Below are 69,364 nucleotides of genomic sequence, written 5' to 3'. Positions count from 1 at the left end.
GCTCTCCACTCCCAATGCCTGCCCGTGTGGACCGTGCAGGCTGACAGGACGAGTGGTTATCACCCACACAACACCCACCCACACACACACACACACACACACGCCATCTAGTTACCGGTTCCCTGAAACCCGACACTGTGATGGGTCCTGTTTCCTATGCTTCCAGGCTATTCCAGCTCAAGAGCCTGTGGTTTGCTTTTTTGCTTCGGTGGCTGAAAAATTTAGTCTTAATTATCCCTGGACCACTGCAGTCTGCTCCACTCATGTGCCCCGAGGCATCTGCCTTTTCTGCTTCCTTCTGGCGAAATCTGTTCTCATCCGTAAGCAGCCCATTTGACGTGGTGGGCAGGCGGGCGCCCTTGGGCCGAAACACCTAAAGTCAGGCAGAAAATACGACCTGCGCACCCCACGAGCAGTGTGGACGGCCAAGCCTTTTTCTCTCCCTGGCCATCTATCTCCTCCTCCCAGAGTGGGGATAAAAATACCCATCTCAAAGGGTCGTTGCTTGAATTAAGTGAGTGTTCTGGAAACGACCCCTTCCCTCCTATTTTGTATGTGTGCTTTCTCTCGGAAGCCTCCTCGAAACCCTTGCGGAACGAACACCAGCCCTCAAAGAAGACGAAATGGGGTCTAAGATGGGAGGAAAGTGAGAGGGATGGAAGGAGAGGTCGGGATTTGATTTCCAGGCAAGGCCGGATGAGCACCTCAGGGCCAGCCGCAGTCCTGGTGGTGGAGCCCTAAGGCGGGTGGCGTTTTGTCCCGTCTCCCCGTGTCGTCACATCAGCCCTATAAGGGGGGGGGGGGGGAGACAGAGTCTGTGATTCCCCCACTGAGAGTTGTGGAAACTGAGGCCCAGTGGGCGTTAAGTGCCAAAGTCACACAGAAATCCGTGGCGGCAGGGAACCCGAGTCCCCTGACTCTGTCACTCCCTCCGCCAGGCTGGGCCGAGACATTCCAGTTATAAATGGTTTCTGGGCTTAGCGCGATGCTTGCTTTAATTCCCCAGCGGATGCCCTAAGTCCGGCCTGTGTGGCGCTAAGGGGGAGGCAGCAGCACTCCTGTGAGAAGGGACAGTAGGGAGGGGGCGGGAAGATGTCCCCTCTCCATTTATCCCTCTCCTGCCTCCATGGGTCCTGGCGTGAGTCAGAACCCCAGCCTCTGAGAGAGAGAGAGAGAGAGAGAGAGAGAGAGATGCACCCCACGCCGGCATTAGAATCTTCCTGGCCGAGTGACTCACGGCCTCAGTTTCCCTGTCAGTAACATGGGGACGAGAGAGCCAGTGCAGAAGAAATGGGGTGACAGCCAGGGAAGTGCCTGGCACGGAGTGAGCCCCCAGGACCGTTTAGGCCGCTCCCTGCCGCCATCTGGCTTGACCCCAAATAACCCCGCCTCCCGCTCCCCCCCGGGTGGGAAAGTGATCCCTGTTTGCAATACTGATTTATAAGCAACCTAGCCCGGGAGCTATTTAGAGGCGAGGTGATAAACCAAGAGGCCGGTGCCTCCATCCCGGTGGTCACGACAGAGGAAAGGAAAGAGGCTTCCAAGAGCTGACTCAAGGTCCATCTCAGTTTCTCTCTGGGCCGTCAGCATGTGCTGGTCTCACCTGTCAATAGCTTCTAAATTTGTCCAATCCCCACGGCCCTGGGACTGGGACCGACCTAATTAGGCTAACTGCAGTTTCCTGTGAGACAGGAGAAGGCTGCGCCCTCTCGCCCTCTGAGCCTCCCCGTCGCCACCCCCTCGTTCTTTTCTAAGTGGATGAGGAAGAAACTGCAGGCTGGCCCTTGGGGATCTCCAGGGAGGACTCAGGGGGCAGAGGTGGGGCTCTGCGTCCTTCCAGAGGGATGCTCTCCCTCCCATCTGGATTTAGAGGTGCTCCCTCGGTGTGCCGGGCACCAACACAGCAGACGCGTCTCACCCATTATCTCATGTAGTCCTCACCAGAAACCCTATGAGGAGATGCTCTCGGTATCCCCATTTCACAGACGTGGAAACTGAGGGGCAGAGCCCGAGTGTCCTCAGATGGGCGTGCTGGAGGCGGGCTCCTAACTCGGATGGCGTAGGTGGTGCGGGCAAGTTGCCGTAGGTCGGCTCTCGATCTTTTGGACCGCCCCCCTGCCCTCTGCTGCCCACCCCCTCCTTGTCTTTGCCTCAGGATTTTTGTTGACATTTCGAAGCTCCAACCTGTGTCGGATGGAGAGGAGACCCAAGGGAGGTGGAATTAACCTGTATACAGCCTACCAAATGCTGAGCGCCGGCTACGGATCAGGCCGGTGACAGGGGCTTTAGCGCCGGTTCCTCTAAAGGAGCCAAGGAGCTCCCTTTTACAGATGGGGAAACTGAGGCACAGTAAGGCGACGTGTCCGGCCCAAGGTCACGGAAGCAAGAATGAGTGGGAGGCAGGAGTTGCCTCCCCGATCCCTTGCTCGAGGCTCTCTGCGAGAGCTGGAAAGGCGTCTCCTCGACCTGACATTGCACACAGGAGCAAACTGACACCTGGAGGGGTGAGGGCGCGGGGGCGGGGGCGGGGGCGGGAGCGGGAGGCAGGACCAAGGTCAGAACCTCCTCCCCATCCGTCGTCCCAGCATCCCTCCGCCAAATCAATTGACCTAGACTTCCGCAAGGCTTTGGATGTTTTGCTCATTTGTTTTTCCTTAAGGGGAAACCTGGACATTTTAGAGGACACTTTTTTTTTTTTCCTTTTGATAAGAGGGCTGTTCGTTAATTGGCTGATTCCTAAGAACTCTGCCCTGAGGCACAAACGAAAGGTACGGAAGAGGTGACCTCTGCCCTCAATTTGTCTACAAAATGCCCTGCTAGCTTCTGGGAGGATAAAATTAGAATCTAGTGTTCTCTGCAAAAAGCCGGGGCGTGTGGCCTTCGTGCCGTGCTGGCTGCTTCAGAGTGGATCCCAGGGTGGGCAAAGGAGTCTGTTTTCAGAAGCTTTTGAAAACCCCGCAGGTCCAAGATATATCCCAGTCCAAGTGGCCTGACTGCCACGGGAGAGACCCGTGGTTGGCATTCCTTGGTCCCCCTCATGCTGACCCCACCAAATGCCACTCCGGGTGAAGGCATTCACTGGCTCCTTGCGGATGAGCAGTCCCAGGACCCGTGATTTCTTTTTTTTTTTTTTTTATGTTTTATTTTTTATATTTAGAAGAGCGTGAGTGGGGGGAGGGGCAGAGAGAGCCGCAGACTGAATCCCAAGCCGGCTCCAGGCTCCGAGCTGTCAGCACAGAGCCCGATGCAGGGACTCCACCTCATGAGCCGTGAGATCATGACCTGAGCCGAAGTCAGACGCTCAACCAACTGAGCCACCCAGGCGCCCCTTGATTTCTAGGGTGAGGGTTGGGGGGGGGTCAGTGGGGGTCGGGAAACTGTTAAGGACCAGCTTCCCCTTTGAACAGCCTCTCCATGAGCTGGTATTGGCAGACGGACTCATGTCTCCTTTTAGTCTAGCGCAGAGCAAACTTAGTGCCCGAGGACAGGATATATGGGCTCTGGCCAGCTTTCCAGATTAAATGGCAGGTTGAGGGAGTCCCTGCTTCCGCCCGATCTGGGACGCTAGCCCAAGCAGGAATGGCCTCTCCGCACTCATGGAGAGGGTGTTCCTGGGACCACAGGCCAAATCCTGCCTCTGCCTCTTATTTGCTGCATGGCCTTGACACTTCACTTCTCCGGGCCTCCGGTTCCCCGTCTATAAAGTGGGAATCACCCCACTCAGCTCCCAGGGCTGTTGTGAAAACTGGACATGAGGCAAGTCAGAATTTGTTGGACCCTAAGGAGGACTCGTGACCCATCCATCCATCCCTCCATCTTTCCATCCATCCATCCTTCCATCTGTCCATCTCTCCATCAGTCCACCCATTTGGCATTTGTTCATTAGCACCTGCTGTGGGCCGGTGGGCACACTGTATGCTAGGAGGCTGGTGGACAAGCCTGGAGTTTACACTCTAGTAGGGGGAGACCGACAAAAATAAGTAAGTACATAAATAAGTTCATTCCGGAGAGTGCTAAGCACCAGGAAGTAAATAAAAAGGGGCTGATATGACAGAGTCACGGGGGTGGCAATATCTGAGCTGGCTCCTGTGTCACTCTATGCCTAGGTCAAAGTAGGTCGGAAAGCTCCGGGGTTCAGAAAGGAGCCTAAAAGCAGTAGCTTGACTCACGTGTGCTGTGTGATCTCGGCCAAGCTAATTACCTCTGGGGCCTCCATTTCCCCATCTGTAAAATGCAGACAGAAGCATCCTTGCCATGCAGTAGTTGTGAGAATCCAATGACATAATATATATAGAATGCTTTGCATTTTGCATTCCATGCATAAAAATTCTTTTTTTTTTTTAACGTTTTATTTATTTTTGAGACAGGGAGAGACAGAGCATGAACAGGGGAGGGGCAGAGAGAGAGGGAGACACAGAATCTGAAACAGGGTCCAGGCTCTGAGCTGTCAGCACAGAGCCTGATGCGGGGCTCGAACCCACGGACCAAGAGATCATGACCTGAGCCGAAGTCGGCCGCTTAACTGACTGAGCCACCCAGGCGCCCCAAGAATTCTTTTTTTTTTTAATTTCTTTAACGTTCGTTTATTTATTTTTGAGACAGAGAGAGACAGAGCATGAACAGGTGAGGAGCAGAGAGAGAGGGAGACACAGAACCCGAAACAGGCTCCAGGCTCCGAGCTGTCAGCACAGAGCCCGACACGGGGCTCGAACTCACGGACCGTGAGATCATGACCTGAGCCGAAGTCGGACGCTTAACCGACCAAGCCACCCAGGCGCCCCAAGAATTTTTAAATCCTATAAAAACGGACAATGCTGATCACAGCATGATGACAAGCACCACCTGTCTCCCGAGGTGCTGTCACAGGGTCACAGGAGCTCCTGGCTGAGGAAGCAGACGCGTTGGTCCCCACCCGCGGGAGGGATTTTTAGAGTACCTGGTGCTCCGGGTCCATCCCGGCCAGTCGCTGTCATCGCTCAGCCTGCAGCCCCGGGGGTTTTCAGGACCAGTTAGAGGACTCCCCCACCTCTCTCCCACCTCCAGTCGATACCTAGACGCCCACACCCAGGTCCCTTGCCTTCCCTGTCCTCGAGGACAGCCTGGGGACAGGAGAGGGTGGCGTCCACTTCCCAGCTCAAACCCCAGAAAGGCAAGGAGCCCAGGCACATGTCCCTCCGCGGGGCAGGGATCAGTTTTTTCGCTTTTTTATCTGAACATAATGCTGGCTTTACAGAAGAGCTGCGACAGTAGCATGTTGAGTTCTATACACCCCTCCCCCAGCGTCCCCCAGGGCTGACATTCCACGTGACTGTGGGGGCACAGGATGCAAACTAAGAGATTGCATGGTGGGGGTTGACATACGTGCCTCGTACAAGGTCTGGGGAGGCGGGGACGCGCCCCGAGGAGCCCCACATACTTCTGATACCCTGAAGCCATGTTTTCACAAGAAATCATTAGTGTCCCCTACCTTCACACACCGACAGATCGACACCCGGACCGACACCCAGAGAGGCACGTTTCCCAGCAAACGCGCCAGGCTGGGCCTGGAACCCTTACTCTCAATCCTTTCTAGACGTGATGGGGACGGCCCTGGGGCCCCACACGCTGGCGGGCTGGGGATGCAGCATCTCAGAGATGTCTCGTGGCAGAGGGTGGCAAACTCCTTCTTGTCCTCTCTTGTCTCCCGGAGAGAAAAAACAACCGGGCAGACATCCCCTGGGCCCCCCTTTATTCCAAATAAAGGTCTCAGAAGACCTGGCCGCGGGGCACTAGCCCCTAGGACTGCCGCAGCAAGGACGCCCCAGGTGAGGGGCATGGAGAACCAGGGGCAGGGGAGCTCCTGGGGGTGGGGGGCAGAGATTTGCTGGCTCTTCTTGCCTTCTCCCAACTCAAGAAGCGCGCTGACTTCTCTTCCTTTTATGGATGATGACAGGGAGGCTCAGAGAGGCCAAGCGCTTTGTCTGAGGTCACACAGCCCATAAGCGGCAGAGTCAGATTTAGGGGGTGCCAGCCCAGAAATGGCTACTGGGCGTTCCCCAAATCCAGCCCATTGTTTCCTGCCTTCTGAGCCCCTGCCCGCCAAAGGCCCCCGCCTGTTGATCCCTTCCCCGCCATCTGCTTTCTCCTGTGGGAACCCCACATCTTCTCGCAGGACTCTATCAGAAGCCACATGCCCTCTGAAGTTTTGCTGACGCCTTAAACAGAAGGCACCTCTTCTCCCGGTGACAGCGAAGTCTCTGGGCCCGCCATCCATCGGCAAACTGTTCACAAACACGTGCGGCCTCTCAGGGTCTGGCTCGGAGGCGGGTGGTGGGTGGGGCAGGAAACAAGGTGGGCGGGCCCTGGAGCTTTCTGTTCCAGCGGGAGAGGCAGATCACAAGGGACTAAGCAGGAACGTACCCCAAAGTGTTTCAAGAGGGGTAAGCGCTGTGCGCAGGGCAAGAAATGGTGATGGCAAAGAGGATCACGGTAGGGGAGGGTCACCACCGTCACCAGAATGGCCAGAGAAGGCCCCAGGAGGAGGGACAGCTGAGTTGGGAACACAGCCGTGAGGAAGTCTGAGCGCCCACCAGGCAGAGAGAACGGCAGGTGCAAAGGTCCTGTGGTGGGAATGCCCCCAGCGAGCTTGAGATTCAGAAAAGAGGCCAGCAGCATGGAGCATGTCCTGCCAGGTACTGTTTCTTCCCTGACCAGACCAGAAGCTCCTTCAGGGCAAGAATCATCTCTGGCTCCCTTGTGCCTCCCCTCACCTGGTCGGAGACACCCCTTTGTTTATTTAGGCGGGGATGGATTCAGTGGGGGACACTGGATCTCCTCCCAGTGCTGACACCAATCTCTGACATCATTACTTAGTGTTCGGCGAAGCCGGGCAGGTGGATGTTCCTGGGGCGGGAGGGCACGTGACCCCACCGTGGACTCGACCGCAAGTCACGTGGAGGGAGCTGGACCCCCGGTCTTAAGTCCCAGCTCAGCCCCTTACAGCCCTGGAGGCTCTGAAAAGCCACGTCTCTCTGGGCCTCAGTTTCCCCTTCTGTAAAGTGGGAATCACTCCCAGTTTCCTGCGTGATGGTCAGTTAAATGAGGAGCTGTGGGAGACAGGGCCCAGCTCATTCTGAGCACCTGTACGCACTCATCCGCCTGAGCGGCACGGAGATGTCACCTCCTCCAGTCTCCTCCATGGTCTTGTTGAGCCCCCTGAGGAGGAAAAACACACAATGGCTCTTGAATCAGGTTGCTCACTGGAATCACCTTTTACTTTCTTTTCTTTTCTTTTTCTTTCTTTCTTTCTTTCTTTCTTTTTTTTTTTTTTTTTTTTTGAAAGAGAGTATAGATGAGCAGAAAACTTACGGAAGAAATACAAAAGGCTGATAAAGACATAGCAGATCGAGAGGTTTTTTGGTTTTTTTTCCCTGCCTCACCTTCTTTCCTTGACCACCTCACTGCTGGGGAGGAGAAGATTTGCAGCCAATCAAAGAATATCTCTAGCAAAGGGGCGCCTGGGTGGCTCAGTCGGTTAAGCCTCAGACTTCCGCTCAGGTCACGGTCTCGTAGTTCATGGGTTCGAGCCCCGCATCGGGGTCTGTGCTGATGGCTCGGAACCTGGAGCCTGCTTCGGAGTCTGTGTCTCCCTCTCTCTCTGCCTCTCCCCCAGTCGTGCTCTGTCTCTCTGTCTCAAAAATAAAATAAACATTAAAAGAAAAAGAGTATACTGACCCGGATGAGCACTGAGTACTACACGAAAGTGTTGAATCACTTTATTGTACCCCCTGAAACGAATAGACCTACACCGTATGGCAATGACACTGGAAGTAAAACTTTTTTCTAAGTAAAACAAACAAAAGAGAGATGATGATAGGCTCGCCGTTTCTCATTGACTTCATTCATTCATTCATTCATTCGTGCCCACACTCACTCATTCCATCACTCCAGGCCTGCAGCAGAGGGGAGAGCCAGGAGGAAGCACCGTGCAGGGCCCGGCCGTCAGGCCATGGCGAGTCCTTCCACACCGTCCCCCTCTGACTCACCTCTCTTTCCTCTTCTTTTGCAGAATTCTTCTCTCTGGTGGCCGAAAGCTAAGAGGCTGTGACTACCCCAGGCCTTCCCCGTCTCTGCCCCAAACACCCAATCTCAGCCCCTCGAGCTGCCCTCCTGCGTTTCTGTTCAGTGTGTTTATGTTATTTTTTACTCCCCCCACCCCCTGCGGCCCTCAAACGACATCATTCTTCTGGAAAATGCTGGAGAAACAATAAAGGCTGTACCAATCAGATTCTACTGCTCCGGAGGCTGTGGACCTGCTGGGGTGTGGATCCTGCCTTGGCTCTCCAGACACACCTGTGCAGGGGTGGGGCAGGATTTAGACAGAAAAGGGGATCGGAGGGAAATTTACTGAGCCCTCCTCTGCCTTGGGTACGAGAATGGTACTCTGCATGGGTTGCCCATTAGTCCTTGAAACTGCCCATAAGGTAGGTGATGAAACTCCCATTTTACAGATGCAGAGACTGAGTCTTAGGAAAGTGATGTGTCAACCCCGCACAGCTAGGACTTCTAGACGGATGGATGGGTGGATGGATACCCATTAAGACTCTTTGTTACAAATGACAAAAACCCAACACAGAGTAACTTAAGTAAAAAAGGAAGGAAAAAACAAAGATCTGGTTATGCCTGAATGGTCCAGGGATAGGTCTTCAGGAACAGCTGGATCAAGGGACCCGAGTGCTATCATCAGAATTAAGTCCTCCTTCCCTCTGAGCACTGTGTTCCATTTTGCCGGATGCATTATCAGGCAGGCCCTCCCTCATGGTGGCAAGATTCGTCCAGCATCTCAATGCCGGTGAGAAAAGAGCTTCTCTTTCCCAGTCACCCCATCAGGAGATTCCAAATTTAGTCCCATTAATACCAGTGGCTAACGGTTATTGAGCACTTACTTTGGACGGAACGCTTTACGCGATCCCATCTGTACAACAACCCTATGAATGAGTACTATCATTATCTCATGTTTGCCCCAAGTTACGCTACAAATAAGTAGTGAAGCCAGGGCAAGGCCGGGCCAGGCAACCCCGTCGGGATTCAGGCTGAGCGGCAGGTAGGGACAGGCCACCTTCCCTGGTGGCCTCCGGGCAGCGTCAGCTGACCCAGGCTTAGCAGGGGACTTGGGATCAGACCCAGGAAGCAGCAGCTCGGAAGGGCCTCACTGGCCCGAGGCGGCTTTCGGTGCCTGTCACCCCACCCCCAAATGACAGCGCACACATCACAGTTCAGACTCAGGGCAGCACGTGGCCCGGCAGCAAAGCGCCTTTGAAAGCAGGGCTGTTCGACCTCTCAGGGGACACAGGACATGGGCTGCGGGGCGCTCAACTCGGAAAGGATTTGTCTGGAGCACGAGCGGGACAAGGAGAAAAGGCTTCCTCGAGGGCAGGACGCCTTTCGGGGGACTGGGGAGTACAGCGGTGTTGGGGGTGGGGGGTGGGAACGACAAGTAACCCCACAGCGGCCATCCCTCACCAAGCCTCCTCCTGCCTCCTACCCCGTAGTTTTTGATTCAGTTCACTCCGCCACCCTCCCCACCCCCACCTGATCCAGGCCCAATCACAGGTAGGGGTGGGGAGGGCGGGGTAGGGGTCCGCCTCCGCAGAGCCCTGCCGCCAGGGTCTCACATGCGTGAAGAGCCTCCAGTTCAGACTTTCCGAGGAGGCCAGACCTCCAGTCGCTGGCTGTAACTCAGGTTTGGCATTGCTCTATACTGGGACCCATGCCACGCGGAAGTCTGCGAGCTCCAAGCCGGCTCTGAGAGCCGCTGGTGGCAGCTTCCCGGGCCTCTGGACCGCCACGGTGGCCTCCTACCCGGGGTCCCAGGCCTCCCCCACCTCCCCGATCTGCTGTCCACCCAGAGGCCCCGAGGGCTCTTTCCAAAACAGATCAGGTCACATTGCTCTGCTTAAAACTGTCCTGTGACTGCCCCATCCACGGTAGAGCCCTGAATCAAAGCACAGCCTTCCCTGCCCACAGGCGCCCAGTCCCCGTCTCCACCCCGTCCCCCCGCAACTCTGCCTTCTACCCCCAGCCCCCCTCGCTCCCAACCAAGCTGTTCCCTCAGCCTCGACCATCCTGCCCTCCCCACCGCTTTCCCTGCCTCAGTCCTTTTCCTTCTCCGGACTCCCCCAGCCAGGGTTAGAGCCTCTGAACTTCCCCGCAGATAAGCACTGATCTGTCGCGGGTGAAATGGGGAATTAGGTGTGACAACCTAATTCATGCCCATGTCTCCGATCATAAGGTTCCCAAGGTCATGTCTGGGGGTGGGGGGTCCCCTGCTGGATCCCGGGGACCTGGCTCACAAAAAGGTGCCATGGTGCGGATGTGGCCACAGAGGCCAAACGTGGCCAATCACTGGCTCAAGGCCACAAGTGCAGAACAGAATGGGGACCTGACCCCAGTCTCCCGCTTTCCCACCCAGCCGCCGTGCCTCGCCCTCGGAGACCTTCCACCTCGGCAAGGAGTGGGTCACAAGGGAAGTCCTCTGAGCCCAGCATCTTGCAGACTCCGGCCGGAGTCACCCGAGGACCTTGTCACCACCCTCTTCAATTGCTCATCGGCTGAACACAACTCCGTTTCTTCCTTGTTAGGCTCACTCATCATCTCCATTTCCCTTGTGTCCTGGAGAGGCTGGGGACCAGGAGGGAGGGAGCCCAGGGCTGGGAGGAGGAGCGTGAGTGGCCTTTGATAAGAGCAGGGAGCAGCCTGCCTGTGTGGACAGAGGACTGAGTGATGGATTGAACGTCCCGGAGTGCGGAGAGGATGCCGAAAAGTGAGAGAAGAGGGAGCGAGGAAGGATCGGAGGGGGGAAGGATGGATGGGACAAGTCGGGGCTGCGGACTCTCCCTTCTTGCAGCCACGGGTGTGGAGAACACGAGCGTAAAGGGCTCCAGATTTGAGGCTGGACAGAGCTGCCCTCCAAACCTGCCTCTGTCTCCTTCGAACACCTACTGTGTGCCAGACATTTTGTATATCCCACGTCTGGATCCCCACCGCAACCCTCCAAGGAAGGGAACAGTCTCTATTTTTATGAATGAAAAAGAAAAAAAAAGAAAGAAAGAAAGAAAGAAAGGTTCAGAGAGGTGAGAGAACTTGCCCAAATGACACAGCTAAGGAAAAGGAAAATAGCCAACATTTATTCAGACGCTCAACAAATGATTTTTTTTTTAGTTTTTTTTTTTTAGTTTTTTTTTTAGGTTTTTTTTTAGTTTTTTTTTTTTTTTTTTTAGTTTTTTTTTAGTTTTTTTTTTAGTTTTTTTTTAGTTTTTTTTTAGTTTTTTTTTTTTAGTTTTTATTTTTTTAGTTTTTATTTTTTTAGTTTTTATTTTTTTAGTTTTTATTTTTTTAGTTTTTTTTTTTAGTTTTTATTTTTTTAGTTTTTTTTTTTTAGTTTTTATTCTTTTAGTTTTTTTTTTTAGTTTTTTTTTTTTTAGTTTTTTTTTTTTTTTTTTTTTTTTTATCCAACAGGTAATTTTTGAGCGCCTGCTTGTGCCCGACACAGCTAAGCGTTTGAGAAGCATTACCCCATCGGGTCATCACAGTAATGGCAAGACCTCTCTCCAAAGTATGGCCTCCGTCTGGCTCTGCCTCCCCTGCCGAAGATCCCCCACCTCCCGTGCCTCTGCGGCCGTTCTACGGGGGACAATTGTCCTAGAAAGATTTGGAGCGGTTGACGCTGATATTCAGGCTTATATAAGCATCAGAAAGCCGTCGGCGAGGGGCAGCTCAGCGTGCGGGACGGAAGCCCGGTGCTCTCGGACCACTCTGCCTCCTCCTTTATCGGTCCAGCCAGAGAAGGGCCTGGGCAGCCGGCCTGGAACCCAAACTATGTCACAAAGGGCTCTCACCCAACATTTTTTTTTTTTTTGGTCTTTATGTTTATTTATTTATTTTTATTTATTTATTTTTGAATTAACACCCAAGTTAGTTCGCATCTAGCACAATAACGATTTCAGAAGCGGGTTCTGGTGATTCATCCCCTATGTATGACACCCAGTGCTCATCCCAGCAAGCGTCTTCCTCAATGCCCCTTGCCCATTTAGCCATCCCCCCCCGTAGCCCCTCCAGCAACCCTCAGTTTGTCCTCCATGTTTTGTTCCCCTCCCTGTTTTTATATCATTTTTGCTTCCCTTCCCTATGTCTCTTAAAGTCCTCATAGGAGTGAAGTCATATGATATTTGTCTTTCTCTGATGGACTAATTTCGTTTAACATAAGACCCTCCAGTTCCATCCACGTAGTTGCAAATGGCAAGATTTCATTCTTTTTGATTGCCGAGTAATACTCCATTGTGTGTGTGTGTGTGTGTGTGTGTGTGTGTGTGTGTGTGTATACACACCCCACATCCTCTTTATCCATTCATCCATCGATGGGCATTTGGGCTCTTTCCAGACTCTGGCTCTTGTCGATCGTGCTGCTCTAAACACGGGGGTTGCACGTGCCGCTTCGAAACAGCCCCCCTGTGTCCCTCAAATACCTAGTAGTTCAATCGCTGGGTCATAGGGTAGTTGTCTTTTTAATTTTTGAGGAACCTCCATGCCGTTTTCCAGAGTGGCTGCACCAGCTCGCATTCCCAAGAGGCCTTCACCCAACTTACCTCTCTTTCTTCGTTCCTAGGTCTCCGCAGGGAAGTATAGAAGTACCCACATTTAGGGCTCTGTGAAGGGCCAAAGGAAGGGGCTCCTGAGGGCCAAAGGAAGGTTCCCATGGGTGGTGGCACTCAAGCCAGGGTACCCTCATCATTGCCGTTCTGCAGATGGGAAAATGGAGTGTAAGTGGCTTGGCTGACACTCCAGATCCCATTTGCTTGACCCCACTCTGCCCGATGGGGGACAAGGCCAGGATTCAAACTATGAGGAGCCTGGATTCAGAGCCCACCTTCTTCTCCTACCTCCCCTACATCCTCAGCCTGAACAATTCTCTCTTACTCGGCGAGGACTGCCTTTTCATTCCATGCAGGCCTTCAACTGATTGGATGAGGCCCACCCATATTAGGGAGGGCGATCTGTTTTACTCAGTCCACTGATTTAAATGTACTCTCATTCAAGGCTGTCTGGATTGCTCAGTTGGCTGAGCCTCCAACTCTTGATTTCAGCTCAGCTCATGATCCCAGGGTCGTGGGATCAAGCCCTGTGCTGGGCTCCACATGCACTTTCTGCTCCTCAGAAAGTTCAACATAGACTCTCGATAGCCCCAGAAATCCACTCCGAGGTGTATAGCCAAAAGAAGTGAAAACATGGAGAATGGGTGCGGGGTGTTCTTCTGGAACAATGGGAAAGCTCTGAGGCTAGAGACGGGTGTGGTGGCGCGAGATGGCCACTGAACCGTTCCCTGGAAAATGGTTCTTTGTATGTGATGCGAATTTCCCCTCGATCGTCATCATCTAGGCCCCCATTCGGTTGCCAGGTCTCCTGAGAGCTGGAGCCACGCGGACTTGACTCACCATTGTAACCCCAGCACCTACACGGTTCCTGGCACAATCGAGGGGCTTAATATACCTTTGGGGAGTAAATACACACAGAGATCCGCATTCCACAGGCACAAAATCAGGACCAAGTGGATTCATGAAACGGCAGCTCTCGCCTAAACGTAACAAAGCCCATCTGCTCTTTGAGCTCCTGGGCACGGCAGGGCAGTGAGCATCCCGTCATGAGAGGCATGCAAATAGAGACGAGGGAACTTGTTGAAAGAACTCGTGCATCAGCAGGAAGACAGCGGGTTCCCTCCAACTCTGAGATGCATTGGTCTTACGGGCCCCTACAAATGCATTGAACCTCCCGCTGGCTGTTTGCTACCTTATCGAATCACTCACTCACCAGATACCCACTGAGCACCTTGGTCACCCAAGGACGGACCCCAAGAGGGTGCCATGTCCTAAAATAGGCAGAGAAGTTTCTAGATCATTCTTTTTACTTTCTCCCCCCTGACCCGACCCAGTGTTCAGAACGCCACCTGGGCAAAGCCGTGGGCTGGGGTCGCCACGCTCAAAGGAGATTGCTTCGCACTCAATGTCCCTCCCGCGGGTTTCTGCTGTCCCTTAGGTGTGCTAACCACCTCCTGGTCCCCTCGCTGACTCGCTCCAGCAGCATCACCACAAGCTGCTGTTCCTGCCGTGCCTTATGCTGCTCTACTCCGCTGGGCTCAGCTGAACCCCCACATCCTGGCCCTGCTCTCCCTCGGGGCCACTGTGTCCAGAAAAGGGGCTGCGGTCCACTGGGAGGGACAGGCTGAAGAAAGTATGGGCACCCACAAATAAACTATTTGTTTATTTAAGCCAAACACGTGGATATTCTATAATAACATGGGGAAGATCTGTGATGTGAATTTTGTTTAAAGGTGACACATTTATATGATATGATATGATATGATATGATATGATATGATATGATACCAAACTATACTATATTTTAATTTGTCTATTTATCCCTAATTCACCTCCTTCTTTCTACCACAATCCCCCTTGGGGACGCGATAGCAATGTGCCCTGAGAAAGACACCTGGCCGGGAATACATTTTTGGTCTATGAGATGTAAACATATATCCCTGGGTGGGGCTTGCAGGGAAGCTTCCGGAGAAGCAGACCCCTTCGTCTTTGGCTTTCACCTTCCTCCTTCGCCCTGTCTACGCTTCTTACAGCCATAGAGAGGAAAGTCATGGCTGGTGATGGGACGCTTGGGAGTCCCCGAGGGCCCCTGGGAGCTGCCAAACTTGAGAGGTTCTGACAACAGCACAGCAAGTCCCTGTTGGGTCGAGTTTTGCTGTAGTTAGTACATAAAACAAACATAATTCTAACCCACCGGCAGGAACTAAAGAAAGCTTAGAAAACGTAGTGTAGTGGGTTGAACGGGCATGTCCAATAGGAGCCTGAGAATGTGACCTTACTTGGAATGAAGGTCTTTGCAGATGTAATGAAGGTGAGGATCTCAAGATGAGACCATCCCGGATTAGCGTGGGCCCTAAATCCAGGAACAGGTGTCATCAGAAGAGACGGAAAAGGTCACGTGAAGAAGGAGACAGAGGTTGGAGCGACGCAGCCACAAGCCAGTGAGCACCCAGAGCCACGGGAAGCTGGAAAAGGCAAGGAAGGATTCTTTCCCGGAGCTACAGAAGGAGCATGGCCTGCCGACACCTTGATTTCAGACTCTGGCTTCCGGAAACGTGAGAGAATAAATTCCTACCATTTTAAGTCACCAGATTTGTGGCCATTTGTTACGGTAGCCCCAGGACAGTAATATATGTAGAAAAGTAGAAGACGTAACATCTAAGCTGGGCATCTGAAGGATAAATAGGAATTCTTTGGTTAAGAGGAGAAGGATCTTCCAGAAACATGAATAAATAGCAAACTATAATAATAACAACAATGCTTGTTGGGTATGTCTTCTTCCTTGTGCTTTAAATTTTTTTTTTAAATGCTATTTATTTTTGAGAGAGAGAGACAGAGCGTGAGAGGGGGAGGGGCAGAGAGAGAGGGAGACACAGAATCCGAAGCAGGCTCCAGGCTCCGAGCTGTCAGCACAGAGCCCCACACGGGGCTGGAACCCATGAACCGTGAGATCATGACCTGAGGGGAAGCCGGACGCTTAACCGACTGAGCCACCCAGGGGCGCCCCTGCCTTATACTTTATATCCTCTCTCCCCTAATCCTTATGCCAAGCCCCAGTAATGGTATCACTGTCCCTTTTTCACAGCCCGGGAGACTGAGGCACAGAGAGGTTAGATGTGCTGGGGGAGTGATCACAGCAGATGCTGCGGTGACCCCAGTCCTCACTCTGAAGACCCGAGACTCACTGTTCAAGGGGTTTTTGTTCCTGGCTGTGGACTTCCAGCCCCCCCCCCCGCCCCCCCCCCCACTCAGGGCAAGGCTGATGTGCAAGGGGACCAGCTGCACAGCCCTCAGAGCTGGCCGGTGAGTCGGAGAGGAACTCACCAGCGCCCTCTGCTGGGGTGACTCCAGGCGTGCCCCACACAGTCTCCCCGAGTCCCCAGCAGGGCTGAGCGGCCCACAGCAGGGGTGGGCTTAGTGGCATCCCCTCCTTTCCCCTGCCTGTCTCACGTCCCCACACCGCAAGTGAGGCTTCCAGGAACCAGCTCACAACAAACCACTGTGCTCAAGTCCTTGCTTGGGGTGTGCTTCTGGGAGAACCCCAAACCCAAACGGTGTTGGAGTCCGGGCCCATCTCTGGTGGAGCGGACCCCAGAGCCCGAGCTCGGACCCACAAAACTCCTCTGTTCTGTGGGGTTAGAGGCATAACAGCCCCAGGCGCATCCACATTTAGGGGCGCAAATAACAAGTAGCCGGCTACCTGCTGCCCCAGAGCGGGACGCGCAGGGAGGTGGCAGCTGAGGGACCGGCTCTTGAACGTTCTCACGTTCTCTGTGCTCACCGCAGTGCGTGCGGCGCCGACCTGGACGCGCCCCGGCAAGACGCCCACGCCTCTTTACCACTCCAGCTTCTGCAGATCGCGGGCCACTTGTCACCCAGTGCTCACATCTGTTCACTCTGGAGCAACGAGCAGAGGGCCACCGGCTCAGCAGAGTGCTTCCCAGACAATTCTGGGGCGGCTGTGACGCTTGCCGGGCGAGCCGGAGCCAGATGAGAAATTGCTGTGCCCCAGCAGTTCTTGCAAAATTCAAAGCTTTTTGCTGGAGCAGAGGGTCAGTTATTGGAAGGTTTCTTGCATAATCATCACAAAACGCCACCTTGTCAGCGTTGCCAAAAAGACCGGTCGCGGATGGATGGTGTCTGCTCCGGGAGCCAGTCCTTTCTCTGCGTTGGGAAAGATCATCCAGAATGTGAATAACACAGAGGAAGTGGTGGCCGATTCTGCCAATATCGACTGCCTCCGTGGGCACTTTATTTGCATCTAAAGAAAATTGCCTTCATTTCTTGGGCTTCTTGCAAGGAAGGCTTGCTTGCTTTTTTTTTTTTTTTAATTTAAAATTTTTATTTAATTCCAAGTTAGTTAATGTGTAGGGTAATAATGGTGTCAGGAACAGAATTTAGTGATTCATCACTTACAACAACACCCAGGGCTCATCCCAACAGGTGCCCTCCTTAATGCCCACCTCCCATTTAGCCCATATATCAATGGGCCACACCCCGCCAGCAGCCCTCAGTTTGTTCTCTATTTAAGAGTCTCTTAGAGTTTGCCTCCCTCTCTGTTTTTATCTTCGTTTTTCCTTCCCATCCCCTATGTTCCTCTGCTCGTATGTTCTTAAATTCCACATACGAGTGAAATCATGTGATATTTATCTTCCTCTGACTGACTTATTTCACTTAGCATAATACCCTCCAGTTCCATCCACGTTGCTGCAAATGGCAAGATTTCATTCTTATTGGTGCCGAGTAATACTCCATTGTGTGTGTATTATATATCATATATATATCATATGTATACATGTATATGTATACATGTATGTGTATACATATATATCATATGTATATACATATAGTATATATATAATATATATTATATATCATATATTATATATGATTGATATATATTATATAGTACATATTATATTTTGCATTATATAATATATATTATGTGTTATATATATTATATATATATATGCCACATCTTTTTCATCATCCATCGATGGACATTTGGGGTCCTTCCATACTTTGGCTATTGTCGATAGTGCTGCTATAAACATGGGGGTGCATGTGCCCCTTCGAATCAGCATTTTTGCATCCTTTGGATAAATACCTAGCAGTGCAATTGCTGGGCCATAGGGTAGCTCTATTTCTAATATTTTGAGGCACCTCCATACTGTTTTCCAGAGCGGCTGCACCAGCTTGCGTTCCCACCAGCAGTGCAGAAGGGTTCCCCTTTCTCCACATCCTCGCCAGCATCTGTGTGCAAGGAAGGCTCTCACCACCACCCCCCCCCCCCCCGCCACAGAGGGTAGGAGCACACCCAAGTCATTCACTCACTCATTCATTCCATAACAGCGTGCTCTAGAGTAGCCACAGGCCCCCGCATTTGCTGAGGGCTCACGCTGTGGCTGGATCATGTGTTTCACGTGCATCACCTCATTTAATCCCCCCAGCTGTCGGAGGTGGGTCATTTGTCCCGTTTTGCAAAGAGGCTCGGCCAAGTTCGTTAGCTCTCCCAAAGCCAGCCAGATGGCAGTCGGAGGAGCGAGATTTGGAGAAAAGAGATGTGAATTCTAATCCCACTCTCCCCACCTATTAGTCATGTGGAATCAGGCACGTCATTGACTTCATTTAACTGAGCCTCGGCTTCCTCACCTGGAAAATGGACGTGCCAACTGCTGAAGTTTGAGAGAACAGGACAGACCAGCAGACGGGTGAGGTGTCCGTGCTTTGAGGAACCACTGGACACAACCTGGTATCTATTTGCAGTTCGCACGTCCCAGAACTGGTTTGTTTTCCCCCCTCCCCCCAACAAAGATTAAATTTGTCAGATTTTAAGAATCTTTCCCATGAAGCAGGGTGTCTAACTCTCTCTGGGGATGCTGAGGGTCATATCAGTGGACCAGAGACATTTTTTTATTCAGAGTCACACTCTGAATCCTGATCTGCTGACTTAAAAATCTGTCCTCCTGTCCCTCTGGCACCTGCGAGAGCCAGGTGCTTGTACCCTTGGGCACACGGCCCACGGTGGTTGATAAGTCGATGGGCTCTGTGCTGCTGTGTCTCGCCAGCTCCTTTTTTCTAGGGTGGAGGAGGCCTGCGCCTCAAGCAATCATGCACATTTACAGCCACCAGAGGCTCAGGAGGTGGCCCGGAAGCAGCCCGGCCAGGTGACGCGCTTGGCCAGCCTGTGTTTATCTCTGTGGCTCCATTTGGAAAAGGCCTCTCAACTATTTCACTCGGAACGGCTATCGGGTATTTTCACAGCCTAGTCGCAGGCTGTCGTTCAGGGGCTGACAAACTCCAAGACTACTCAGAGCAGGGGACCAGGATCCAACCTCTGGATGGAGCCCATCATGGTAATGGTGCCAGCCCTGACCTTTGCCCTGTACTTCACAGTTTGCAAAGCAACACTTGGACCCTCACAGTCGCTCTCTGAGAGAGCGAGTAGGGGTGTTTTTATCCCCAAGTCCGGCTGTGTCAGGCCGCCTCTGTCGCGGGAGGGAAGTCACAGCCTGAGTGCAGTCACCAGGGAGCACCGGGAGGGCAGGGAGGCCGAAGAGGAAGCCCTAGGGGACTGCTATTCCAGGAGGAGGGAGCAGAGAAATGGACGAAATGCACTGGAGAGAAACCACTCATGGGGCAGGGCGGGGCACAGAAGAACCAGGAGGAAGGGCCCCGAGGAGCAAGGCAGAGGCTGGCCATGCCAACTTGGCAGAGAGGCTCCCTCAGAGATGGTGTGGCTGAATGACCAGGACTGTGGCTCCCGGAACCGTCCTGCCTGGGTTTGAATCCTGCCCCGCTGCTTCAAGCATATGATCCCAGGCATGTTGCTAAACTTGTCTGTGTCTCCGTTTGCTTGTCTGCAGGAGGAGGCTCGCAACGGTCCGCACTTCGCCAGGCTACCATGAGGCCCGAGTGCTTACAGTGGGCCTGGCATGCAGGAAGTGCAGGGTCCCGCGTTCCCGCAGCCTGGCATGGGAGCCGACCGCCTGTCCGTGAGTGACTCCGGACAGGGGGGAAGACTGCAGCAGACTGCAGAGCAGGGGGGAGGCGAGGGAAGGAAAGCAGGACAGGAAGCTTTGCAGGGAGGTGTGGGGAGTGCAGCAGACCAACGGTCTCCTTTGGTGGGCCAAAAGGACCCATCCTTCTGCAAGCAAGCAGGCGGACAGGATAGCAGGGGACCCAGACCCAGGTGAAGGGCTTGGCTGCCTCCCCTCTCTGAGGGCCCAGAGGCAGATCAGGACACGAACTGCTGGGCTGGAGGAAGGAGCCGGTGTTTGAGTCGAGTCTCCAAACCGGCCCAGAACTGAAGCAGGCAGAGAGGGACGGGACGGGTGCCCCTGAGCACAGCCCCCTCTCAATCACGGATATAACCGGCTCGGATTTAGGACGATGTGTTTCAGATGTTTATCGTTTCCTACAAAGCTTCCTGGATTTGACCACCGGCCTCTGCTCCCGTGTGACCTCTGGCAGGTTACTTGATTTCGCTGTGCCTCAGTTTCCTCCCCTGGGAAACAGGGATAACGATGTTACCTCCCTGTCGAGGCTGTTGTGAGGATGAGGTAAAATCACCTAAGGACGGGCCTGGCACCAGGGCCGATGACTCTCGGCAGTTATTATCTGTGCCAGTATCACAGGGGGCACAGTTAAAAAGCCGCCGGGTTCCTACGATCATTCCTCCAGAGTCTCTTTCTAATCTGTAAATGTGCCCCGGAGATTTGGCCCATATTTATAGAACACCTGCTCTATACTAGGCACTGGGATATGATGCTGCAAAGATATGGTCCCTGCCCTCCGGGGTTTGCACCCAGTGGGTGAGAGATGTGCCCCTGTCACCACGGGCATGGAGGCGTACTCATCCAGTCACTGAATCCTCAACACCAAAGCCTCGGGATGAAGGATCTATTACTGTTCCCATTCCACTGCCACAGGTGTGGCAAGCTGCCCAAGGTCACATAACTACAAAGTGCCCAAGCTGAGATTTGAACCCCAGGACTGTGGCCTAGGGCCTATGACTCTTTTTTTTTAATACTTATTTTTGAGAGAGAGAGAGAGAGAGGGAGAGGAGCAGAGAGAGAGGTGAACAGAGGATCCGAAGCAGGCTCTGTGCTGACGGCAGAGCCCGATATGGGGCTCAAACCCACAAACCATGAGATCATGACCTGAGCCAAAGTCTGATACTTGACTGACTGAGCCACCCAGATGCCGCTAGAGCCTATGACTTAATCATTGTGCTACAAACAGTGGTCAACGCTGCTGTGGAAGGTACAGGACACGGGGAGTAAGTAAATGTTTGAGCTACGAAAAGCACAGTGGGAGCAAACTAGGTTAGGAGGGGACAGCAGGGGCAAAGGCCCTGGGGTAGGAGAGGCAGGTCAAGTTTGAGGACGGAATAAGCCAGGCTGCCCTAGACACAAAAAGGGAGCTAGGCAGGCAAAGACCTGCTCACCAGGCTTGGCAGCTCTTTGGGGGAAAGCAGTAGGAAGCATTTGAGGAGGTTGCATTGGAAATATGACAAGATTTCGAAAGACCACTCTCTGCAAGCGAATAGGACACAAGCATTAAAAAAAAAAAAAAAGAAAGAAAGAGGGGCACTTTGGGTGTTGACACGGAGCCTCTCCAAAGTATATTATCAGACGGAAAACTCAAAGTGCAGAAGAGTGCGTGTGACAGCTTGTATTCATAGGGGAAAGGATAAGCAAGAATGTTCGTGGGCTGCAGGTACTTAAATATCTGAAAGGTATACAAGAATCTGGTAAGAGCAGTAGCCCCTGGGGACGGGGACTGCAGGCCTGTGGCCAAGGGTAGGAGGCAATGCTCTCTATATATCCTCTTCCACCTTTTACATTTTAAACCCAGGGAAGAGACTGTCTATTCAAAACTGTAAAGATGTCCCTGGCTGCTGGGGAGGAAATGCAAGGGAGGGAGTCAAGAGTGAAATCCGAGAAATGGAGAGAATGAGACTCTGGAATGCTGGTTTTATGAGGGAGATGGCGCCTGAGCACGGGGTGCAGCTGCTTGGGATGCTACCTGGACAAGGCACTGTGTCACTCAGGCAAGCGGGCAGGATGGGGCGGCATGAGCAGAGCGGGGAAGGAACACGGAGCAACAGGAACCAGCCTAACTTTGCCCGTAGCAGAATTTGGCCTGGGTTCAGACTGAGCCATCTGGAAATGGACAGAAATGCTAAATGTGGAATGTTCTAGAAAAGCAGCCCTTGGCTCCCACAGATGAGCTATCACGGGCTGTTAAAGGAGGCCGCCGTGGCTCTGGAGGGATGATTTGCTCCACTTTAAATGCGCGCAGCGGCTAAGTCAATCCAAACAGGAGGCAGCCCTTGGCTCCCTCCCCGCCAAGGGCCTTTTCCCAGCTGCTGCTGCCCCCTGCTGGGGAACTCGGGACATCGCAGCCTCCGTGCGATTCTGAGGCCGCTGCTTAGGACTCCCACTTTGCATTCCGGGCGCGCATAAGACGAGTCCGTCACATTTCCTCCGCCCTTTTCGGAGATGGCCACCGCCAAGCACTGCTTCGGTGCTGGCGTAAACAACCAGGTCCACGTGAACAAGTCGCAAAGCGAACAGCAAAGGTCATTACCATCAGAAGGCAGTGCGCCAGGAGGCAGATGCGACACAGTGCGATACAGGAAGTTCTAGAGCACTGTTCTAGACCCCTCGTGTGCGTTAACTCAGCTGATCCTTGTGGCACCCACAGGGGCAGGGATGACGAAACAGAACTGGAGAAGCAAAGCAGGATTCAAACCCAGAGTCTGAGTACCAGCCCTTGCAGATTTCAACTTAACAATCAATATTCCCTGCTCACTGGGTTCACACATCAGCGGTCCTCACCCATGGATGATTTGGGCCACCAGGGGACATTTGGCAATATCTGGAGGCATTTTTCGTTGGGAGAGGGAGCGGATTCTGGCACCTGGTGGGTAGAGCCCAGAGATGCTGCCACACCACACACCCTATAATGCACAGCACAGCCCCCTGCAACAGATACACAATGTCAAAAGTGCCAAAGGGGACAAGCCCTGATCGAAATACGTAAAATTCTCCCAAATCTTCGAGCCCTCTCTTTTGCACTGCCCCCTGACATGAGGAGGGCATTAGAGCAAGCCTGCTGTATTGTACCAAAGGTATTCTTCTCGAAGATTCATGCTGAGTAACTCTCCAGAGGATTTCCCGTGAAGTCTCTTATTTACCCAAAGGGATTATGTTGCATTCAGCAATCCTGCTAATAAGAACACTCTGCGAGGAATGAGGCTCTCAGAAGCGGCCCCAGCAAAGGAGAACCCCCTGGGGCAGCGGCAGAGGGGCTTGGGCCATGCAGCGGGCACGTGCGCGTGGAATGTCGTGGCTGCCCCTGGCACTGAGCCGCAGCTGCGGCACACGCTGTTTGTCCGGGCTGTCGGGAAGCATCCAGAATGATGGCCCAGTCCCTGGGAACAACTTGTCAGCAGCCGAGTCGCCCAAAGCCCTCGCTTCCAAATCAGCCCAAACAGCCCAGTCCCTGGCTTTGGGGTGGGGGTGGGGGGCAGCGCTCTTAACCCCTTCGCCTCCACAGAGCCTATGGGTCTAGAGGCTCTGGGGGTTCTACTGGTCTAGAGCTGTACGACGGGGCGGGAGGCAGCCGAGGACCTGGCACCCCTTCCAGCAATAAGCCTATTGCCTGCACAGAACTGTGTTGCTCAAGGGTCAGTGCTTGTAGAATGAATGAACAACCAGAAGGGTAAACTCTACAAGATTCCTTCCTTCATTCAACAATATTTACCAAGCATCTGACCAGGCTGGGCACCGTCCCAGATCTTGGGAGGACAAAAGAGACCAAGTCCCCGTTCCCATGAAGCTTACCTTCTAGGGGAGGGAGAAAGATACTACACAAATAAGCAAGTAAGTATAGGATATAATATCAGGGAGTGGGGAGCGCTCTGAAGAAAGTAAAGGCAAAGAGATGGGACACTGACAGATTGGGGGTGACTCTTTAAACTGGGTGCTTGGCCAGGGCCTCTCCAAGGAGACGACGTTTGGACAAAGATCTGAAGGTTGTGAGGGAAAGAGTCATGTAGCCACGTTGAGAACAGTAAGTAGAGAGGCCCTGGGGTAGAAAGGGTCTTAGGGAGTTTGAGAAGCAGTAAAGCAGAGAAAATGGATAAAGGTGGGTCCTGGCATGACCCAAGAGCAGAGGTTCTCAAACAGTAGCATGCATCAGAATCACCAAAAAGGCTGCCAGAAACAGATCGTGGTTCCAACCCGCAGCGCCCAGTTGGCCTGGGGTGGGGCCTAGGAATGAGCATTTCCAACAAGTCACTGTGTGGTGCTGATGATGTTGCTGGTCCAGGGACCATAGCAAAGAGTATTTTTTTTCTTTTCTTCTTCTTTTTTAATGTTTATTTATTTGTTTCGAGAGAGAGAGAGAGAGTGTGTGTGTGTGTGCGTGCGTGCACGTGCACAGGGGAGAGGGGTAGAGAGAGAGAGGAAGAGAGAATCTTAAGCAGGCTCCATGCTCAGCACGGAGCCTGATGTGGGGCTTGATCCCACGAACCAGGACATCATGACCAGAGCCGAAATCAAGAGTCGGACGCTTAACCAACTGAGCCACCCAGGCGCCCCCAAAGAGTATTTTTTTCTTAATGCAACAAGTCCTTTCCTCCCCAACACTTAACCCCAAGCAGTCACGGATCGTCGTTGCTTGATCGCCTGCCTCCACGCTGGGTAGAGGAGGTTTTCTACTGAGGCCGCAGTGTTTTGTTTAAGCGCATTGCCAACATTTAAGAGTCAGGGGGACTTCACACAAAATCCAGATTCCTGCCTCCTCTAGAAAACAGGTCTGCAGCACTGGCCGCCCCTCCCACAGGGCCACAATGCAACAGAGCCGCCTGGGGCTCTGTCACCTTGACTTCGTAACCCCAGCCACCGGCACAGCATCTGGCCTCGGGTAGGCACTCAAAGAGAGCTTATTAATGAAACTGGTAAGACCGCACCCAGGAAACGCACGAGGACATCAGTTTCAAGAGCTAGGAGACCTGAGGCCAGTTCTGACTCCCGCTGACGTGTTACATGACCTTGGGCTGTCCATGGACCTCAGTGATCACTCCTTCTTCCCAGAGTCACTGCATCGAACAAGAGAGAGGATGTGAAGGGTTTAGCACATGCCTGGCATACGGTACTCCACTCTCACTGCGAGGAACTCAATAAATATTTACTCTCTAGGATGGGAGAAAGTGTGAGAGGTCTTGGAGGCTGGACAGCTCCCTGTTGGGGCCAAAGGGGTCGACAGTCTACTTGCGTTCAGTCCCCAGTGCTGCCATTCACTAGCTTTGTGACTCTGGGCATTAGACTTTCCCTTATTTGGGCCTCAGTTTCCCCACCACAAACAGGGATGATACAAGTCCCACAGGGGTTATTGTGCATATCAGATAGGAACATGAATATTAAGCCAATTAATCCTTTAAACTGCTTCCAATAAGGCCAGTACGTGCTCAACATATGCCAGCCCTAGCTGTTACAGCTGCTCAGGGAGGGGTTAGACTAGAATTTCTCAGGGGCCCTCATGGCTCCAAAATTCTCTGACCTCTTTGAACCCAGTGACAGTCAGGCAGCTGTCATTAGTCATCAAGAATATAGAGAAGGCCCTTGGTATCGTGGAGGCAGTGGAGTAGAATTCGCTGTACGGGGTTTAGCACCTCACTGGAAAAATCCAAAATGCTCTTACAATGGTGCTGACCAAAATCAGAGTAGCAACCACGAGAGGACGAGTGGATGTGGTGCAGAGGACAACAACCTACGAGAGAGGCACCATTACCCCCTCGCAGACGAGAAAACGGAGGCTCCAGAAGGCTACCCCTGGATGTGTCTCTGTGTCTCGGCTCCACGCACCTGTCTCAGGAGGGTGACTCAGTCAAGGGGTCCTTTGAGGGATTAACCAGGTCATGATGGACAGCACAGCCTGGAGGGGGAAGCAGAAAGGCCAGGCAGGGGCATTCTGACTCCCTATGAAGGCCGAAACCTTCACAGCAGTTGGGTGAGTGTGTGTGTGTTCACTGCCCTGCACGCGGCTGGCGGCCACACAAAGTCACAGGGCAGCTGAGAAAAGTGCCTGGTCACTGAACGGTAAGTGATGGGAATACCCGTTGCGCAGGCGTCTTCACCCAGGGGCTGCTCCTCCCTCTCAGCCAGCCAGCCATCCCAGATTGGGGAGGGGCAGCGGGAGTGACAACGGGGGTACATCTAGCCATGATGTCATCACCATGATGGTGATAAGCCAAATATGTCCTGATAAATTTCTTCTTTCATCCATTCAACACTCACTGTTGAGCACCTAACACACTTCCCTCTTTGACTCCTCAGGACAACCCCAGAGGCGGGTTCTGCTAGCCCGTCTTTAAAGGGGAGCGAAGAGGCCGGGACGACGGCCGTGATTTCAGCCTGGTTTCCGGACCACAGAGCAAGAGGGGCCTCCCCGGAAAGTCAGCGGAGATGGGTGCACCCTCCCCGTGTGTTGGGGAACGTCCTGGAGGCCGGCTTTCATTCATTATGTGCAAGCTCATAGGTTCTCCGTTTTACAAGCGAGGAAACGGGTTTGGCGGAAAGCACTTCGAAGTCCCGAGTCCAACCCCTCCCCCCGATCAAAGTTTCCTTGTTCTCCCTTCTTTTCACAGACATCACTAGAAATACTTTCACATTTTAGATTTTGCAGCGCATAATATCGTTGGGCTTTAAAAACAAGACTTCCCTGCGGGATGCGGGGCAAGAATCGGATTTCCTGATGCACGACACAGTCTTGCTCCCAGGAGCCGGCGACCTGGAACCACAAAAACCTCTGCGAAGTCAAACCAGCTCACAGCTCCGCTCCGGCAGCGGCGGCCACGTTACTGCGCAGGCGCCGCTGCAAACTCCCGCGCGCCAGACGCGCCCCTCCTGGGCGAACTCACTTCCGGAAGGGCGGGGGGAGCGACGAATCCCCCTTCCTCCCGAAGATGGTCCGAGCCAGCCTCTGGCCAATCAGAAAGCTTCTCTTTTCACCGCTTCTGGCTGGAGGAGGCTGGGAGTTTCATTTCCGTGAACTTTCCGGCGGCGCGGGGGCGGGAGGTGGAAATGATTGACATCTCCAGTAGCCATTCGTCTAGCGGAGTGAGCTTGACGGGCAGACACCACTAAGAAGTGTCTGGCCGGGGGGAGTTATGGGCCCCGCCCCCTCCTCCCACTGGCCTCCGAGAGCCGGGGTGGGGTGGGAGCTTTTGACCGCAGCCAATCGAGGGTCAGCAAGGAGGAGGAGGCGGGGTAGGTGGGCAGTGGTTGCCCGGGGAGCGCGTCTGGCGCTGTGCTGGGGTTGGGGTCGGATGGCTGCGGCGTCGCGCTTCCCGATCCCCACTGCCAGGAGCTAGGCTGGGAACGAGCGGGAGCCCCGTCGCCACGCTCGCACCTTCCAGGCTGCCTTCTGAGGCCTGAAGCCGGTCCCCGTCTGGCGCTCCTCTGCGCCTCCGCCCCGACCCTCGCGCGCGATAGCCGCCCCCAGCCCAGAGGGTCCGGACCCCACTGTCCCTGTCCGCACCGCGGCCCCAGGCCCCTTGAGTGTCTGCCGTCCCCACTTCCCTTCCCAGGCAGTCCCCCCCCGACGCTTCTAGCAGCCGCTCTTCCCCTGTCTGGTCCGCGGAGGTGGTTTGGTTACCATGGTGAAGCTGGCGGCCAAATGCATCCTGGCAGGTGAGTTTGAAATTTAGTCTCCAGAATCCAGAGACTTCGTAAGTTACTGAGAGCTTTTGTTCGCGTAAATTGCCTACCCTCTTTTCCTTTCTCTCTTCCAAAGACGAGTTAATGCGATTACTGATAGAGTAAATGCCACTAGGGGTGGAAGAATTCTCTCCCAGGGCACGTTTGTAGCTCCAGCAGATATCCCCGCCCCCTGTCATACCCTGAGACCACCTTCACCAGTTTAAACTGTATTCAGGAGGAGTAGACTCGTTAAAAAAAAAAAAAAAAATCAGGCTAAGCACGCCATAAATGCTTCATCCAAACCATGTGGCGTATCCCAGTGTTAGGCATCAGTAACTTTGGTAGTCAGTAGTTGTAGGATTTTTTTGTCCTGATCGCACCCCCTCTGGTAACAGGGATGGGAAACCGTAATGTACAGTCGACCAGAGTTTGCAAAAGGGCCATGTGTGTTGTCTTTAAGAGCCAGACTTCCCATGCTGCCCTGCACTCAGGAGGTTATAAATGTTGAATCCCCCAAAGGCAGGAATCTCTGGTTGACTCCGACGTCCCAAGCATCCTGAACAATATCTGGAACCAGGAGGTACTCAGTAACTAGTTGTGGAATGAATGCCAATGTGGCATTCACATTTGTATTATTTGTATTGTTCCCTTTGTATGTCAGCACAGTCAGGAAAATATTTGCCGGGATTTCGACCTGGGGCCCCTGAACACAGATGTGCTTTACTGAGTCCTTAGTGCATGCCGGACACAGGCACTTCATTCAGTCCCCTCACCGCAGCACACTGGGGTCGGTGCTGTATTGTTTGATCTTACCGAGGCACTGAGAGGTCAAGTCTCTTGCCCAGGGTCACCCCCTCGTGAAGGAAAGTCCTAGGCAGGATCTCAGCCCCCTAAGCCTGCCCAGCTGCAAAACTCTTCATTTGTGTTACCGTTGAACCCCGAGATCTCTCTAGGGTTCCCCGACCAGCTCATGAAAGAAATGATATAGAGGGGGAAAAAAATTCCCCTTTTGATTCCTCTCTTCCAGACTGAAATTGATGATATTTTTAATGGCCTTTCTAATCTGAAAAGAAAAGGGTGACACAGATGCCTGACAGTAGTAACTCAGATCACACTGGAGGAAAAAAATTGGTGGTTCTCAAGAGAGATCTGTAGTTTCCAGAGTGCCAGGAGAGGCAGTATTGTGTAACAAAAGTAATTCTGACTGTTCCTTTGAAGGGCTGTGTCATCTTGGGCACAGCATTTCTCTAAGCCTCAGTTTCCTTGCGGATGAGGTAAGAACGTTTTTATTTTCTGAAGTTGTGTATTTTTTTTAAATGGGCTTCTCTGACTGTTCTCTCATTTCCTTTTTAATTCAATTTCCATCCCGCGGGGCCAACTTACAGAGCACCTTCTGTGTGCCAACACTGCACTCGAACCCTCAACACAGGTGTCTCACTGAGTCCTCACAAGAACCCTGAGGGACTGGTATTATTTGGCATCCTATTTACAGGTGGGGCATCTGAGGCCCAGAGAGGGTAAGACACTTGCCCTGGGTCACACAGCTGGATGCAGCAGAGCTGGCCTCCAGACCCAGGCGATCTGGTTTCCAGAGCTTTGTGTTTAGCCTCCGGCTATACTGTCCTCAAGCCTCAATGCTAGACTCTTTGCCCCTCTTGACACCGAGCCCCCAGGTACGATTTCACCTGATTTCAGCCACTGCCTGAGTGATTCTTGAACTCCAGTCTAGTCCTCAACTTCAGCCTCCTTTCAGGGCCTTGAGGTCAAGCATTTCCTCTTGGAAGTTTCCAGGACCCGAAAGACCTCAGCACAGCGAATCAGGCCCCCCTACCCCACCACCCACCAGAGTCTCATTCTCTACACTGGCCCCACCACATACACCACCCCCCCTCCCCACTGGTTTTATTTTTTCCTCTCCCCTCCCAGGCCTACTCTTTAAATTGAGTTTATCTGTCTTTTTTTTCCCTCTCATAACTAGTCAGTGAGGGACCTGATACTCAGTTCAAGTGCTTTTATTCATTCAACAGATATTTAGTGAGCACCTGTGTGTGAATCATCGTGCAAGGTACAGTGGGACTACGGGGGTGAACCAGGGCAGCCCCCACACTCACGGAAGGGCTGAGACGTGCATAATACTTTATAATCAAGCAAACACAAAGAGAATGCCGGTTGTGTCCCAGATACCAGAGAAATCCCTCAGCACAGCTGCTCCTTGTTCTGGCTCAGATGAGGAGAGGGGACAACCCTTGACATTTATCTGTTGTATTTACCTAAAAACCACTTAAATATGACTTGAAGTATGTCAGGCACTGCCCATATGAGCTCATTACGTCCTCCTAACGATTCTACGAGATAGGTGCTTATTGTCCGCCTTTTATAGAAATGGCAACCGAGGCCCGGAGAGATCGCTGACCCAAGGTCACACAGCTGGAGTGGGGACTTGGGTTTACTGCCCCTTGGTAGCAGTGGGGATGAGAATAGCACCTCGCCAGAAGGTGGCTCGGAAAAGTCTCATGCTGCCAGCCGTGAGCCTCACGGGTGACGACAAGAGGGAGACCTGGAGGGAGGTTCCCTCTGAGGGCTTCTTGAAGGTCAAGAGCGCAGGGGCGTGGAGCCCAGATGTGGCGTACAGGACAGCTGGGGAACAAGTGGGATGTGAGCGTTTCCTGTGGTATGTCCATCAAACAGGTCCTGGAAGGATGAAGGGACAGGAAGGCAGCACCTAGAGCAGCTACAGGAAGGGTCCCCCCGCCCTGGGCTGAGGGAGGCAGGGAGGCAGACAGGTCGTCGGAAGTTCAGGAAGAGAGCTCCCCGAGGAGCCGAGACGCAGACCTGAGAAGAGGGCACTGTCCCCCCGCTGCTGGCATCTCCCGAGCGGGAGTAAAAAGGCTGGTCCAGTAATAAACTGGAGAGAAGTAAATACCTACCGCTGGAGTAAAGGCCATTGCCAACGCACTGCTTAGACAGCAGGCACGTGGGAAAGGGGCAAGTCCATCCGCCCTCCCCCACCTGCCAGTCTTTCTCTAGAACGTGCACTGGCAGAGCCGGACAGGAAGCCCCTGGCAGAGGAGACCCCCGTTAGCAGAGTCCCGGCTCCCACGACCCGGGGCGGGACACAGAGCCCGGGCTGAGGCCTGAGGCAACCAGCGCGCTGTCCTCAGGGACGACAAAGGCAACACGGGCTTGAGATTGAGCGGAGGCAATTGCAGATAGAGACGGCAGTTGCAGGAGCCTGGGTACAGCTGGGAGGGGTGAGCACCTGCTGACATGGGCAGAAAAAGTGGGTTAGGTCAGCAAGACCCCTTGGGACCTGGGGGTGCGACGCAAGCCTGGCTGTCGACAGATAGATCGGCTGAAGGCCCAACATTCTAGTGCAAACATCCACGGGTTGTTGGAGATAGAGACCAAGCGTGGGAGAGAGAAGTGACAGGGGAAAGAGAGTAAACGGGACAGACTAACTGGGAGCAGACAGACCCACAGGAGTGCCCACGTTCGGAGGCAGGAGAACCAGGCCAGTGGAAGGACACGGGGGGCAGGCGGGAGGGGGCTGCTTCGGGCTGACTCATCCTTCAGAGACACCAAGGAGCATGGGAGCCGAGAAAAAGCCATTGGACTTGGCAGTGACCTCGCATGGTGCCTTTGCAGGCGTCCCTCCCTCTGTCCCCCAGGCTCAGCCCCCTCCCCCCTACCACCCCGAGGAAGTCGGCCTCGCTGCCGAAACTGCTCATTCGTTCCTTTCCTCGACGCACCCTCAGATGCTTTGGTTCTCAGCTTGCGCTGTTTGCCTTTGCACTTGTCATCGTGTTGCTCTGCAAATGTGTTTATCAGTTACTTCCCTTCCTTGTGCCGGATCCCTCCTCAGCCGACGCTCGAGGTTTTCCATAAGTGTGGGTGACTCTGACTGACAGTCGGAAGGAAGATTTATGAAATTAACTAGAACAAATCCGTGGGGGATTTCACGAGCAGGAAGAGCCAATTTCCAACTGGATTCAGACGCAAAATTGGAGTCAAGCGGGTGGAGACAGAGCGCAAGAGGGAGAGTGATATGCTCTGTTTGTTCGGAGATGGATGGGTACCCGGCCACCGTGCAGCCCGTGGCCGCCTCTGATGTCAGGCAAGGCTGCGGCGATGGGGGCCTGCAGGGGCAGTGTTAGAAACGGGTCAGGAGTGTCCCTGAGCGCTAGGAGAGGAGTGGGGTCCGGCGGGAAGAGTGAGATGTAGGAATCCTGCGCCCGGTTACCCAGCTTTCCCTGAGCCTCGGAAGCTTCATCTGGCAAGTGAGGCTGACGGTCACGGTAGGGGGTGGGGGCTGGGAAGGAGGGAACAGGACCATGGGAATGGTTCCCTTCTAAGACGCGGTGGTAAACAGAAAAGCAAGACTGAGTAGCTCACTCAGCCCTGGAGGGGTGCACAGGAGAAATGCCACAAGTAGGCAAGTAATGGCCTCGCGAGAGAAGATTATATAGGTGGGAAAAGTCAAAACGGAAAAGCGAACAGAGCAGCGGGCTGCGGAGAAGTCAAGAGGCACCTGGAAGCCGACCGTAAAACAGAGCGGAAGCAGGGCGATCGCCCCAGAGGGCACAAGACAGACGGACACGAACGCACTGGTGGCTTTGCTGAGGAGCCTGGGCCGGAAGGAGAATCTGTAACACTCAAGGCCCAGAAGATCTCACGAATGAGAACGAGGCTGGCATCGCCAGAGGCAGAGCAGGGTCATGGGGAAGCGGTTGGGGGTGGGACAGGGGGACTAGGGGTGGGCATGGAGAGCCTCCAGATTAAATTGCTCCCCACAGGGGTGCCTGGGGGACTCAGTCGGTTAAGCGTCCAACTTCGGCCCAGGCCATGATCCCATGCTTCGTGGGTTCGAGCCCCGCGTCGGGCTCTGCGCTGAAAGCTCAGAGCCTGGAGCCTGCTTCCGATTCTGTGTCTCCCTCTCTCTCTGCCCCTCCCCTGCTTGCACTCTGTCTCGCTGTCTCCCAAAAATAAATATTAAAAAAAAAAAAATTGCTCCCCACAGTCTTGTGAAAGGTCCAGATCTCAAACTGAAACTATGACATAAACCTTTAGTTTGGAGATACCGATTCATGAGGCTGTCGACCCACGAAGGCAGGCGGGGAGGTAAACCCCGGGAGGCGTAAAGCAAGCTCGGGGGAAACGGTGGCTGTTGTCGATAGACTGTAGACAGACGTGGGGAGGCCCCTGGGATGACGGATCCGCAGTGCTGCTGGGCACGCCGAGGCCGGAGTGGAACGTGTCACTTGGAAATGGATTTCAGGTTGGCCGATGTAGCAGGCGGACTCCTTGCTTCCTGTAAATGCAGAAACCCTCCCAGCTCTCGCCACCCCCCACCCCGAAAGAAGCACGCAGGGTCCTAAGTATGGGAGCTCTGAACTCAGATTGGTTCCGTTAGGCAGGTGAGCCTATGAGACTGAGCCCTTTACCTTCGAGACTTCAAAGCACGTTCAAGTTTGAAAGTGACAGCTTTTCCCCATGGGGTGTGTGCAGTGAAACAGTGTGTCAGCTCTGTTCCGAGTGCTCTGAAGCCTTCCTTAAGCTCTGTTACCTTCTGGGTCAGTTCTTTTGGATGAAAGGATTACCCTTGAAGAAATGCAACCGGGCTTTGAAGACTGGTCTCCCGGACCCGTGGCCCTGCCGGCCACCTCCCAAGTCCCCATGAGAGCCAAGTACGTCTTCTCTGAAAACTCATTGAAGTTTCTGGTTTCTAACTTAGCGCTCTGGTGTGGGGGGGGGGGGGCAGTTCTCAAGCCAGATCAGGACAGAAATGATGGTTTTCCCCTCCTCTGACCTCACAGGAGACCCGGCAGTGGGCAAGACCGCCCTGGCACAGATCTTCCGCAGCGATGGAGCCCATTTCCAGAAGAACTACACCCTGGTGAGACGTGGGAGTCGTAGGCTGGCCAAGGCTTAAAGAGAAACGATTGGGGGCGCCTGGGTGGCTCAGTCAGTTAAGCACCCGACTCTTGTTTTCGTGAGTTTGAGCCCCGCGCCGGGCTCTGTGCTGACAATGCAGACCCTGCTTGGGAATCTCTCTCTCCCCCCCCACCTCTCTGCCCCTCCCCTGCTCATACTGTCTCTCTCTCAAAATAAATAAATAAACTTAAAAAAGAATTTAAAGAGAAACGATCGTCCTTCAGCCCTGAGGGAGTGACTTTCCAGAATTCCTTAAGAAGCCCTACAATCTGATGGGAGGCTGCTTGAATGGCCACGTGGAGATCACTTTTCCACGAGCCTCAGGGCGTGAGGCTGCCTGTGGCGCAGACGGGCCGGTGGCCCACTGGGTGACCATATACACCTCCTTGTGAGCCGGGAGTGGGAGGAGCCTAGTTGGTCCTGTCTGACTTCTACAGCAGTGAGTCCAGAACATAGCACTTCTGCCTCCTGGGCATCAGATGTTCATCATGTCCTGTAACACGCCTCTTGGGAGCCTCTGACGCGCATATTCTTGGTTTTCCTCGGCAGACGACAGGGGTGGATTTGGTGGTGAAGACGGTGCCAGTCCCTGACACGGGGGACAGCGTGGTAAGTGGTGCCCTTGACCTGAGAGAGCTCACCGCTCCTCCAGCTGGGCCCAGAGTCCCTGTGGTCACTGTCTTCCTCCCTGAGAGGGAATACTGTACCAGCACTTGGCCTAGGCTTGTCTGAGCACTTGGGAAGAGTCGCTGATACGGGCTGGGAGGACTGGGATACGGGCCCTGCCCTCACAGAACTTACTGGAGTATCAGGGTCCTTAACCCGGGTCCCTGTACGGGAGTCCACAGCTCTGGAAATTGAATCGCAAGGCATTATGTTTGCACGTGCTTTCCTGGAGAGAAGGTTTAAGAATCCCTACCTTCCACGGGGCACCTGGGTGGCTCAGTCAGTTAAGCGTCCGGCTTCCCCTCAGGTCATGGTCTCGCGGTCTGTGGGTTCATGCCCCATGTCGGGCTCTGTGCTGACAGCTCGGAGCCTGGAACCTGCTTCGGATTCTGTGTCTCCCTCTCTCTCTCTGCCCCTCCCCTGCTGGTGCTCTGTCTCTGTCTCTGTCTCTGTCTCTCTTTCTCGCTCTCTCAAAAATAAACATTAACAACAAAAGAATCACCGCCTTCTTAAAGAGATCCATGAGAAAACACAATTTTAGGTACCCCCGAGGCAGTGAGAAAGCATGAAACGCAGATTACAGCACTGACCTTCAGACCCTGTGCCGGGGTCAGAAGCCAGCCAGGGGGCATCAGTGCCCAGGGGAGCCGAAGGGGGAGACTTCCCAGAGCAGCAGCATCGGGGAGGGGCTCTCGCCTGGGCTGGCCGAGGTTCGGTCAGGGGCAGGAAGGGTCATCCTCTGTCTTCTGTCTGAATCCCACCATCGGAGACCGACGGCAGGCTGTCCTACTTTAAGCGCCTTCCCCAGGCCTACTCGGTGACCTGCTTTAAAAAAGAATTGTCTTAAGATCTGAAAATCAATTTGGTTAACAAAGTGCAGAATGACCTTTTGGAAACCAGAGCACGTGTCAGCCTGTTTAGCACTCCTGGGATTTTTGGGTTCGGGGTGAGGAGAGGTGAGCCGCCACACAGAAAGTGCTGGTTGTGCCGGCTGTCTCAGGCCTGCGGTGAGCCCAGCGTCGTCTCGGGGACTTGCGGCCAGCGATTTCCCTTCTACATGCAGACTTTCTTGGGACTTGCCTTTCTGGTTCTAGGAACTCTTCATTTTTGACTCTGCCGGCAAGGAGCTGTTTTCGGAAATGCTGGATAAATTGGCAAGTAGCCTGCGACCTTTTCCCTAACCCCCGCCCCTGCCCCCTTCCACCAGAAAGTTGACCCCTTCGCTGCTCTCCCGCCAGTGTCACTGCAACCTGGCTGCCTGGAGGACAATGCTACCAAGGCAGAGTTCTTCAAGGGCCATTCCTCCCAGCCTTGGGACTTGGCGGCTTCTTGGCCAGCGGGACTGGCTCGTGCACGTGATTCCCCCGCCCCCAGCTCTGGAATGGCCAGGTTCAGAATGTGCCGGAGCCGTGTGACTCAGTCCCTGCAGCGCTCTGGGCCCCCCTTCTTTAGACAGCCCCCGCTGGTGATGCCAGGAGCAAATATTTCCTTCTCCCTGTAGCGAGAGACTCACCTTGGCCCAGTCCCCGGGGTTTGCTCTGGGCCCTGTGCCTACTGCCGCCCCAGGCTTATCGTGCCCACCCGCCCATCCTCTCAGGATCCCACTTGCCATACCTTCCAAGGTAACAGTTCTGCTAATCTGGGCCAGTGAGCTAATTACAAGGTTTGAGCTCTCCAGAGCCCTCCCCTGCCTTTCCAAGAATGGCCACATTTTAATAGAAATTGTTTTCTGCCCCTTTTTTGTTGTCTAAAAGAAAGAGATCTGATGATTGTCATTTCTCATGGGCTTGGCTTCGTGCATCAATCCGTGGTGTTTACGGCGTGCCTGCTGTGGGCACGGCCTCTCCCTGGGTGCTGGCCTGTTGGGCAGAGGGAGGATGTGTCTGGGCAAGTCAGGGCCACCTGGTACCCATCGGCTCAAACCCTGACTCGGGGCTCCTACGCTGGCTCCAGCTCGATCCCAGGCCTACCCTGGGTCACCTCACTGAGGCCTAGAGGAAAGAGGTGTCTCCCTCATGCACAAAAGGGGAGATCAAGCAAGACTTCTTGAGTTAGTCTGCGGAGTGAAGGTGTGAGGGGTTCATCCGCTCAGTCCAAATGGCAGCCTAGCCTTGGGAAGGAGTGAGCCCTCTAGAGCCAATCCTGGGCTGGCCTTGCCAGGACAACTGGAGGGAGGAAGGATTCTTCCCCACACCCTGGAGGTTACGGACACACCAGAAACAAACTGTAATTGTGCAGGACGGGGGTACCCAGAGGGGAGGGCAGGGTAAGAGAGCCTCACACACCAGGACGGGCATCACAGCCTGAGCAGGGCTGTCCTGTGCCCTTGTGCCGGGCAGCAGGACGTCCCAGGACTCCGAGCGGCCCCTGAAGGCGACGGCCCTCGCGGGCACGGCCCTGGTTCTTAATTGGGACAGTGAGCCCTGTCCAGTTGTTGGTCTGGTTTGGACTGGGGCCGGCACACTGCAGGAGAAGCAGAAAGTGCCCTTTGCATTGGGAACAGCCAGCCCTTATTAGGAAGATGCGGGACAAACAGGTTTCCCGTGGCTGGCTAATGGAAGAAAGGATGCCTATTAGGCCTGCAAAGCAGAAAAACCTAATAAGTTGCATGAGAGCGGGCCCTCCATAGGAATGCGACCAACTACGAATGAATGAAACCAGTGGCAGGCCAGAGCTTTTCTGGGTAGAAAAAAGCCTCAGTCCTACCCCAGTCATTAAAGCATGTCTGATCTGGGCAAGTCAGTTACCCTCTCTGAACCCAGTGTCTTTAGCTAGGCAGCAGGGATATTGAGACCGGCCCTGCAGGGTCGGGAGGTTTCTCAGCCATGCACAGAACGCACCCAGCAGGCAGCCTGGCGCGGAGGTGAGCCCGTGCCCTCCCCTTCGTTCCTTTGGGTGAATTGTTTTCTCCCGCGGGCTGGCTCAGTTTTCTGACTCTCATCCCTATTAGAGGTTATCTCCCCACCCCCTGTCCCTTCCCTTGGAAGGCCAGATTTTTCTCCCGGCCTAGAAATCGCTGTCACCGTTACTGACGTGCACTCATCCGGCCCGTCCCGCACAGTGGGAGAGTCCCAACGTCTTGTGTCTCGTCTATGACGTGACCAACGAGCAGTCCTTCACCAACTGCAGCAAGTGGCTGGAGAAGGCCCGGTCCCAGATCCCCGGCACGTCCCTCCCAGGTAGGAGCTGCGGCCATCTGCGTTTTCCAGCAGCACCTCCGTCCCTCAAGTCCACGAGCGCGAGGTCCTTGCAGGGGTGGCTACGGGTGTAAAACAGGGTGCCCCCGGCTTTGAGTATGGTGGTCTGGATTGAACAGTGGCTCTGCCTCTTGGCACAGTCACCACATACCTCCGTGAGTCCGTAACATGGGCAGATGACGCCCCTCGCCCCCCCACCCCCAGCCTTGCAGGGTGACGGAGAGGAGACTCAAGGTAACACGGGGAAGGTGCAGTGATAGGAATGAGATTTTATTTCTGAAAGCCAGCCCTGGGGATGAATTCCTCATTTTCTCCTGTATGTGGGGCGCAAGTAAACATTCAAGTCCTATTGTCACTTCTGAATGCTTTAAATCAGTTTATTTTTCATCCCTATGTGCGATCAACAAATTCCCCTCATTAGAGACCAGGGAAAGCGATCTCCAGAGACGGGCTCAGAAATTAGTTGCAGCTGATGCAGCTGGGAATGGAACTAAATTACCTCTGAGTCCCTGACTCTGAGCCCAGCCCTTAGATTAGTATTAATGACCATTTTTAACGTTTGCTCCATGTGCTAGGAATTATCACAAATGCTCACATAAATTTGGCCCTCGCCTTGCAGCCTTAAGGAGACAAGGCAGACAGATCCACGTGAAGTCTAGAAGAAGGGCTGAACAAGAGCTGTGTGGGAAAAGCAAAGCCCTCCTCCTCTCCTGGGGCCCTCGGGGGCCAGCCCTGGACCCTCTCTCTCTCCCGGTGCTCACCACCTCGAATCAGGCAGCCTCCCCCAGTGTTTCAGACCCCTCAAAATCCGTGTGCTTTGCTCTTTTCTCTCTCCAGCTGTCCTCCCAGGCTGCCACAGTTCAATGTGATGCTTTGGTTGTTTCTTTCGAGTAGGTGTGTTAGTGGGGAACAAGACAGACCTGGCCGGCAGACGGGCGGTGGATTCGGCTCAGGCCCGGGCGTGGGCCCTGGGCCAAGGCCTGGAATGTTTTGAAACATCCGCGGTAAGTACCTCCGCCTGCTCCGTGGCCACGTCTGGACTGGGCCCCTCCTGGGTGTGGTTTCTCACGTGACCTCGTAGGCATGGAGTCAGTATGCTCCCATACCCAGGTTCTCATTTGGAGCTGATGTTCCCATTCCTAGTCCAGGATCTTTTCTCAGGAGCCACTCGTGCGCTACGGTAAAGCAGATCGGCCAGCCGGCCCTGGAAAAAGTTGTATCTCAGTTTAATAAGAAACACAAGCGCGTTGGGTTCGATCGTAGCGACCGTTGGCATTCGCGTGAGACGGGATGGATCACGGTGCTGGCACATTATCTCACGGTCCTCACGGTCCCGTGGGCCTGGGAGCCGGGCCCTTAATAAGCCCCACTTCCGTGTTGAGGAGGTGAAGGGACTCGCCCAAGGTCCCATGACTGTTCAGTTGCCGTGCGGATGTGAACCTTTTAAATCCCCCCAAGCGGCCTGCTTCCTTGGCGGGTAAAGGCCAGCGCTCTGCCCACCGATGGCGAAGCAGCAGGACTGAACCGTGGGACCCTTGGCGGGTCCGTTAGTTTCTTGGTGCCTCAGGCTCCTCACCTGTAAAATGGGGATAATAAACTCCCATTCCTCATTGAGTGACAAATAGGAGAATTAAGTCAGATGGCGAATACGAAAACATTGGCACAAAGCCTAGTGCATAACACACGCTCAATCAATATTTGCTTTTTCACATGGAATTATTCCCCCTAGTCATCTTCTGGATAGTGTTGTTGCCTCAAAGTTTTTCAGTCCTAGACTCTACAAAGATAAGTGTCCCTCTTACCTTCTGGCCCGATCATCGCAAATGCTCAACTAATGAAATTCAAATTCGTGAGCTTTTGAGGATAAGGGTTTCTCATCTTTGGTGCCCTTGAGCCACCCACATCAGGCCATACGATAGGAGCTTGGATTGAGAGTAACTTGTTCTGCGAATGTTCCGCAAGGCGAGCAGACGTTGTTTTTTTCTTTTTTTTTTTTAAAGTTTATTTATTTTGAGAGAAACAGAGACAGCGCAAGCAGGGGTGGGGTGGAGAGAGAGAGAATCCCAAGCAGGCTCCACTCCATCAGCGCAGAGCCCCACACGGGGCCCGACCCCACGAAACCGTGAGGTCATGGCCTGAGCAGAAACCGAGGGTTGGACGCCTAGCCGACTGAGCCACCCGGGCGCCCCCAGAACTTACTCATCTTAAAACTGGAACTTGGCGCCCTTCGCTCATTTCCCCCACCTCCCCTGGCAACCCCCCCACCTGCTTTGTGCTGCCGTGACTCCTGTTTCTTTAGATCCACGCGTAAGCGAGAATCTGTCTGCCTTCTCTGTCTGCCTTCTTTCACTTAGCATGATGCCCTCAAGGTTCAGCCACGGTGTCACAGGCAGCAGGATTTCCTTCCCTTTTATGGCTGAACAATATCCCATTACGCACATACACAGACCACGGTCTCTGATTCATCCGTTGATGGACACTTAAGTTGTTTGCACATCTTGGCTATTAGGAATAATGCAGTGAGCATGAGGGTCCAGACATCTCTTCAAAGCAGCGACTTCATTTCCTTTGGGTATTTACCCAGAGGCGGGATTGTTGGACCACCCGGTAGTTCAAGTTTTAACAGTTGAGGGACCTCCACGCTTTTCCAGAGCGGCCTCACCCCTTTGCGTTCCTACCAGCAGTGCCGGGGGGGGGGGGGTCCCTTTCTCTCCACGTCCTCGCCGGCACCTGCCATCTCTCTAGGGTAACGGGCATCCCAAGAGGTGCGAGGTGGGTCTGGTCGTGGTTTTGACTCGCCTTCCCCTGCGGGTGAGAAGCGTCTGGCACCTTCTCACGTACCAGTTCGTCACTTGAATATCCTTTTCGGGAAAACGTCTGTTCGCTCCTCTGCCCATTTTTTTAAACCCGATTATTTACGTTTTTGCTATTGAGTTATCTAAGTTCCTCATATACTTTGAGCATTCACCCCTTATCGGATGTGTGGTTTGCAAGTATTTCCTCGTTTTCCATCGGTTGCCCTTTCGTTTTTTGTTTTGTTTTAGTGTTTATTTTTGAGAGAGAGAGAGAGAGAGAGAAAGGCAGAGCACAAGCAGGGGAGGGGCAGAGAGAGAAGGAGACACAGAATCCGAAGCAGGCTCCAGGCTCCGAGCTGTCCGCACAGAGCCCGACGCGGGGCTCGAACCCACTGACTGCGAGATCATGACCTGAGCCGAAATCGGACCCTTAACTGACCGAGCCACCCAGGCGCCCCTGCTCTTTTCATTTTGTTGTTTCTTTTACTGCACAGAAGCTTTTCAGTTTGATGTAGTCCCACTTATTGATTTTTGCTTCCGCTGCTTGTGCTTTGCTGTTATATCCATAAAATCATTGCCAAGTTCCGTGTCCAAGAGCTTTTTCCCGACGTTTTCTTCTAGGACTTTTATGGTTTTCGGTCTTAAGTTCAGACCTCGAGTCCATTCCGAGTTAATTTTTGTGAATGCTGTAAAAGCTTCATTCTCTTGCATGTGAATATCTGGTTTTCCCAGCATCATTTATCACAGAGACTATCGCCCACGTATGCAGGGGTTTATTTCTGGGATCTCAGTTCTGTTCCGTTGGTCTTTGTATCTGTTTCTATGCCAGGGCCATCCTGTTTTGATTGTCGCTGCTTCATAATATAGTTTGAAATCAGGACACGTTGACCCCTCCAACTTGGTTCTTCTTTCTCAGGATTGCTTTGGCCATTTGGGGTCTTTTGCGGTTCCTCTTAGACTTTCTAACACCCCTCAGTATTTGACATTAAGCATTGTTTTAAGGACGTTAAAATAGAAACATAAAGTGTCCATTGGTGTAGGACAGTATGAAATGCAAGCAAGTTCAGGAAGGATCCCCTCCTTCTTGAGGAGGGTTCCTCTTGCAGGAAGGTGAGGGAGGGAACCGACGTTTGCTGAGGGCCTGCTATGGGCTAGGTGTTTGCACACGTTCTCTGCCGACACTTCTGGAAGCCCTGGCGGACAGCCACTGCTGTCCCTGTCTTACAGATGCCGAGCAGACTCCGAAAGGTCACATAGCTCTCCCTGGTTGCCCAGCTTATGAGCAGTCGGACCAGGACTAGAACGCAGGCCTGTCTAGCACGAGGACCTTCTAGAAGGAGCTCTGGCCTGCCACAGAACCAACTTTGGGACTCTCAGGGGCAGAACTATAGGCCAGATTGAGCACTGGTCTGAGAGCCTGTTCTAAGGATCTTTCACACAAAGCGGACATCCTCTGGGGTATGTCAGTGACACTGTGATCGGTTAACAGAAGGGTTCCAGGATTCTTGTCATTGGCAAACCCTCTTAATGCCTTCGGAAAATGGTTCCGTCTACATCTGCTACTTCAGGAGTGCTCCCTGGTACACAGAGAGGCTCATCTCCACTGTATTTCTTAACTTTTTAATATTATTTATATATTATATATAAATATATATATTTAAATAAATATTATAAATAAATATTATAAATAAATTAAATAAATATATATTAATATATATATTATATTAATATAAATAAATATGCATTATATATTATATATTATGTTAATATATATGTTTATGTTAATAAATTTATATATATATAAACTTATATAAATATATAATATATAATATATAGATAATATTTATATAATATATAATATGTAAATAATATTTATAATATATAATATTATATAAATATTTATATAATATGTAATATTATATAAATATATATAATATATTAATATATTTATATAAATATATATTTATATAACTGTTTATATTTTATATATATATTATATTATTATTTAATATTGTGTTTTCCCCACATGTTGCTTCTGGGAGCTTTCAGATTCATTTGGAAATCCCTGTGTGTGTCCTGTGTAGGCCTCGTTCTCTTTCCGCTCCTTACTTAACGATGCTTTCAGCCGGTGTAACATTTTACTATTTAACATTGGCGTTGCCGATGTGACTGAGTTCTTTCTCTCCTGTCCGACTAGAGGGCTGCTGGTCCTTGACAGTGGGGGTTCTCGTCTCGCCTACAGACGGCCCCCCTCGTTCCTCAGCACCGCCCCCTCTGTGTCGGCTCTTGGCCAACTTGTCTCCTTCACCTTGGGATGTCCCTTGCTAGAAAGTCTGGGTAACACGCTCTGTGAGAACTGGTTTCCGTTGTGCATTTCTGTCGCCCCAGCTGGCGGAGCGGAAAGGCCGCTCTTCTCCCGTTGGGGACCTCGAATCCCCGGCCCGGCTCTGCACACACCAGCTGAGCCACCGCACCCGCCCTGGGCCGCAGACCGCTCCCCTACAAGACGAGGGCAGTGGGCTCGATGACTTCAGAACATTCTTCAGTTTGGAAATCCTTCCCTTTCGTTGGGGAGGTATCGTTGCCTCTTGTCAAGGCTACACTTGTGGCAGCTGCCTAGGATTGTTTGAAAACAGGTTCTCATGCGTTCACAGCTTGAGCTTCTGCCCCGAAAGGAGCGGGCTCTTTCTTCTGGCAACTTATTTTGCAAAACAGTCGGTAAGTCACAGATGCACACGTGCACACAGAGAGTGCGAGGGCGGTAGCTACGTTGAGAGGCTACCATTTTCTTTCCCCGAGAGCTCGTCCGCGTTCACCCTGGAGGGCCGGCTCTTCCCACCCCGTAGAGAAAAGTCTAGGGCCACCTCTGGAACTTTCCTCATCTCTCCGAGAACAAAAAGTCCTTTGGGCACCGTTAGTCACAAAATACTCACTTCAGTGATGAAAATGCACAGCGCTGTGCCGGGTTCTGTAGGTTCCTAATGACTTAGCGTCCATGCCTCCTGCCACACCTGCCGTGGGAGGCCGGGCCGCTGGTCCGAGGTCCTACACTTGTGCTTCCTCGCAAGCCCGCAGCCTGCGGGAGAGGCGGCTCAGGTGGCCCTGCTGGGACCTGCTACAGTCCCTCTGGACTTGCCGGGTGTCTCAGGCTGGCGCCTTGGGAGCACCGCCGTGATGCCCCCTCCCGGGCCCACTGGCAGAACCCCCCCCCCCGCACCTGCAGATCACAGGTGACGCCCCCTCACCCTGCCGCAGCCTGGCTCCCTCTGTTCTTGTTGGGGCCATCGCCCTCCTGGAGCACGTCCGTGCAGAGTCCCTTCAAGGCCACACCAGGCCGGCTCCCCGCTCAGGCCACCGCTGGTCCAGGGCAGGGCTGCTGCGACCCTCTCCTGGCTGGGCCATCAAAGCAGCCAGCCCCAGTTGGACCTCGATGCTTCCCAGGCCTGGCCCCGGCACTGGCCTGAGCCCCCCGGGCCTCGGTCTTCATCTCGGAACCTCCCACTGGGCTCGGGGTGAGGGAGAGGCACCCCAGGGGTCAGTGCCACGGCCTTGCCTGACTCAAGGTGACTGTGGGCATCCTTGCCCGTCTGTGATTTTGCTTTGGCCTTCGGGGCCCCAGTCAAACCTAAGGGAGGACGCGTCTCAGTCTCATCTCCCGTCACACACGTTGGTGAGCATGGCCAAAAGTACACGCTTTGTAGAAACGTCCGGTACAGACCGAGCTTCACCACTGACAGGCGTGTGGCTTTTGCAAGTTCCCATAACCTGTCGGCGTCTCCGTTTCCTTCCTACACAGAGGGTGCGGTTGTCGCCAGCCCTGCCGGTGAGGTGAACGGCAGCAATCCGGTAACACCACCGGCTTCTTGTCTCTACAGAAGGAGCTGGAGAACTGTGAAGCCCCCTTCCGCTGCCTGGCCAAGCAGTTCCACCACCTGTACCGGGAGAAGGTGGAGGTGTTCCACGCGCTGCTGTGAGGGCCGGGGTGGGCTGCGCCTCACCAGGCGCCGTGCTGCTGGGGAGCCACCAGCGGCCGCAGCTCCTCGGGGCCAAGGGACCCTGGAACTGCCCCGGCCCTCCCACAGCTTCTTGACGGCTTTAAATAAAAGAAGGTAAAGAGGCATCATCTCCTTCCGTTCTTGGCCAGGGCAGCCCCGGTTCCAGACCAGCCTGGGGAGCGGCGCTCAGAACCTTGGTGGCCCCTCGCTGGAGGCAGCTGGCACTTGCCCGAGTCGGCGGTCCCGCCCGCCCTGGAGGGTCTGCACTGAGCGCAGCCCGCAGTGGGATGGCAGCTCGGAACTGGCCACACGGCCGAGGGGCCGGTGGCCATCTCATTCTCACGTATTCACTTTGCTGCCTCTTCTGGGCAGGCGCCAGAGGTCCCTTGCAGTGGCTACTGTCGCTGACCACACGGTGCCCTCTGCCGGCCCCCTCGGGGCCCCCAGCCCTTCCCGGCTGCCGGGAACCCTTGGTGCCCAGGGAGCCGAGAACCAGGCCGTTTTCCTTCACTGACCTGCCTCTCGGAGCCTGGCAGCCGTCATAATTCTCTGTACTAAGCTTGACTCTTTTTCCACCCTGTGCCTGCTGCCAGATTAATCTTCCTAAAACCCCATATTCACCCTTGTACTCCCCTGATTAAAGACCCACAGAGGTTCCTCATAGCCTCTTACATCAGGGCTGTGGGCCGCAGTCTGGCTTGGAAAGCCGCCTGTCACCGCGCCCTCCCCCCCGGGGGCCCTCGGCTTCATCACCCTCCCTCAGCCCGCACCCCCCCCCCCCCAGCTTGGTGCAGAGCGCCAGCTTCGGGGTGGACAGACCTGGGTTTGTCCCAATGGCAGCGATGATCACGAAAATTACTCTGGGTGCTGTTGACGGCCGGCCATGTCTCTGCCTGGGCTAAGCACGTTACATATATTAGCTAATTTAATCCTTGCCGTGCAGTCTTGTCGTCCCACTTCTACGGATTGAGGAGCCAGAGTCAGAATTAAGTAACTTAGCCAAGGGGTGTTAGAGCCAGGATCGTGGACTCCAGAGCCCTGCTCACAGCTGCTGCCCCTTCCACCTCCCTCTCCTCCCCCCCCTACTCACCCCCGCCCCCCACCCCCGCCCCGGTTTGGCCTGGCCCGGAGCAGGTGGAAGCCTTCCCATCTGCAAAGGGGGTCGGCGAGGCTGCCCCTCGAGGTGACCACAAGAAGTGAAATAACAGGTGAAAGGCATCGGGCACATGGAGGCACCATGCCAGGCCCCACCCGGCCCCAGCCCCTTCCTCTAAGGGTCATTTCACATGAACCCAAAGCAGCCACCGCAGGGTTCCGACTGAGTCATTTCTTCCAAAGGTGGTCGTGGAGGACCTACGACGCGTGGGGCTTTTTTTCTAGGCGCCTTTTCTAGCAATGCCAAGCTGCTGATCTCGGGCCACGTGGCCCGGAAGGGAAACCTACCAAAAACAACCAAGGAGCCATGGAGGGGACGTTTCCAGTTGCTCCAGGGTTGGTTACGGGGACCCTGAGCTGGGGACAAAGAGGTGTTAAGAGAGGACAAAAGGCTGGGGCCAGACGCTTTCCCCAGGGCACGATGGGAGGTGGCAGAACTGGCCCTGCTGTTGGGAACCTGCCGCCCCCCCTGCCAACCTCTGTGCGCCTCGCCTTTCCCTGCTGGTAGAAGCAAGCTGAGCAGCCAGTGAGGGTAGATGTGGTGTTGGCACGCGGGTACCGCCCCCAGAGAACCCTCCCGAGGCAGAGGGCACCGCCAGCAAGAGGCTGGAACCTCACTCCCCCCTGCTGGATGCCCGCTGAGCTGTAGGAACCTAGTGCCAGCTGCAGGCACGGGGTGCTGGGGGTGTCCTTGGGGGAGCTCGACACGCACGTTCCGGAGCTGTGCCTGCTCAGGGGGACTTGGTGGGGAGAAGCCTGTGCTTCTCCCGACTCAGTTGCGCACGACCCCCAGAGGGCTCTTAGAGGCAGAGTCGGCGGGCCCCTTCCGGACAGATCCTGGGCAAAGGGCGCTGCTTCCCACCCGGAAAAGGCTGGGGCCTGGCCTGCTGGCAGGGCTGGAGGGGGAGACGGCTGCTCCCTCCCGAGGAGGGGCCGCCGCGGAGGAGGTCCCAAAACGACCAGGCACCCGTCTCCACGGAGACCGCAGCAGATGGAAACAGATCGAGACCAGGCAGGGGAGACAGAAGCCGGCCTCCCCTGACCCCTCTGCTCCCAGTCCCCCCGGAGAGAGGACAAGAGAAAGCTCTTGCTCCCCACTTCCCGCCCCTTCTGTAGAGAAGCTCGGAGCCCAGACCGAGTTTTGAACCGGTCCGGTCTGAGTTCCGATCACCAAGAGCCCCTGAGAGGTGTGGGATCGCCCTGCGTGGAGCCCCAGCGGGAAGGGGAGCTCAACAGAGCGCGACAGAATAAAGCAGTTAGGAGCAGTAAGATGGTCAAGATTCTCCAAGAAACGAGTAGCACGAGTAAATAAATGATCGAGATGGTTTCACACCTTGCTAAGTGCTAGGCAGACAATAAAAAAGCAGCTGTGACCCGTGGTGGGGTAACTGGGTTGGGGGGCGGGGGCGGAGCAGGAAGGACTCTAAGGAAAAGGGACATTTGAGCTGAGGCCCCACAGCCATGGGACCGTCTGAGGGACGAGGCAGCAAGGACAGTAAGTGCAAAGGCCCTGAGGTGTGAACGAGCTCGGAGCGTCCAGGAACTTAAGGCTTGTGAGGTGTAGTCCGGTGTGTGCCGGGAAGAGCGGAAGGAGGTACAAAGAGGCCATACTGGAAAGAACTTGGATTTTATTGCAAAGGCAACAGGAAGCCAGTGGAAACCAGCATACCTATTATGGACTCCCAGTGCCCCCCCCCCCCACCCACACACACACACACTATTTGGGGGGAATCTCGTCAGTGGTTATCAATTTCTTCACTTGCCTGGAGAGCCCATTCTCAGCAAACATTTAGGAGATGCACGCCAGGTCTGCAGATTTAGTCAGTCAACATTTGCTGAACACCTACTATGTGCCGGTGCCTGTTCTGCGAACCGGGGATCAGTCACTGAGTACAAGAAAAACCCCTTCCCTCCCTCTAGCAGCGTGAGAGAGAGCGGTCCAGTTAAGCGGGGAAATCACCGTCTGATAAATGGCCATAGAGCAGGAGAGAGCAGAGGGTGAGCCAGGGAGGGAGAAAAAGCACCCCTGCCAGGTCCTGCTGCTTGCGGACCTGGCTGGGGTTCACCCACCAAGAGGGCAGGGGAAGGCCAGGCCAGCGGGAGGCTGGGGACCCACGGGCCAGTAGAGTTTGGGAGTCAGTGTTCAGAAACATAAACGCGATGTCTCTGTGACACTCAGGCACTTCCCCTGCTGAGTCCTTTGCTGGGGACCCACCACGAAAGGTTCCCCGTTCTGAGGCGGACGGTGTGGGAGGCAGCCCCCGGGCGGGTGGCCCCCAGACTCCGCGGTTCACCATGGAGACACTTCCGCCATGAGAACCAGCCCTGTGGTTTTCCAGGCTGAGATAGGTGATTTGGTTAGGTCACCTTCTGCAAGGACTCAGGGGCAGGAGGTAACCTGCAGCGTCCATGTAAAAATACATTCGTTTTAGTGATAAAACGTTGGCTTTTGACACGGAGACTATTGAACAGCGTCCCGTCCCAAACTGTGGTGGCAGTAAGCACAGAGTCACCGTATCCCGGGGATAGAAGCAATTCTAACCCTAGGGCGCCTGGGCGGCTCAGTCGGTTAAGCGTCCGACTTCGGCTCAGGTCATGATCTCGCGGTTCGTGAGTTTGAGCCCCACGTCGGGCTCTGTGCTGACAGCTCAACCTGGAGCCTGTTTCCGATTCTGTGTCTCCCTCTCTCTGCCCCTCCCCTGCTCATGCTCTGTCTCTCTCTCTGTCAAAAATAAATAAACATTTAAAAAAATTTTTTTAAAAAAGCAGCAATTCTAACCCAGATCTATTAGACACGTTTTGCCCATCCTGGAGATACAGAGAGAAGATTTTGGTTTTGCCCTCGCCTGCCCCTTTCCTGCGTCCGCCTCTGTGCAGAGCCCGGCTGCATACTGGAGATAACTGAGGTTGTGCCCTTGAGGAGTTCAGCTCGGGTGAGCAGGGAGAGTTTCCAGGGACCTTGCAGGAAAATACCTGACGCTAGCTGGGGAAGAGAATTCTAGACAAAGGGGACTGCATGTGCAAAGGCCCTGAGGCATGACGCTGGGGCCCCTCTTGGAAACTGCATGCAGGGTAGGGCAAGGACTGAGGGGTGGCCGGCAGGGGAGAGCTGGGGAGAAGGACAAACAAACCACGGAGCTTGGAGACCAGGTAAGAGATGTCACTGTACCCCAGCTGAGGTCTGATGGGGTGGGGTGGGGTGGAGACGGCTTTGTCCACATCCACCACTGACAAAACCTTGGGAAACATTGTATTTTCGGCCCAACTTGGAGAATCTATGCCCCCTCCTTTCCTCAGAACGCCAATTGATTTCTTCTAATGGATTATCCTTTATTTACTTTTAGAGACAGAGAAAACAGAGAGAGAGTGACTTCTTTGGGTTGCAAATTGTTAGCGATGGAGCCTGGATTAAGAACTCAGGCCCGCGCCAGCCCTCTGTGGATTTTATGGTATTTATGTATACAATGCCCGTTCACTCTTCTGCTCTGCCAGTAAAGCAAGCTGATAAATATGAAGCAGATAGCAGAGGGCTTGTTTCCACCCTAAAAGGCAAGAAGCCCGGGAAGGCTCATTAGGAGAAAATATGAAAGGGGCAGCGTTCAAGTTTCACCTGGGAGGTGCGCGGCGGTGGGGGGGATGCGTCCTTGGGAAAGCTGCTATGTCACTGGTTCTCGGGGCAGAGGCAGGTGACTCAAGAGCACAGCATGGAAGCAGGAGACTAGGGGTCAAGACAGTGTCGGGTCCTGGAGGGCAGGGCTCCCGCCTGATACTCCTTAAATTCCTCTAGAAGAAGCTGGGCTTCTGTGGCAAGAGCACCGGCTTCCCATCAGAAGAGTGGAATTAGAAATCCAAGTGCGCGAGGGGGCGCCTGGGTGGCTCAGTCGGCTAAGCATCCAACTTGGGCTCAGGTCATAATCTCAGTTTGAGATTTGACCCCCTGAGTTTGAGCCCCGCGTCAGGGTCTGTGCTGATGGCTCAGAGCCCGGAGCCTGCTTTCTTTGGTCTCTGTGTCTCCCTCTCTCTCTGCCCCTCCTCCACTCACACTCTGCCTCTCTCTCTCTCTCTCTCTCAGAAATAAAGGTTAAAAAAATTATTTTCGAGAAATGCAGCTGTGTGTCCATAGGCAAAGCACTTACCCTCCCTGGTGGTCAGCTGCCCATCTATCTAACGGGCGTCCTAGCATCAACCTGGCCAATTACCGCGTGTGAATTAAGATATGTCAAACCTCCTTTTGCGAGGCCTGGTGTATAATAATGCCCAATGTATAGCAGGTGATTTCCAAATTTTCTCTAGTAACTGTGGCTTTTTTTTTTAATAAGCGTAATAATGTATGCGTACTGCAAAAGGAAAAGCAAGTCAGAAACGCTCAAGAAGTATAAAGAAGAAAGTGAAAATTATTCATATCCTCCCACCGGAAATGGCCACCATTAACATTCCGGTGGGTGTGCTCCCTCCTTTTTCTTCTGCATATAACGTTCCATGTATATTTGTGAAACCAAAAATATCGGATAATGCCACGTATGCTCTTGGGGATTTTTTTCTCTTCCCACTTAGCAGTATCTTGTGGACATCACTTCAGGTCAAAAAAAAAAAAAATAGGGTTTTACATGGCCATTTTCTTTCTTTTTAAAATCATGAAAATTTTAAACCGTGCCCAAAATTAGAAGAGCGTGGTGGGGACTCACTAACCTGGCAGCCGGATTCAGAACTTGCCAGATTTGGCCAGAATTGCTTCTTCCTATCTCCCTTCCCCGATCCTGTTGTTACAACAGCTTAAACCAGACACCGACCCTCCTGTCACGTGTCTCTAAACCAATACCGAGGCCATTATCACACCTGATAAAATTAATAAGTCGTTCCTTAGGAGCCACTGATAGTCAACATCTCAGATTTCTCCAATCAGCTCCAAAAGGTTCTTTTATGGTTGGTTTATCACATGGTCATTGTTCACGGCCCCCTGGAGAGGAGTTCCAGGTTTCCAAGTTGTCACTCATGAAAAGCACTGAGGGCAACAGCCTTTTGCACAGATTTGTGGACCCCTGTCCAATTATTATATTCTAGGACAAATTCCTAGAAGGGGCCTCTCCAGGTCAGAGCCTATGCATTTTTTTTAAGGCTTTTAATAGCATTTGACAAATTGCCCTCCACGGCAATTGTACCAATTTGCACTCCCACCAGCGGGGACTTGGCACCCTGGACAGCCTTGGGTTGTTAATGAAAGGAAATTCAAGGGAGAGAAAGCAGGTGTGGAGAAAAATAGAGCAGAAAAGGAAGCTGGAAGGAGAGGTGCAGGGGTGTGATGCAGAGCTCTTGGGCCCCCCGCTCCGGGTGCCAGCAGGGTACCCCCCCCCACCTCCGGGTGCCAGCTTGCCTGAGCCTGAGAGGCAGCCCAGAGAGCCAAGGGTCCTAGCCCACCAGCGACTGCAGCAGATTAAGTCCTAAAGCAACGATTCAATCGAGACTGAGAACAAAGCTGGAGCAAAGACTCTTCGATCCATTCTAATTAGGAGCTGCCTTTCCAGAGAAATCAGGAGCAAGCTGCCACAGCTGAAGGGGGGGGGGGGAGGGTGGAGAAAAGAAGCTACAGCCCAGCTGTGCTCAAAGCTTATCTGTTTTCCTCAAATCCCAAGAGCTTCGTCCACTGTACTCACAGTCCAGGGGACCCTGTTCTGAAGGTTATAGGTTGGACTTGGGCAAGACTTTCCACCATCAAAGGTCAGGGGATGTTTGGGGTGGGGGTGGGGGTGGGGGGATGGGGGAGGGCGGGGAGGAGGCCCACACTCCCCACGTGGCAGGTACCTCCCTTGCACCTGCTGCTTTTCCGTTGTGGCTTAAAAACTCAAATGTTGTTTCGGGGTGCCTGGGTGGCTCGGTTGAGCGTTTGACTTCGGCTCGGGTCGTGATCTCACGGTTCATGGGTTCGAGCCCCGCGTCGGGCTCTGGGCTGACAGCTCGGAGCCTGGAGCCCGCTTCGGATTCTCCGTCTCCCCCTCTCTCTGCCCCTCCCCTGCTCACGCTCTGTCTCTCAAAAATGAATAAACGTTAAAAAAAAAAAAACTAAAATGTATTTCTGGTTTTGGGGGGAGTAAATAAAATCAAGATAGGCTGAGGCCTGGCCCTACACACAGAACTGGAGGACCGGCCGGCTCTGGTTCCCGCAGGCTGGGTAAAGTCGGGGCTTCAGTCTGTAGGTGGACATCGCGACTCTTGGCTTGCCTCTGACTCACCCCCGCCCCCCACCCTAATGTCCGTATGCAGAGTACGAGCCTTCAGAGAAGAGCTGTCCGAGGATCAAACTTACCCAATTCTCGGTTGGCAGCGCGTTCCATTTGGAAGCACCGACTATGGCAGCCCAGGACTAGGGCGAGTTCACGGGCTCAGAACGAGTCCAGAACTTTCTTGGGCGCGGTATCATTTGCAAGGTGGTATTCAAACCGGGAGCACGCAGGACCCGGGTCATGGTGGATCCCTGCCGGTGCAAAAGAAAGTTCTCAAGCGAAGTTCGAGAAACAGCGCCAGGAGCCATGTATCGGCAATTCACACACGGGTTCTCGATGTCACTTTGTACATCGAGTTGGACGCTTTGCGCCCAATGTCACGCAAGAGGCAAGTGAAGCCCAGCCGGTGAGGTGACTCACCTGGCCGGTAAGTCAGGACTCCAACCTGGGGTCCCTCCGACTCAGGCCTCTTTCTGTGACCTCAGGCCGCCTTCTCGACATCTGGGAGCCTTTTGTGTCCCCAGCCCTTTGTGTCCTCAATGGATCCAACAGGGGCTCCCTTTCCCGGGGGGTGTCGGGGCTCTGGAACCAAAGTGGAAGAGGGCACAGCAGGAGCACTTGGCCCTGAGAGCCCCGCTTTGTGCCAGGTTGGCCCTTTCGCATCAGCCGCCCTTCAGCCCCTGTCTGCTTTCCAGGCAGAAGGCAGCAACAGCCCTGAGACCAACCTTCTAGGCTCTGGAGTCAGACAGCTCTAGGTTCAGATCTCTGCTCAGGCGCGTCCTCGCTGAATGGCCTTGCGCAAGTCACCTCACTGCTCTGGGCCTTAATATCACCTCCCCCGATTGGCCAGGATTCATGACCTGGCCATCCGTACCGGACGAACCCTCAGCCACGCTGGAACAGTCACCACTCGTGTTACTGCCACGATTGTGTTTGCTCTTGGCCCATCCTGTACGTTCCCCAGGGTCCGAGTCTGCTGCCCCCCACTTTTCATCCAAAGGAGCTCTGGGGCTGGGAGGCCTGAGTCTCCCCACAAGTGAGCTCTGGGATGTGGCCCACCGTGGTCCAGAGAAGACTGGGGGGACCGACTGGGGGCTGGGAGACCTGGGTTCGAGCCTACCTCTTGCCTCCTGGGGAGGGCCCAAGCCTCAGAGGCCTCTGTAATTGTAAGGTTGGACTAACGCACGGCCCGCGGGCAAGAGGGCTTAGTGAACAGCACCAGGCACGGGGACAGTGTGTCTCCACAGACCTTGGCCTTTTGAGCACCAGCCACGTGCCAGGCCCTGTTTTATGGGCAGGATCTTCTGGGCCGAACAGGATTGGAGAGGCCCCTCGCCTTGCCTCATGGAGCGTACGGTCTCATGAGGGAGAGACAGTAAGCAGGTTCACAAACACACGTATAACCAGGTTGTAAAAGCAGCTCGAGGGGGTATAAGATTTCAAAGCCCTCTGAATAAGATTTTCAAGGAGGCCTGGTTTACCTTGGGGAGGAGGCTGTCTAGCAAAAGCCTCTCTGCTGAGGTGTGAACAAGCAGGAGCCCCGCAGCGAAACAGGGAAATGGCTTATCAACCAGCAGACACAGCACGTTCAAAGGTCCTGAGGCAGAGAGGAGCAGCAGCCCTGATTCCACAGAGCCTCCTCCCCTGCCCTCACTCTCCCGGGGTTTCCACCTGCCCTCCTCTGCCGAGCACTGGGACCACCGCCCCTGAAAGGGTCGCAGATACAACGCATTGGTGAACAGGTGCTCAGAGATGAGCCTTGAGGGGCGCCTGGGTGGCTCAGTCGGTTGAGCGTCCGACTTCGGTCACAGCAGGGGCAGCCCCGAGGGCCCCACGCAGGACTGACCCAGCACCGCACCCATCAGTGGGCTGCAAAATCAGAGCCAGGGCCTGAGGGGGGCTTCCACTGACCCTTGGAAATGAGAGACAGAGGGTGCGAGAGCCACGTGGGGCAGGAGAGGCTCTTAAGACCCCAGACTGCAGCTGGGCCGGGGTGGGGAGGCACCTTCATCTACCCAAACCTCTCATCGCGAGATGTCCCAGTGCATAGCCCCTGCAGCTAACACGCCAATGCCTTCCCTTCCCTCCCCCTCCCTTCCCCAGACAGGGCAGGCCAAGCCCATTTTACAGCCGAGGGAGCTGAGGCCCAGGGAGGTGGACCTACCCCAGCCACTTGGCTAACAAGGAGGGAAGGCTTGTTCTTCTCTGTGCTCAGCATTCACAACCCACGTCTCGAGCCTCAGGGCCTTGCCGGGGGGGGGGGGGGGGGGCATGATTTTCCCCACTTTCCAGATGAGGAGACGGAGGCTTAACTGAAGCCCACCACTCAAGTTCAGTCATGGACTAGAATCCACCCGGAACCCGTGCTCTTTTGGTCGCTGAGACGCAGCCCGGGGGGGCAGGCCCAGGAAGGACACCACAGCTGGGAATGTTCGAGAACGGGCCTGCAGGGAAGTGGCTGTCCTTGACGGTGTGCAAGGGACGACCGCATAGTAAACATTGGACTTTGGGGACTAGAACCCACAGGAAGGGGGGTGCTGGGGAAAGGTCCCCCAGGAAGGATGGACGCAGGGGTTATGACAGGGTGGTGAGGGGCGGGTAATAGCCCGAGGTAACCCTTAACTGATGACAAGGCTCTCAGCAAGCGTGAGTTCCCTCGACTCCCTCCGGTGGGGACCTCCACTGGGGTCCACAAGCCACCCAGCGAGGGGCTATCTCCCTGAGGCATCCGCAGGGTGGCCCGCAGCCCTTGCCACCCTCCCGCCACCCTCCCACCCTCCAGTCCTGCCACGGCTACACCAAAGCCCCCAGGATGCACGGCCCCCAGGCCGGGCACTCCTGGACACCTGGGCCGCGTCATGTTACCCCTCACCGTGCTGTGCAGTGTGCCCCAGGCCAGCTGAGCTCATCGGCCTCTCCAGGACAGTGGCAAGGGCAGAGGCGCCCGCAGAGACAGAGCAGAAGATGGGCCGACGGACCCTCCTGACCCCGATCAGTCCGTGCTCCCTTCTGAGACCATCTGCTCGGGCGGTGGCGGGCCGCAGAGGGCGCTGGGACAGAAACAGCCGGCACCCGGCCGGCCACGTGCTGGCCTCTGGGGCCTGCCCGGTCAGGAGGCCCGGCTGGCCTTCCCCCTGCAGCCGCCAGCCCCCAGCTGGGCTGCGGGGGGTGCCGGGCTCTGGGCACAGACCCTCCCTAATGGAGGTCCCGGGGCAGGGGGGAGGCGTGGGGGACCCTGGGACCTAAGAGGGCAGGAAAGGGGCATGGGGAGGGGAGCGCTTAGACACCAAGTGTGCGTCCCCCTTTCTGAGATGAACACTGTGGGCCGGGTGCAGGGAACCCGGCCCCTCTGACGCCCAGTTCCTCCCTGGCCTTCGTGGTGCCCTCCCAGAGCTCTAGAGACCTGTGAGTGAGCTCCGTGGCAGGTCCCCAGGGCACCCCCAGCGACTGCCAGCCGTCCTCCTCCTGTGCCCCGAAGCCAATGACCCAAAAACCTCGTCCTGGCCGCGCACACGCCTCCCCGGCCTCCGCTGTGGTGTCGCACCCACACAGGCCCACGCACGCACGCGCACACACACGTACACACAGTGGGTGCTTTGGCTTCAGAGACCCTCCATCCGTTCTGTGTTTACTTAACTCTTCATCTATTAGATGGGATCCTTAACAGTGTCTTAGTTTCGGGGCGCCTGGGTGGCTCGGTCGGTTGAGCCTCCGACTTCGGCTCAGGTCACGATCTCACGGTCCATGGGTTCGAGCCCCGCGTCGGGCTCGGCACTGACGGCTCGGGGCCTGGAGCCTGCTTCGGATTCTGGGTCTCCCTCTCTCCCTGCCCCTCCCCCACTCGCATTCTGTCTCAAAAATAAATAAACGTTTACAAAATATATATATATATATATATATATATATATATATATATATATATATAAAACAAACCAGTGCTCAGCTCTGCTTACTCCACAAACAGCCCCGGAGACAAATGTTCAGGAGCAAGTAATTTTGGAGGTGACCCCAGGAGCACAGCAGGGAGGGAACAAAAGCCAATGAAGTGTGGCTTGAGCGGGGAGCTACTCCTGTGGGCAACAGGGCCGACGTATCAGCCGGGCACCTCTGCTGCTGGGGCTGCAGAATCCCCCACCCAGGGGCGAGGTAGCTGGGATATCTGCCCCCCAGTTCTCATGTGTCATTGCCAAGGGCACTCCTGGGAAGTAGTGTGGACCCCCCCGGCCCTTCCAGCCCGCCCCTCGCAGACGGCAGACAAGAAGGAGACCTGTGCCCGGGGCACCTCTGGGGCGGACAGAACGAGTGTGGGCTGGACGTTAACAGCCCGGGCTCCGGTGAGTGCCTCTCTCATAGCATCATGCAGATTAACTGACATAATACACGTAAAGAGCTTAATCCGCGGTCCGTCACATACCAAGCGCTCTGTGGTCTGAGCCATAATAACATTAATGACGTCGCCGTTGTCCCGGGTGAGGTTATGGTCTCCCTGACCACTGGGCCTTTGCTTAGGCTGCTCCCCCTGCCCGTCTTCCCTCCACCCAGTTCACGTCGGCGTGTGCAACAGGTTACAGCCCAAACGTCACCTCCTCAGGGGAGCCCTCCCTGAATCACGGATTCGCTCATCTCTCCTTGGATGCGCTCAGAGCAGCTACTCAGGCCCTTTCTTTCAGAGCATGTGATCACCGAGGTCATTTTAAATTTATTTGCACGATCGTGTGATTCTCTGCCCGTTGGCCGTCTCTCCCACTGGACCGTAAGCCCCCTGAGGACGCGGCTTTGTTCCCAAAGACATGCCCAGGGCCTGGCATGCTGTCACCACACAGGCGACACCTGGAAAGAAACCGGTGGCACAGAGACCAGGATCTGGCAATGGGGAAAACAGGCACAGGATGAGTGTAATACAGTGAGGTCAGTGCCAGATCCGAGGTATTTACAAAGGGCACCGGGAGCAGACAGGACAGAAACAATTCATTCCTTTCTTCAATACAATTTCTAGAACACGTATTCTGTGCCGAGCCTGGGGCAGACAGCGATAAACAAGACAGGCACGGTCTCAGCCTTCGTGGACACAGGGCTACCCATCCCTTGGGGGCAGGTGTGCAGGGAGCAGGGGGAGAAGAGGCTCAAAGCCAAGGAGGAGGGGTGTGGAGGGACGAGGGCTATGTGTTCACCAGACCCTGCTTCCTCTTCGTCCCAAGCACCAGGAAGAAAACAGGTCCCAGCTGCCTGCAGCACGGTGGGGTCACGTGGCCAGCTGTCACCAGTGGAATGTGGGCCCAAAGGACACCCAGTCTGGCCCATAGAAACCTCCCCGCTCTCTCTCCCTAGGCCTCCAGAGCCCCACAGCAAGGATCAGCAAATGTTTTCCAGAGAGGCCAGAGGGCAAATATTCTTATTTTACGGCCACAGTTCTTGGTCTCAGCTTTTATTTATATATTTATTTATTTTTGACAGAGAGAGAGAGACACAGAGCATGAGCGGGGGAGGGGCAGGGAGAGAGGGAGACCCAGAATCCCAAGCAGGCTCCAGGCTCTGAGCCATCAGCACAGAGCTCGATGCGGGGCTCGAACTCACAGACCGCGAGACCGTGACCTGAGCTGAAGTCAGACGCCGAACCGGCTAAACCACCCAGGCGCCCCTGTCTCAGCTTCTTAATGCTGCTGCCATAGCAGCACTAAAGCAGCCTTAGAGGATATGTTACTAGGTGGGCGTGGCTGTGTCCCAATAAAACTTTATTGACAAGCCCCGGTCACAGTTTGCCAACCTCTGTCCTAGAGGATGATGGAGCCACTGCCCAGGAGGAACCCGAGCCCCCATGTAACCGTGGAGCAGAGCCCGCCCGCCTCGCCCCAGCCAGCTTTCACTCACCTGCCGCTCTGAGCGAGAAAGAAACTTCCTTTGTGAAGCCGCTGGGGCCCTGGAGTGCTTTGCTAGCAGTTAGCATAGCCTAACTAACTATGGAAGTCTTCCTGGAGGAGGCGACCTTCATCCTGGGCCCTGGCAGATAAGTAAGGCACTGTCCAGGTGGGCAAGATGAGGAAAGGCCTTCGTAGGGAGGGCGGGAGCTCTGTGAGCCGCCTGACTGAGGAGTGGAAGGTAGTGTGGAAGATTCTAGAAGGGCTGCTGCTACAAAAGGGACAGAAAAGGTGGTGCTGAGCGGCAGGGAGGGAGGAACGGATAAGGCACAAGATAAGGCACGGGACAGGGATGGAAAGTGCTGCACCCCGCACAGCTGCCTTTCCCTCCATTTTCCATTTCCATGTGGTCCATACAGCAGGCCCGCCTGGACGCCCTCCCTCCCCACTCCTGCTTCAGCAACCCCACCCTCCTTCAGGACTGGCTGAAATCCCCAGTCGCTCCACTGTAGAGGCAATGGGGGGGGGGGGGCCTCAGTAAGAGCCAGGGCTTGGAGAACACAGAGTCCCGGGTGCAAATCCTGCCTCTGCCAGTAAGAGAAGTCAAAGAACAGACCATCAAACATAACGGAGCCCGGACTTGCTGGGCTTGAAGAGTTTTCTGGAAAACTCTGGGAGAAATGACACCCCGGCAAAGATAAAAGCTGGGCCCCCTTTCAGGGCAACGACCTCCCACTTCAAGGTGAACTTGCTTCCTGTCTTGCCGCCCAGACCCCGCCCCCCCCAAATCTGCAGCCTTCAGGCTGGTCGCCTCCTGGACTCTCTCACGTCCTTGGTGTCTGTTTTCCACAAACGGCCCGGTCCGATGTCCGGGGAGCTCAGTTTCGGCCATTGGCGCATCTTCTGTGCCCTTCTCCCGTCCGGCCCTTCCCTTCCATGGATTCTCTTCCAGGACCTTCTCTGCCCTGCTTCCACCTGCCCGCCGCCCTTTCTGGGGCTCCACTGGCTCCGGGTGGCATCTGAGCCCCCAACCTTGTTACCCTGGGGTCCCTGCGACTTCTCACCCCTTTCGGTGTCTCCCCTTCCCCTTGGCCTTCCCCCGCTGTCTTCCGCTTCCGCATCCACCCGCCCCCGCGAGCGCGGGTGAGTACCTTCCTCTCCCCTCCCCTCCCCACGCCCCCCTGCTTTGGGTCCTCTTCCCCGGCTGCAAACTGGGTTGCGAACGCCACGCCCCGCCGCGGAGCAGGACGTACCGTACCGTAAAGCCAAGGTTCCCCGAGGGCCAGGTTGTGATCGTTTTATTTTTACAACGTCCTTGGAGGGACGGGAGTGTTTGGGCAGGGTGGGGTTGCGTGCTGGGCGGGAGGCGACAAAGACGGCAAATAGCAGTGGAGCGGAATATAGGTCAGTCGGCGAGCGGTGTCCCAGTGGTCCCGGGGAGAGGAGACCTGGTCCCCTGGGGCTGGCTCTGCGGAGGTGGCCGCGGTCCCGTCTCGGGAGGCTGCGAGGAGGGGACTTGGGATGGAGGCAGGAGAGAGAGATGCTCCAGCTGCTCTTCTGAGACCGGAGGCCGGGGTATGAGAGATGCGTCCGGCTTCTCCTCGGGGCCCGTGAGCACAGGAGCGCCTTCTCTGCACCTGCTCCTGCAGGGAGGATCCTGGAGCCGGTGCTGTCGCCTGGCAGGTGGACGAGGCAGGCTGATCGCACGCAGAATGCGGGGGACCCCGTCTCGTGCCCAGCTCTGCCGCTGTGCCCTTGGGCTAACTGCTCAACTTCTCTGGGCCTCGGCATCCCCACCCGCAAAATGGGCGAAACACCAGTCCCGGAGGGACCGAGGACGTTGGTAAAATGGGGACGGAGCAGCGTTTTTAAAATACCCTCACGGCGCCGGATGCTTCTATCCCTTATCACGTCGGACTTTCCAACCCAGCTCTCCGTTTCACGAACGAAGAAATCGAGGCTTACATGTCACGAGGGTGAAATGAGATCTGGGGTGGGGGGGGGTGGGGGTGGGAAGAGCTCTGGGCTGCCTGTCGGCCGCCGCATCTGGGCCAGACTCGTGCTCACTCTCACACTTTCTAGCCCAGGACGGGGAACAGCCGCTGAGGGCGGCCTGGGGAAACAGCAGGAAGCAGTTCCGTTCGTTCAAGTGCCCTTCGGTGCCAGGCACCATGGTGGCGGGCAGAGGGGAGGAGGCGCCTGTCCCCATGGAGTTCACATTCTGAGAGGGAGACAGACATCAACACAAAAACCGCGGGCACGAGTAAAACTCCAACGATGGATTGTGCGAGGTGAAAGAAGCATACCGAGTGTGACAAGAGAAGAAAACCAGGGGACCTAATTTAGATAAAGGCAGCAAGAAAGAAACCTCCCTGAGCATAAGGTTTCTGCAGCAATCCGAAGGAGGTGTGGTGCTGCCCAGGCAAAGAGCGAGAGAAGTGCACGTTCCAGGGAGCGCGGCGAGCAGGTGCAAAGGCCCTGGGGCGGGAGAGAGCATAGTGCGGTGAAACAACAGAAAGGAGGCCAAGGGGGGCTGAAGAGACAGACAGCTAAAGGCAGAGCCAGATTATTCAGGGTACCTGGCACACATGTGAACCCACTTAAAGACTTTAAGCAAGGATGTGACGTGAATTGATTCTGTGTCCCCCCCAGAAAGTCCCTCTGGCTGCCGTGCGGAGAAGAGGCTGCCGAGGAAGGAGCCAGAGCAAACAGGAGAAGCCCCTAAGAAGCGTCTAAGCAGGAGACGACAGCTTACATGACAGACCTTGACGGTTTGCTAAAAAGCTCTCTGACTCGCCCCTCAGAGAGCAGCATAGCTGTGCCCATTTGACAGATGAGAAAACTGAGACTTCGAGAGGCAGAAGTGGCTGGTACAACATGGCTCAGCTGGCCAGCACCGGACTCGAGGCGGTAAGCCCAGGTGTCCCTGTTCCCAAGTCCGTGCCTCTTGCCTTTCTGTCTTGTGGTCCTAAGAGAGTTGACGATGTGGGTCAGCGGAGAGCTCAAAACTAAGCCACTGCGCCTTGGAAACATTCGCTCTCTGGGAAGCCTCCTCGTCGCCGTGCTTTTCCTGCAATTCCCAAGTCCTGGTGCCCGGGTCTGTGGATGGGGGTGATGACCCACCCCTCTTTCCAGGGCTATCGTGAGAGTTCAGGGAGTGTGGATGTCAAACACTTAGGAGAATGTCTGGCCCCCAGTAGGTGCTCCATCAATGTCAGCGCCCCTTTCCTTAAAGAGGACAGAAGGGTCCAGCCTGTCTGACTTCAAGAGCCAGTGACATATGCCCACTGTCATGCCATTGACCGAGGGTGATGGATTTGACAATCGGCATAGGCTCTGAGTGCCGGCCGGAAGGCTGACTCGGTCCCCTGGGTGAGTCCCCACACTCGGCCATGAATTTATAAAGGAGGAGCCAGGCACACAGCTGCCCTCCGGCCGGGATGTCCCCGCACAGTCCCCAGCAGCAAGCCACCCACGGCTGGATCTTGACTCCTTCCAACCGCGTGCCCGACTCCTGGGTTCAGCCGACTGGGAGGGGTCTCCTGGACCCAAGAAACGAGCGAATGTGGGAGCAGGGAGCTCGTCCCCACCCACGGAGGACTTCCCTATCAGCACAGGGTGAGTCCGTGCTTTCATGGGGCCTCGTAACAGTCTAAAGGTGAGGGGCACATTCCCCTCAGGACAGAGAAAAAGGGTGTTCAGAGACACAGGCTGACTGTGCCCGGTGGTGGGGACACCAAGCAGACAGGCTGAGTCAGGGACTCAGGGCCACCTGACTCGCCCTGTGCTCTCCCCCACAGTCTTGTCCACAACACAGCCTCGTCCACCTGTCCTTGTCCAGAGGCATATTCCTCCCGCAGCACAGAGCCAGGGTCAATGGCAGGCAAGTGGAAGGGGCCTAGGTGACCAGAGAGAGCAGAGCCCCCTTCCCTCCCCTTGCTGCCGAATGGCCTTTATGTAAGTGGGAAAGAAACACTGTGCTCAGCCACTGAGGTTGGGGCAGGGGCGGGCGGGGGGGGTCATCTGTTTCTAGAATGACCCTAACGAATCCCAGGGGTAACCGCAGTCATTGGAACATTGGAAATATGTAGGAGAGGGGCCCGGGAGCGGGGGGACCTGGGACGGACAGAGGAAGGCCACCTACAAGGGGGGATGGGGAGGAGAAGCCGAGCCATAGAAGGAAAGGTCGAGAGTGTGGCGACCTGAGAGCCAGGGGAAACAAGGGGCTGGAGAAGGGGAGAGATATGGCAAGGGGTCTGGTCCCACCAGAGCTCTGTGTCCACTATAGTCACAGAGGTAGCCGCTGACCTAGGAGCTGGTCACGTGACAGGTGAGCAAGTGAGGCGGGGGGCAGCGGAGGGGGGGGGCAGGCATCGGAGGCCCGGCTTGAGAGGCTGGCCGCACAGGGACAGAGACCTGAGGACGATTGGGGTGCTTTTGTTAGGAGAACAGAGACCCGGGCCTGTTCATAGGCCAAGGAGGAAGAGCCAGTCGCGGAAAAGAGAGAAGGCGTTCGAGACACGGGGTTTTGTTTTTGCCACATCTGTGCCTTTTATTCCGTGCCGCCTCGAATCCTACTCGAAAACAGAGTATAAATAAATGATCACATAATAAGACATTGTTCATTCCCTGCCAGCCAGTGACCTTGAAAAGGTCTTCAGCATAGTCTTTGTTCTGTCCTGGCTCGTGTCAGATTTGCTCTGTTTGCAAACAAGCACACACTTGGCTAGGCGGCTGCTGTGTCCCAGGGACACAGAGCCCAGCCTCTCCCTTCAAGGAGCTCACAGTCTGATGACGGAACGCACATGCAGACGAGCCCCAGTGAGACGGGGGCCCCACACGCTGAGAAACGCACACGAGGCACGGAAGTCACTCGGAGGAAGGAGGGGAGGAGTCTCTCAGGACTTTGGGGGGTGGGAGTATCATGGAGGACCCCAGGGAAGAGATAACTCCTAACCAGGGCTTTGAATGACACCCGGGAGTCCGCGGGGTGAAAAGAGACGCAGCACGTGCAATGTCCCGGAGGTATGACAGCGCAGGGGGCTGGGAGGGCTTTAAGGATGATAGAGCTTAAAGGTGAGGACAAGATTAAGAGTGAGCCTAGAAGTGGGGACAGAGACCAGGTCAGCAACCTACCCCCCCTCCCCTGGTCATTTTGTCTCCTGGGGATTTGAACAATACCTAGTACAGTGGGAATTTCAGGGAGAAAGTCGAGGCTCAGAGGGAAGCTATAAGGAAGGCATTCGTAGAGTATACACTATGTGCCAGGCAGGGTACCAGAAGCCTGTCACACGTGGGTGAGCAACACAGGCAAAGAGCTTCGCCCCTGAAGAGCCAACATGTTGGTGTCAGGAGTGGGACAATAAACAGCAGAGCTAACTCTCCTTAAGTCAAATGTAGAAGATGCCAGAAGGCGATCCGTTCTATGGAACAAACAAAGAAACAAAGTAGGACAGGGTGAGGGGCTCGGGAGTTTTGGGGGTGGGGTCTGGGTGATGCAATCTGAGGGTGGCTGGGGAGGAAGGAGCCTGCCGGTTGAGCAGGGACTCAAAGGAAGTGAGGGAGTGAGCTGTGCGTTTAGCCAGGATCAGAGGGAGTGGCCAGTGCAAAGGCCCTGAGGCAGGAGTGTGCCTGGTGTGCTGGGGGATGGCCAGGCGGCCAGTGTGGGCAGAGGAGAGCTGGGAGATACGAGGCCAGGCCAGGAAGGGCCCCGGAGGCTACCTTACACCTTTGATTTTTACCTGGGGTGAAATGGGGAGCCACCACCCAGGCTCAGGCAGAGAAGGGAGAAGGTCTGACTTCACGTCTTAAGAGGATCATTTCAGTCTTTGCAGTGGGAACGGATGGAGGGGGAGGAGGGAGAGCGGTAGGAGGACTGATTAGGAAGCCAGTGGGATAAGCCGGGGGATTGCGGTTCAAACCAGGACAAAAGCAGAGAGAAATGATCGATGGCGAATATAGGATTTCCTCATGGGTTAGATACGGGGTAAAGGAGGCGGGGGGGAGAGAGGAGCCAACGATGATTCCAGGGCTCCGGGACGGAGCGTGAGAGGAGTGGAGAACCCAGTAATCAATGTGGAAGGAGCTACAGGAGAAGTAGGACCGGAGGATGGAGAAGACCAGGGGGCCGAGGGCCGTGGAGTTTGAGCTGTCCACCCACGTGCAGCTGCAGGGGTGAAGCTGGCCGGAGGCGTGAGTCTGGAGTTCGGGACAGGGGCCCGACGGGAGGTAGGAACCTGGGAGTCACCGATGCCTAGAGAGCGTTGGTGAGGATAGTGCCACTCGTCCCCAGGATGCGGGCTTGACGCCAGGGGAGGCGGGGACTTTCCCTCTAGAATCACAGGGCCAGGATGATTTTTACAAGGAGCAGGATCCAAACCACCTCACCAGGAGGAGCGTGTGTGTGTCTCCCGTGGGTCAAACTGCGGTCCCTGCGAGGATCAAATACTTCCGGAAGTATAAACCGGGAGAAAGCAGCCGCTGCCACCGCTGAAGGGACCACACCGAGTGGAACCCGAGGACTCCCCACGCGTGCGCAGCAACAGTCCCCCGCCTCAACTGACTCATCCGTGAAATGGGCACACGCCTCTCCCCGCGGGTTCCGGGAAGAGTAACCCTGGCAACGTGCGTGGCTATTGCTTTCGTGATTAGGGGGGTTCTCACTGTCACAAAGGGCCTGGCCCACCCCGGGTGCTCAGAACAGTGAGGATGGTCATTCTTAACAGCAACGGCTGAGGGTGACAACGGTGACAAGGAGGGTGGTGAGTCCGGGCTTTCCCTGCCGAGGCCCCAGTTCTGCAGAACCGCAGGACGAGACGGTCCGCCCCGGGCAGGGGCCCCCAGAACACAGCACAGACGGCCCCCCTCCCCCCATGCCCCTACCCCACTGACTTCGCCGGCCGCCGGGCCATGACACGGTCAGTTCGCGCCGGCTGGGGCGAGCGGCCATCTGATGCGACACGAGCATCTGCCCCATAGGAACTGAACCAGAGCCTGTCAGCTGAGGCCGCATGAGGATCCCCCACAGCCTGAGGCCCGGGAGGCCCAGGGCTGGCCACACGCCCCACCTGGACCCTGACGTGACCCAGAGCCCAAGAAGAGAACAGTGGGAATAGTGGCGACCCCCGACAAAGACCCCCGACAAAGCAAAGAGCAGGACCCCCGACATCCTGCTTAGGGTACCAGACAGGGCTGTTTGGTGGGGAAGAGGTAACTGCTCCCTAAAGACATCAGGGTGCTGTGACCAGAGAACGAGGACTCGATTCTGGGCGGCCACAGACAACCCACACCCGTCGCTTCGGGCTTGGAAGACAGGCGGACGCACGTTCACGTTCGCTTCTGCCACGGGCTGTCCAGGCCACTTCTGACAAGCCAGCCTATGTGTGAGCCTCGAAACCCGCCGTGCCGGTGCCCCTGAAGCCCCCGGCAGTGCCCGGTGCTGTCCACGACCTCGTGGAACTGGATGCCGTGAGGTCTGGGCCTTACCCATCCCGCCCTCCCGCTGAAGAGGGAGGGAGGGTTCACCATAGAGGACAAAGTCGCTACATTCTCCAGGACCATCTCAAAGGTCTGAATCTTGGAGTCCTGGGACTTCCCACGGCGCCAGGGGCAGGAACGCCAGCCTGGCAGACAGCATTTACGCGTGGGATGTGCAAGTCTGGGGACAAACACAGAACGTGGCACCAGCTGCCCTTCCAGAAGATCTGGAATGCCCCGTACCACCCCTCCCCTGCCCTCTCCCACAGTCAGGAAGATTTCCAGGATGTGAGCAGACATCCAAGTAGAAATCCGGGGCTTGGGGCGCCTGGGTGGCTCAGTCGGTTGAGCGTCCGACTTCGGCTCAGGTCATGATCTCGCCGTCTGTGAGTTCCAGCCCCGCGTAGGGCTCCGTGCTGACGGCTCAGAGGCTGGAGCCTGCTTCGGATGCTGGATCTCCCTCCCTCTCTCTGCTTCTCCCCCACTCATGTTCTGTCTCTCAAAAAATGAATAAACGTTAAAAAAATTTTGAAAAAAAAAAAGTCTTTAAGAAACTCAGGGCTTAAGTCAATGTCCTGGCCCACTGCCAAGATCCGGGTCCCTAGGAGTTGGAGGTGTGGGCAGACCCCCACTTGCCAGTGAGCTGAGAAGGAGACGGAGTTTGAGTCTGAGCCACATCGACCAGCACCTCCTCCCGAGAGAGCCTGCCTTCAGGCGCCGGCCTCACGGAGGGTGCCAGCAGCTACGGTGTGGGGGGCCAGAAATACAGAAAAAAAACCATGGGGCACAGGCGTAGCAAACCCGCCATCGCGGACACAGGACTGTCTGCAGAAGGGACGGCGGGTCTGAACCGCCCAGACGGGCACAGCCCACCCGTAGGATGCAGTCACGCGAGGACGCAACTTCCTCCCGGCCCCGACTTCCAGAAGAGGCACACACCCAAGCACATCTGCACGGGCGCACGCACGTAGGCCCGTGCATGAGAACGCACGCACGAGCACGCACGCACACAACCCCAGACGGGGGAGCTCCGCGTTCCGTGGGAGAGCGACGTTTTAAAATGAACCGGGCTGAGTCTTAATAACGAAGATGAGATTATTCTCTTTAATAAGCGAAAGTGATGGGAGGGTTATGGAAGGGGCCTAGGGTGTCGTCCCGAAGGAGCCAGCAAGAGAGGCGGAGCCCAACAGAGCACGGTGGGGGCGGTGATTAGAAAAAATAAAATACAGTGTCCCCTTTTCCTGGTCACCCCGAAAGCCGAGGCCCTTCGCGCAAACCGGCTTTGGTTTGCCCTCCTTTTCCCGTTTCAGGCTGGGGAGTTTCCTTGCCCACAGAGGAAGTCTCTGTCCACCTGGGAAACTGACAGGTACCCCAAATATTGGGGGACGGGGAGGCCCCACCCGCCCTCCTATCAAAGAGTTTGTTTGCAGGGGCGCCTGCGTGGCCCCGTCGGTGGGACGTCGGACTCTTGGTCTCAGCTGGGGCCCTGATCTGGCGGTTGGTGGGATCGAGCCCCACGTCGTGCTCTGCCCTGAGAGTGCAGAGTCTGCTTGGGATTCTCTCTCTCCCAGTCTCTCTCTGCCCCTCCCCCGCTCAGGCTCACTGTCTCTCTCTCTCTCTCTCTCACTCTCAAAAATAAATTAACTAAAAAAAAAAAAATTTTTTTTTTAGAAAGGGTCCCTTTGCAGAGAAGTTCACCAGGGTCAAAGAAACTTCTAGAAGTAGTCAAGGTACAATAATACTCTCCTTCTTACACTGGAATGTTGTCCCCCCACCCCCACCCTGCCGCATCATGCATTTCGATCTCCTCCCAGATGAAGGTGAAGGAGCTGGGGATTGGAGGCCCAGTTCTGCCATCTACCAGCTGTGTGACCTGGGACAAATCCCTGCCCCTCTCTGATCCCTGAGTCCTCACCTGTACTGTGATAGTAGTGCCCACACACACTAGAGACCAGATCCGAGAGTGTAAAAATTAACTCATTCGTGCATTCAAGACCAGTGGCGGCAGGGACGCCTGGGTGGCTCAGTGGGTTAAGCGTCCGGCTCCGGTTATGATCTCACCGTTTGTGAGTTCGAGCCCGAGTCAGGCTCTGGGCTGACAGCTCGGAGCCTGGAGCCTGCTTCGGATTCTGTGTCTCCCTCTCTCTGCTCCTCCCCTTCCCTGCTCACTCGCTCTCGCTCTCTCTAAAAACAATTTAAAAATAAAAATAAAAATAAGAGTTTTCAGGTGTTTTTCTTTGGTGAGCCCCTGTTATGTGCCTGGCCCCTACCTGCTGACTTTACACCCCCTACCTGGGGGAGCCCTGTGATCCCCAGTACCTGCCCCCCTCCCGTACCCCCCCTGCACTTCACCGATGGGGCTCACCAGGCTTGCTCTGACAGCAGTGCTCCCTCGCCTCCCCTATCAGGCTCCGACGCTAACCGAGGCCTCCGCTAACCTGACCTTCCTCTCCCGGGGAGAGACTCCGCTGGAAGGATGTGCCACTCAGGCATTTCCTCTATTACTGGAGGCCGTCTTCCCCATTCACTGATCCTCCTGCCCATGAATCAAAGCTTGTCTTTTTCTTTCTTTCTTTTTTTTTTTTTTTTTTTTGCCTCTGCTACCAGCCCTTGAGTTTCCGATTTCGCCATTAGCTCATTGAACGGTGGCAGCGTTCCCGAGCTTCATTCAGGAAGGCTCTATCTTCTGCAGGATACAGAGGGAGGGCTAGGAGGGAGAGCCCAGGGCACTGGGGCAGAGTCGGATTCCGACCTCTTCCCCGCCTCCCCCCCCCAACCTCTCCTCCTAGGGCCACCCCAGAGGCAGGGCCTTGGGCCCGCGTGTGACTCCCTCGGCCTACATGTTCTCATCTGTGAGTCCTGGGCCAGCGTCCCTGCTTCCCCGGCAGACACTTTGTGATTTTATCAACTGTAAAACGCCAGAGGTAAGAGAGGTGCAAAGAGGAAGGGCTTTGTAGGCTGTGAAATGCTACCCCACCCCCACCCCGGGCCAGGGGCCAGGCGTTGGTGCTTTTGAAACACCAGGGACCTGCTGGGCTGTACCTTTCACGGTGTCAAGAGAATGCCCCCCCCCCCACCGGAGTGTGGACAAGTCACTGGGCCCGGAGGGGGAGCGTGAGACAAAGGGGTAATACAACTATTCCCGCCTGGAGGCCAAAGGCACCAGGGGGTGTTTTCAGGCTCCCTGGGATCTCCAGCTTTAAGGGTTAGAATTAAACGAGATAATAATGATGACCCTGAGTGCCATTGGCCTGCTAAGGTGCCTCATGTGTTTTATCTCCTTCTGTCTGTGCAACAGCACTGCTCTGATCAAGATTCCTTCACCCCTCCATCGACAAGATGCGTGAACGGAGACCTGGCAGACGAGGGGACTTTGCCAAAGGTCTCACAACTAGGGCGGGGCGATCCCAGGACTCACAGTGGCCCTCTGGCCTGCCACCTGGTGTGGCGAGCCTGGAGCACAGCACCCACAGCCCAGGGCAGGGGGGGGGGGGGGGGCCGGGGGGGCGGTGGGGCAGGGCATGTGGCTTCTCTACGACTCCCACCACCACCACGCTTAGCCACGTGCAGAGGCACTGAGCCGTACTAGACCCAGCCAGGGTGCGTCTGAGGGCAGGTGACCCTCACGCCATCCTCGGGGTAAGCTGGGAGCCAAAGTAGGGTTCTCTCATCCGTAAATGGGGCCGTAGACTCCCCTGTCCTCCAGAGCGCCTTCCCAGGGAGTCACATGCCCCAGGACCGTGGGACTGCTCAACCGCAAGCCCGTGTCCTTTTTGCAAATATATTTATCAAGCACCTACTCTGTGTCCTCCTGTACCCGGGTAACCTCAGTTCAACCCAGTGAAAGAGAAATAGAAGCATCCCATATGGCAGAGAGGGAAGTTTCGGTTTTCAGGCGTATAGTCACTTGCCCTTTGTCTCACAACTGAGATCCAACCCCAGGCTCCAGGTGGGAGCTCTTTCCATGACAGTCCGCGGCCTCCCCGCCACGAAAGGGCACAGAGCAGGGAGAGCAAAGGCCACTTCTCCCTCCATGTGGCGTCCTGCGAGCTGCTGCAGTCACGATTCCTGTTTCGCAGAGCAGGACACCGAGGCCCAGACAGGTGTCCACAGTTACAAACGCCCACCCTCTGGACACAAGCCACAGGGCTACACGGCAGTCCCCACTCCAACGCCCTCTCAAGAGGCCGGGAAGGGGGCCGCGGGAAGCATGCGGGTGCCAGGAAGTACCGTCAAGTATGAGAGAGGCTCCCTGCGGAGGCCAGGAGGAGTGAAAAAGGGGCCCCCATCCCAGACCAGCACTGCAGGAGGCATCCGGGAGGGGGAAGAGAACCGGCAAGGCAAAGGAGGAGAGAAGAGGTCCCCGCACCATGCGCAAGGGGGGACAGTATATGGCTCAAAGGACATGAGTTTTGGAAAGCTGACTCTATTTCCCCTGGGGCTGGGCTGGAGACGAGGGACGGGGCGATAGCAGCCGGCAAGGTGGGGTCATGCCTGCAGCAGACAGTGGAGAGGAAGATGCACGCAAGGGACGTGTTAAGAAGAGTCTGCGGTCACAGGAGACTCAACACCCGCAGTCATCCCTCAAGGCGCACGAGGGTAGGCAAAGCTCCAGGTCCCACGGCCACGGAACCCGTTGAGTGCTCTCCAATTCTGGTTCCCAAACTTGATTTGCCGTCACATTGTCATTTTTGTTTAGACACCCTAGTTAACATCCAGGGGGACTGATGTCC

The 69,364-nt window shown here is 55.0% G+C and overlaps 2 protein-coding genes and 1 long non-coding RNA gene across 5 annotated transcripts in view; all 3 read left to right on the top strand.

The window, feature by feature from the left end:
* Positions 1-8,266, top strand: part of PVALB (parvalbumin) — a 14,442-nt gene extending 6,176 nt beyond the window's left edge. The window contains exon 5 of the mRNA XM_042944670.1: positions 8,048-8,266. Coding sequence (XP_042800604.1) covers positions 8,048-8,076 — 29 coding nt within the window. The 3' untranslated portion in view covers positions 8,077-8,266. The remainder of the gene's footprint in view (positions 1-8,047) is intronic.
* Positions 8,267-26,804: 18,538 nt separating this feature from the next.
* On the top strand, positions 26,805-44,045 carry IFT27 (intraflagellar transport 27). Of its 3 annotated transcripts, XM_042947700.1 has the most exons (8): positions 26,805-26,911; positions 27,232-27,334; positions 33,157-33,236; positions 33,824-33,883; positions 35,035-35,094; positions 37,002-37,119; positions 38,032-38,141; positions 43,808-44,045. In XM_042947700.1, the coding sequence occupies exons 2-8, from the start codon at positions 27,301-27,303 to the stop codon at positions 43,904-43,906; spliced, it is 561 nt and encodes a 186-aa protein (XP_042803634.1). In that variant the 5' UTR covers positions 26,805-26,911; positions 27,232-27,300; the 3' UTR covers positions 43,907-44,045. The 3 variants fall into 3 exon arrangements, with proteins under 3 accessions (XP_042803634.1, XP_042803633.1, XP_042803635.1); XM_042947699.1 differs by lacking the exon at positions 26,805-26,911 and having other exon boundaries at positions 26,918-27,334; XM_042947701.1 differs by lacking the exon at positions 26,805-26,911 and having other exon boundaries at positions 26,918-27,334; positions 43,729-43,816.
* A 21,627-nt stretch (positions 44,046-65,672) lies between these two features.
* Positions 65,673-68,089, top strand: LOC122223777. The gene is made up of 4 exons (XR_006204469.1): positions 65,673-65,827; positions 66,307-66,361; positions 67,421-67,555; positions 67,930-68,089. It is a non-coding gene; the product is annotated as an uncharacterized LOC122223777 (long non-coding RNA).
* Positions 68,090-69,364: the final 1,275 nt, after the last annotated feature.

This window comes from Panthera leo, chromosome B4 (assembly GCF_018350215.1).
Source record: "Panthera leo isolate Ple1 chromosome B4, P.leo_Ple1_pat1.1, whole genome shotgun sequence".
Lineage (NCBI taxonomy): Eukaryota > Metazoa > Chordata > Mammalia > Carnivora > Felidae > Panthera > Panthera leo.
The sequence above is the reverse complement of the archived record's forward strand: the minus strand, read 5'-3'. Positions and strand labels throughout refer to the sequence as shown.

Excerpts from the sequence above, each read along its gene's own strand:
- IFT27 (XM_042947700.1), top strand. The coding sequence starts at position 27,301 with ATGGTGAAGCTGGCGGCCAAATGCATCCTGGCAG. Across the intron at positions 27,335-33,156 it reads GGCCAAATGCATCCTGGCAG|GAGACCCGGCAGTGGGCAAG; the intron begins GTGAGTTTGAAA and ends CTGACCTCACAG. Across the intron at positions 33,237-33,823 it reads TCCAGAAGAACTACACCCTG|ACGACAGGGGTGGATTTGGT; the intron begins GTGAGACGTGGG and ends TTTCCTCGGCAG.